A 72,089-nucleotide genomic window follows, 5' to 3' on the forward strand; every position below is an offset into this window, starting at 1 on the left:
ACTGTATACAGAGCTCCTGTGTATAATATCACTGGTGATCCCTGTATTACCTATGTGGTGGTAATTTGTGGTCTGGTCACGGTGTGTCAGTATTTCTCCTTGTATGTGGTATTATTTGGTCCTTATATGCTGGTAATATGTCATATTATTCAGTCACTATGTGGAGGTAATATGTGGTATGAGTCATGGTGTGGCTGTATTTGTCCCTTGATTGCGGTATTAGTTGGTCACTACGTGGTCTGTTCATGGTCTGGAAGGATTTGTTCCTTGTATGTGGTATTATTCGGTCACTATGTGGTCTGGTCATGTTGTGGTGGTATTTTTTCCCTGCATGTGGTAGTATAGGTCTTGGTATAGGGGTTTGTGTTGTGTATGGCAGTCATTTGTTCTCTATGATATTACTTACGAGAAGATTCCTTATTTCCATTAGAGATTAAATACTTGGATCACAGCGTCAGAGATACAGTTACAGGGGATATTTGCATATAGCTGTAGGGTGGGCCCCTAGAGTCCATTCCCCTGGTGGGCCCCAGACACCCCAGTCCGACCCTGTATATATAAGATGAATAAAGTGTTGCTTTGTTCGGAGTACTGATGATCTTGTATACTGTACCTGAAGACGATGGGCTCCTTAGGAATAGATTCATTGTTAGCCAGATGTAATAAATATATAATGTTCTAGTGAGAAAGTAATGTTCTGAAATGACCCAGTCCTACACCGTATATTCCAAAACAAATTTTTGCAATTACAACTTAGACCACTAGACTGTGATCTCTGAATAGAAAAACAATGAGGTGAAGAAAGTGGTTTAAAAAATGCAATAAATAGTATTGTGTGCTGCAAAATTGCCAGTTAAAACTAAATATTTCAATTTTTACTTCACTCGATCATGCTAAAATGACAAAATCCAAAGAAAATTTACAGCTAACTGGTTGCGTAAAGATCTTTCTAGATTTTGTTGGGGGTTAGTTTTGGAGCTTCCTCTCTTTCATTATGTGACCCAAATCAATCAATAGTCATAAATCAATGGAGACTAAAACCTCAACATTCCTCCATACATAATAGCTAAAGTCATAGCATTAACTTTTGCTTGACTGCATAAAAAAGTTTGCAATTAAATATTTTTGAACATTGCAGATATTAGAAATATGAATAATATGTTTTATTTACAGAACATTTCTAATAAAATGCATGTCCATCTTGTCCATCCCTGTAAACTTTTTTCATAAACCGTCCACCATATTGTAAAATAAAATAATAAAAAAAAGTCCTAAGGAGAGGATTGGTAAAGAAGAAAGAACATAAATGAACAAGGTGTTTGATGAATTAGCAAAGCAGCAGAGATAAAGGGAGGATGGAAGTGTAGCATGATTGCTAGACAGGAGGCCACAGAGAATGGTACAATCGTCCAGGCCGGAGATGATGTGGGTATGCTCTCGCACTTTTGCAGAATTGCATTGTGAACTCTCTGGTGTCGGCATCAGGAGCGGGTGTAATGAGACCGCAAGTATGTGATTTGCATGCTTCCGGTCACATTCCAACTAGACTATATCTGGCCTCACTCAATACAGTTGCATTGAGCGATTCTGTGTCACTATCTAGTTGGCATGTATACAAATCACATACTTGCGGTCACGTACCTTTTTCTCCCGGTACCAAAGAATACTCACAGTATGCAGTGCAAACAATGCTCACATTGTCTGCATAGAGTGACTGCAGACTTGTAGCTTTAGACTGGACAACCCCTATAATTCAAGATTGAGGAAACAATGTGATTAATAGGTCTAGTAAAGGAATTCAGTAAGATAGAGAAAACTAAATTCATCATCTTTTCCCTATCTTAAGATTTAGGAAGCAAGAGGAGATGGGTAGGGCTCATGGGCACTCTGCAATTCTGAATAGCAAAGATAATGTCTAGGCCATAGTGGCATATTTTAGTGATATCAACATAAATATGGTACTAAAAGTCATGGGATTTTATGAGGTGTCCAAAAGCATAGAATTAGAATGCATAAAAAGAATAATTTCAGCAGAGATCATGCTAGAGATACATCCTTCGCAATGTATTAATAGACAGTAAATAAAAACCAAGGATAAATATTTCAAACTACAGGGACAACGTTATGATTATTGTGGCATTTGATAGCCAGTAAATGGACATACAAGGCAGTACAAGAAGTGCCTCGGTTTCTAAGTGATCGGCACAGCTAGTGTTGGCTTTTGCACTCCTTTCTGTCCGCTGTAAAATATGAAGAGGGTGACACTGAAGTTGGTACCCTTCGCCATGTTTTATTCATCTGTTTGTAGAGAGGTTAAAGGGGTTCTCTAAGAATGTCATAAAATGCAAACCCTAATGTAATTCAAACTGTAGCCCTTCCTAATGACGTGTGAGTATGGGCTGCAAACTGAAGACATACAGCTCCCGAGACCTGCATCTCATCTGACAAGAGCTGTATCACACATACCCATCAGAGGCCAGGGGCATGACTGCGATATGTGAAGAAATATATTTTAACTCAAGAGATTTCAAGCTTCACCCTCCTCCTCCTCCATCAGTCTGACAGCTTTATAGCAGTGCATGGAGGCTTAGGGTCCCGTTACACATCGTTACAGCGATCCCGACAATGATATGACCTGGTAAGGATCGCTGGTACATCGCTACATGGTCGCTAGTAAGCTGTCAAACAGGCAGATCTATTCAACGACGCAGCAACGATACGGCGATCCGTATAACGACCTCGGCGGTCATTGGAACCTTGTCACATAGCAGCTATTCTGACGACTCACGCCTGCGTCGCCAATGAGGTCGCTCGTCGGCGTCAAACAGTGATGCATGCTGGCCAGCGGGATGCTAGCGATCAAAAAATGGCCTAGGACATTCGAGCACGATCAGCGATATCGAGCGGGGGGGCTGGTCGTCGCTATGTGTCACACGTAGCGAGATCGCTGGCGAGGTCGCTGTTGCGTCACAAAACCTGTGACGTTTCAGCGATCTCGCTAACGATCTCGTTATGTGAGACGGGGCCTTTATTGTGCCAAACTGGAAAATAAATAAACAATGATGAGGATTAAGCTGGAGATAACTCCCCATGGTGCTCAGCGAGAAATAGATATATTTTTTCACATATAACAGCCATGCTCCCGGCAGACTGAGGTACGTGTGATTCCGCTCTCGTCAGTGGAGACACAGGTCTCAGAAGCTGTATGTCTTCAGTCTTTAGCCTGTACTGACACAACTAGGTCGTCCTGCAGTTTGAAGTATATCAGGAACGCTATTTTACCTCATTCTTGGAGAATCGCAGCTCTACGCTGAATACAATCACATGTGAGGACAGTCCAACTCAATCAGTCCATCTCAAGCAGGTCCTTATCTCACTTTGCCTTTTATCACTCCATATTAGAAAGAAATTGTTTTTTGTGGACTAGAATTTTGCTTGAATAAACACCTGAATCATATCTAGAACAAGGAGATGCAACCAAAATCAAAATGCTTTCAGGACAAGCTGGTTGACTTCTGGTAGCAATCAAATTACAAAAGAAAAATGTATAAACTATGTTTTCTGAGCCCAGATTTCTACAAGTGTCAGGACATTGCCTAATGCAAGACATAATATTTCTGTGGTCAGATATACAGATTTATTATTCTCAATTTTCAAAGTGAAAACTCAGCTGCATAACATATTGTGTTATCAGCATTGTGGAAACGATTTTACAAAACTTCATGCAGCCCCTGCAGAAAGCATCTACAGATCAAATATGCTAGCACTGTGCTTTTGTCATCTGTAGCCTGCCAAGTTATGCTACCAAGTCCCACCATGCTTTTCATTCATTGCAATGTAAAAGCTAAAATATGCAGCGATTGTGCATTTCAGCAGTGGAATCCGAAGCAAAATCCGTTGATTTTAATTCTTGTGCAGACGTACCCTAAAGGGGTATAAAAATTAATTGTATGTCTCTACAAATGCTACCAATGACCAATCTTGCCTCTGTACACAATGAAGACTTAAAGTTAATGAGCATTTCAGCTCAGGTGACTCTCAGGGTGAGGCCGGGGTCAGATTTGCGAGAAACTCATACTAGTCTCGCATCTTAATACCCGACACTGTTGCCAGCACTTGGGACCAGAGTGTGCGTCTGCATCTGTTTCTATGCAGCCGAGCGCCGGCAGCAGTGTCGGGTATTAAGATGCGAAACTCGTGCGAGTTTCTCGCAAGTCTTACCCCAGCCTGAGGCATCTTTCCGCACTTGGAGTGATGTTCAGCTGCTTTTTTGCATTCATTTCTGTTTGTGCCTTTCACACACTCATATACACTGGAAGATACGAGTGGAGCGCCAGCACCACAGGTGCAGAGAAGCACTAATCAGCTTTCCGACTAAATGTACTGGCATGCAGCGGCATCATGAGGCCACCTCTTCTTGCTGCTGATGGCACTGCAGGACACACCACATAGGAGTCAAGATTGAGATGACAGGGTTGAGAAGGCCTCCAATCAGAAAATATGTCACCTATGGAGTACCTGGGTATCAATGTTTGTTTTTGATACTGCCTGTGACTATTCCATAGTGTGGTTGTTGTATGATCTGCAGTCTTACAACTTCAAGTATCTCCATACTATTGTTAACAACATACTGGAAGTTGTGACTTCATGAGATATAAATGTATATTGTGGGGGCTGACCTGACATTGTACTTGATCACTGTACTAACCTTGATAATATATTCATGAACTGATGGTAGTTCTGGTGCTGTATTCATGTACTGATGGTGGTTCTGGTACTACATTACTTTACAAATAGTGGTCCTGTGTTCATATACTGATGGTAGTTCTGGTGCTGTATTCATGCAGTGATGGTGGTTCTGGTGCTATATTCATTCATAGCAGACAACAATTTGTTCTATATACTGTAATACTAAATTTAGAAATGGATGTCACATGATGATGTAATGTGACTCAACACCTTTTTCCGTATAGTGCATTTTCACAAGGTATCAGTGTCAAAATGTGTAGCAACACATGATAAAACAGTAACATACATACAAAATAATGACCCTAATAGAAAACAATTCAAAAACTGATAGTATTATAACTGACTTTATTAGATTGTTAAAGAAAAAGAGGATTGTTCGGATAGTCCCATGGGTATCTGAATGCGGTCATAAATCATGAACATCAAAAGAGAAACTTGCATTGATATCTATAAAGTATCACCTTTAAACTACACTAAACCAATTAAATAATTTACCTAGATAAGACAATACAGTAACTCTTACTGATTATCATGAGTTCTATACAAATTGGACCCACTATACTCCCCTACTGCATATGGTACTTGTGGGTGCTGAGGAGGACCCTATTTGGAATGATCCATACAGTAGTGACCATCACCTCTAAGACCAATACTGTAAATCTGGTACTAAATGGGTGTTGTATATCACCAGCGCTATTTAAAGCTGTTTTTTGTTAAATTCTACAAAAACTTTGCAATGAGCATTGTGGACCAAAGTTGTCATGTGTTGGCATGCAATTGGGGTGCTCAGCAGGCCATTGTGCGCTATACATGATAGCCACACTCATCTTTTTATCTCTTAAATCAATTTCTATATTCAGGTTTGACTTTAGCTAATTTATCCTTATCTTTACTACTCAGACTGCGACTACTTAATCACTACAATCCCCCATGTAAAATAAAAAACATCCTATACTCACATCCAGTGCCGTTTCAGCAATATTGGAACCCAATCTCCCAGGGCTGGCATAACATTATGTCACGTGAGCTATACAGGCAATGAGTGGTCTCTTCACTCTCACTACCTTCAAACAAAATGGTCACCCAGAAGAGGTGAGAACTCCTGCTGCTGTCTAACTTCATCTTGTCAGTTTTGTGTGAAGTAGGTGAGCGTGAAGAGACCACTGATTGGGAGAATATAGTGATTGAGAAGGAGTTGTGTTATCAGAATAGTGAAAAATCCCTCTAATTTTACTTAAGAGAAAAGTCAGGTGTATTTTAAACAATTCTAGATTATATCCATATACCCCCCTTATACTACTATTTTAGCTGGCATCTGGACTAAATTATAGGCTTACATATTATGGCTGACAAGATCTCTGATTTCCAAAAATTCATTGGTTCAAGCTGAATTACTCTGGTAGCCTCTATTTCTCCACTGTGCTACCATTTATCATGTTTCAATACAAAAGTAAGTCTATAACAAACATCCAATTTCTTTTGGACACCCTGTTCTACTCCTTAAGGTAATTCAGCTGTTTTATACGAATCAAACTTTAATACTTGAATCTGGAAAATAATTCTTCCTACAAACTGAAGGTCCTTAATAGTTCTGAACAAGAGCAGATGGAGTAGCAAAAGATCTGCATTTATCATGTGCAGCATTCCATAATGTAGATCCCATAACCAGGGGTAAGAGTCGCATTTTTAGCTGCCGGTTCCCTATTTGTGTGCCATAATCCAAGCCTATGTTACAGATCACATCATTTCCACACCACTTCCTCACTCATAAAATCAAAATAACTGTAACTAAAATTAAACACCCATATCTAGGAACTTGAATGTATAGATAGATGCGGAGTACACCTAGGTAAGCTGGACTACTGAGTTTGGAAATAAACTCTGGCAGTTGAGTAGAAGTTAGGAGTATCAGTAGATAAGTCACCTGGTTGAAAGGTCAGCCATGTGGAAGGTGAAGCAATTTCTGACAAGCACTTGGTTGCTGAGAGCAATGCTATCTCAACACGCAGACCACCTGTGCCAGTCTTAAACGGCCTTGGGTGAGAATGTCAGTGGGGTTTATTGGGTTACCACAGAAAACACAAAGGCAGACGGCCACAAGAGAAGGAAACAAAGCTTGGAACCTGAGCCGCAACACATAAGTAACACATTCATCATCAGAAAACTAATAGAAAGTCAACTTACCAGCATGTGTGCATTCTCCCCTGTGCCAACCAACGCCCCGCACGGATCGAGGTGAGCAGCCACAATTATTAGGAAAAAAGGAAGGAAGGATCCAGCAATGGGCGGAGGAGGCTAAAAAATAACTTTTATTGAAAATTTATTAAAAAAAATGACAAACACATTGTTGGGCACTAACACACTGTTAGGAGAGATCGACGCATTTCGACCTAAGTCTTATTCATGATTTGGATCAGATCCAGTCCCTCCGCCTCTTCTGTGATGCGCTAGTCACAGTACGTACGCGATTACATCATCGCGTAAGTGGCCGCATGTACGCGCGCCACTCAACAAGACACGAGACGCAGAGCTGCACCTGTAGGGGATCGTATGAAAGGTAAGTATGAAAAACTATTTTTTTTAATAAAATGAGTTAAATGGGCTTGGGGGGAACATATGATAATGAATTGAGGGTGGGGGACGGGGGAAAGTGAGTGATGATACATCGAGGTGGGGGAGCGCAAATAATGATGAACTGGGGATGGGGGACAGCAAATGATGAATTGAGGGTGGGGGATGGGGATAGCAAATGATTACTTGAAGGTGGAGGATGGGGACAGCAAATGATGACTTGAGAGTGGGGGTTGGGGAGAGCAAATAATGAATTGAAGATGGGTTACAGCAAATGATAATGAATTAAAGGTGGGGAGAGTAAATGCTGATGTAGTGAGATTGGGAAAAGCCAGACAATAGATGATGAGGAATTGAGGGTGGGAGAGAGCAGATGATGCTGCATTGAGGATGGGGGAGACCAAATAATGATAAATTGATGGTGGGGGTGGCAGAGAGAGAGGATATCACAATGAATTCAGAGGGAGGCATGTAAATATAATGAATCGGGGGAGCGGGAGGTGCAGAGTGATGAATTGAGGATTCAGGTGTGTGACTGGTAAAGAATTGGGAAAAGAGTACAGATGCTATTTAATATGCATATTTTTGGGTGAGGAAAGTGGCTATTTATAGTTAGTAGGGGGGCACAGTGGTGGAATACAATTTATATTTGAAATAAGGGCTTGCATAATAACTAATTATATATTAATGGTGGCTGTGATCATTAATGGTGGCTGTGCGTCTATTCAGCTGCGTAGTGTAGAAGTTGGAGGAAAAGTGGGGAGTGTGCTCTAGAAGAGGTGCTCTAGATAACTGTGTGCTATTTTCTGCAGAGACAAGTCCTCGCTGGAAGAAGTTATGGCGGTCTTCCCTGGATGAAGAAAAGCAAAGATGAAGGAATTCAACTAGACACATCAATGGTGAGTCAGTGTGTTAGCTGTACACTGACACTATTTACTGTATACTATATACAGTGTTCCTGTGTATAATGTCACTGGTGATCGCTGTATCACCTGTACACTGACACTATATAAGAGCTCCTATGTGTGATGTCACTGGTGATTACTGTATTACCTGTACACTGACATTATATAGAGAGTTCCCATATATAATGTCACCGGCGATCACTGCATTATCTGTACACTGACACTCTATACAGAGCTCCTGTGTAAAATTCCACTGGTGATCCCTGTATTACCTATAGTAACAACTCAGCCGACATCACTGCATGGCCTCTCATCCCCAAGCACACCAACTTACTCATTGTTCCAGGCCATGCTGTGACTTCTGTCTGCTGCCGGCTGCATGATGTGTGCCTCTTGCTTCCTGCATCCTTCCTGGCTGTGTGCATAGGGGGCGGTGCCTGCACTCTCTGGTTCTTATGGAATCAGTGTGCACCTGCCTAATGTGCTCCTGGCCAATCACCAAGAGGCCTCTAGTATTTAGGGCAGCTCCAACTGGTGGAAGTGGCCTGTGCAATGTCTTAATACAGTTAGTATCTTGCTACTGAGTTGCCAGGTCCTGTTCTGTTTCACCTTCTCTGGAGGCCTGATTCCTTGCCTTGTACCTGTCCTGTCTGCCCTCCAGGAGGCAGAATATCCTGGTCCCTGTGCTATCACTCCTTGCCATGTCTCGTACCTGTCCTATCTGCCCACCAGAAGGCAGTGTGTCTTTGGTCCTGTGCCTTGTCTCGTGCCATTGCCTTGTCTGAATTCAGTCCTACCTCTGTCTGTCAGTCTTCTGGTCTGTGGCTCTTTTCCCTGCTGTGTCTTTCCTTGTGTCCTCTCTGTCTGCCTGTGCTCTGCACCCTTGCAGCTCTGCCTGTGCTCCGCACTCCTGCGCCTCTGCCTGTGCTCCGCACTCCTGCGCCTCTGCCTGTGCTCCGCACTCCTGCGGCTCTGCCTGTGCTCCGCACTACTGTGGGTTTGATTGTGCTCCTGCCTGTGCTCCACACTCCTGCGGTTCTGCCTGGGCTCCGCACTTCTGCAGTTCTGCCTGTGCAATGTACTCTTGCGGTTCTGATTTGTTCTGCTTCTGCTGCTGCAAAACCTCTTGCTGCTATCTGCAGCTCCTCTCCACAGTCTTGCGGTTCTCCTCCAAGTGTGAACAGGTCCAAACCTGTCTCATCATACTCCACGCCTTCCTGTCAGTACCCGTACCTGCACCTCCTGTGTGGACAGATCCTGCTAGGCGTCGGGTTCCGGGCGCTGCACAGCAGGAATCCCGATCCGTGCCATCTTCGGTCTCCCATTCCCCTCCGGCCGCAGTGGAGCCTGCTCAGCAGACTCCACGATCCCGGCGTTCTGCCCACACCAGCATCGTGGGTTCGGTTGCTGCTGCCACCTCTGGTCCAGTTATGCCAATGCAGCCTGTCCAGCAGCAAAAAACTCCAGAGTCTAAGTTCTCCCTTCGCTCCACTTAGCATGCTCAGGAGGCAATCTCCCATTGGGGATCGGGAGTCAGATGCCCAGGTCCTTCTCCAGTTCTGATTGGTCCATCTGGAGGATCAGAAAAGTCCTGGAAGGGCATGGCTATAAAAGGCGCGCATGGCCGCCCCGCCATGTGCTATGATAGACTCTGAGGCTAATGCATTTAGTGTATGTGTGATGATTGATGAATGAGCCTGATGACTGACGCATTATAATTCCCCCCTCCTTGGATATTACGTATGTGTTAGGGTGAGGGATTAGAGTCAGTATGTTAGCTCTACACTGCATAGCGCCGCAGTGTTGCTCCGCATCCACCACTAGCGCCTAGGGCGTCGGCCAGTATAGGCCTCCTTGGCCACTGCTATCGCAGCGTCCGCTAGTTACGCCGTGCGCTTTAGTAGCGCTTTCCAGCCAAAATATTAGGCTGGTTAGTGGCGTCCGTTAGGGTGGATACTGCAGACGTTGCAGCAGTGGTTCACACCCCGTGACCTATGATGTTAACAGGTTGCGGTTGTTCGCTGGCAGGCACAAGTTACGTGAAGTAACAGCGCACGTGTCTGTTAGCACCGGCTCAGTGATTACGCACCAGTGTCCGGCTTTACTCCTACACGCCTTTCCTTCATTGTTTAGCAGCAGTTGGTCACTTCTGCACGGCGGGCCCTGGGCTGCGAACGCACCTTATATATTATTTCATCTTTATTATTTGGTGCATTCCGCCAGCCCCGTAACAGATCCACACGTGTTCCTTCATATTCCACTCTTTCCTGCCAGTACCTATTCCCTACACCACTCAGTCCTGCCCGTGTGTCCCTGTGTCTCAGCCGTGCCCGCCTGCCAATGTCTTAGCCGGGCCCTCCCGCCAGTGTCTCAGCTGTGCCCGCCTGCCAGTGTCTCAGCCGTGCCCGCCTGCGAGTGTCTTAGCCGGGCCAGACTGCCAGTGTCTCAGCCGGGCCAGCCGTGCTCACCTGCCTGTCTGTAAGCCGTGTCTGTCGTAACGTTCTGTTCCCCAGTGGGATCAGCAGCCACAGTCAGACACCACCCTGGAGTGGCACCTGGCAGCTACCTGCCACACAAGCCTGACCTCACCATCAGAGGCTCCAGAGAAGACCAAGGTAGCTGCATTAGTTACGCCCCTTCCAGGGTAGTTTGGTTTGTGGCACAGAGGATCCACAACCCCCTGGCTCACGCCCACCAGTCAGGGAGTGAGCGTGACAATTTGCACAGGCCATGGTCCCCGCTGAGTCCCATGTCTTTGCACTCTCAAAGCATGACAAACTTTTTTCTTGCCAGTATGGGCAACAAAATAAATTTACCAGGTCTTACGTCCGATCCTTCACTGCTCCACCCAACATTGTAGTTTCTAATAAACTGTTTGCTCAACTTGAGGCTGGCATTCCTAAAGTTGAACCCCCCTCAGGTCCGTCAAGATATGATGGGGATCCTAAGCAGTGCCGTGTCTTTTTGGAGCAGTGCTTACGTTATTTTGAATGGCACACTCCCTTCTTCGACAGCAATCGGGTAAAGGTAGGATTGCTAATGTCCTACCTAACAGGAGATGCTGTCATGATCCAGGTTGGATTATGACAGATAAATGCACAAGTAAGCTTTTTTTTTCCTTAAGCTGTGTGCTTAAAGTTAGTTTTGCCCCCGGTGGCCATTAGGGTCATTGCACTGTGGTGGTTTCAGTTCTAGTTTTGCCCTAGGTGGCCGTTAGGGTCATTGCACTCTGGTTACTTTAGTTTAGTGCACAAGATTATAAAGCAGGTGTGATTGCTCTGGCTCCGACCTATAAAAGAGTGTCAGGTGTTGCAATCACTGTTGGTGATATTGCTCATTTCCAACCAAGTCTGGTGGAGGAAGGAACCACAGAGAGGAGTTCCGGCAGCTCAGGGGAGCTCTGGTGTTATAGCTTCAGGTGGAAGCTGAATTCAGGTGTCGAGCTTCAGGGGTGAAGCTGAACTTTGGTGTCGTACTCTGTTGGAGCAATAGCAACAGAGCAAAGCTAAGTGGTGTTATCCCTGTTTGTACCTTTCCTTTTGTGTGTTTCAGTGCAGTGGTGGGATTAGTTTCTGCACCATCCATTTCCCTAGAAAGGGTTAGGTGCAGGGCGAGCTTGGGTTTTTAGGTATCCTGCTCGGCGCCAGGTGCAGAACCTGCATAGGGACTGTCAGGAGTGTAGAGACACTGACTCAGGGGAGTGCAGGAGGTCTCCACGTCCCCATTCCCTATCGCAGGGCCCTCCATTGTATCGGTTTCCCTGGTGTTTCCCTTTATTATTTAAATTCGCCCTGCTGGAGGCGGTGTATCCAGATACACGTGTAATACTGAAATTCGCCTGCTGGAGGCGGTGTATCCGGCTGCACATGATATTATTTAAATTCGCCCTACTGGAGGCGGTGTATCCAGGGTCACGTGTGTCAGAGAAATTCGCCCTGCTGGAGGCGGTGTGTCCAGGCACACGTAACCATCTCAGATGCCTTGCAGTGGCTTAACCCCCTCTGGGAAGCGGGGGATCCCATCACCTCGAGTTTGCCAGCCTTCCTGGTGGCCTTCTGCAGAGCCTTCGACAAGCCAAGTACAGCGTCTCCTGAGGAGTCTTCCCCCTCAAGCTTCCAGAAATGGACCAGACGAAAGAAACCTGTGGGTAAATCGTCTCATCCATCTATGACCGTCCATGACTCACCTGTTCCACTGCCTGCCAAGACGGCCTCCCGTGCAAAATCTAAGAGGTCTAATAAAAAGGGGCTGTGTTATGATCCAGGTTGGATATGACAGGTTTTGAATAAGTAACCTTTTTTTCCTTTGAGCTGGTTGCTTAGAGTTGGTTTTGCCCCCGTTGGCCATAAGGGTTATTACACAGTGGTGTCTTTTGTATTAGTTTGCCCCTGGTGGTGGTGAGCGCTATTGCATGGGAATCTCTAACAGGTGTGAGACTCTGGCTCCTAACTATAAAGGTGTGTCAGGTGTTCTCACTCACTGTTGGTGATATTGGTCTTTTCCAACCATCCTTGGTGAAGGAAGGAACTTGAGAAGAGTCCCGGGAAGTCCAGTCAGAATCCTGGAGTGGCTGCTATGGTGTCAGCGAGGAGTTCTTGCAAAGCTTGGTGGAGTGGCAGCTATGGTGTCAGCGAGGAGTTCTTGTAAAGCATGGTGGAGTGGCAGCTATGGTGTCAGTGAGGAGTTCTTGCAAAGCTTGGTGGAGTGGCAGCTATTTCCTGGTTTTCCCCTTTATTCTGAAATTCTCCCTGCTGGAGGTGGTGTATCCAGACATACATGTACTACTGAAATTCGCCTGCTGGAGGTGGTGTATCCGGCTGCATGATCTATTATTTAAATTCGCCCTGCTGGAGGCGGTGTATCCAGGGTCACGCGTGTCATATAAATTCGCCCTGCTAGAGGCGGTGTGTCCAGTCTCACGTGACCATGACAGGCTGGCAAAGTTGCAGGCGGAGTCTGGTCTTGAGAAGGAACATCCAGGTGGTCTCTGCCCTGTGAAACCTGTACTCCAAAACCCTGGGCTAGTAGGAGAGGCGGACCTTGGTGAGAGTACTCCCTCTCCATTAAAATCTATGACTGTTTCTCTGCCCTCTGGGAGCTTTGGTGTGTACAAGCCGCCAGCCACACGGAGTCAGTGTGTCATTTCCTTTCTTCAGCTCCAGAACCCGGTGTGGGCACTGTCCGGTGATGGTCGAGCCCTACTGAAGAACAGTCTAGTCCTGCAATGACAACTACAGCTCCAGGTCGGAGCATTATACTTGAAGAAGTTCATCTTCCAGATGCTGTCTGGTATGCCCATGGGACATTCTGAGCCTAGAACTCTTTTATCCGTTCAGGTCTGGAGACCCAGCAAGGTGCTTCGGTTGAAACAACCAAGTTGCAAGAGGTACAGTATCTGTTCCCCATGCATCCGTCTGTCAGCAGTCTCGACTTCTTCCTCTGGATGGTTGTCAGCGAGTCTAAGTGTGACAAGATCAGCACAAAACTACACGGGGCGGAACTTGTTAATGATCTCAAGGCAGCTGGGACCACAGTCACCAAGAAAACCACTGGTAACACATTATGCCGTAAACGTTTAAAATCCTGCAGTGCCCACAAGGTCCACCAGCTCAAGAAGGCACATGTACAGGCCTGTCTAAAGTTTGCCAATGAACACCTGGATGATTCTGTGAGTGATTGAGAGAAGGTGCTGTGGTCAGATGAGAAAAAAATTGAGGTCTTTGGCATTAACTCAACTCGGCAGGCTAGGTCAATCCATGACCTTAAAGTGCTTCATTTTGAGCCACTCCTTTGCTGCACTGGCTACATGTTTTGGGCCATTGTCTTGCCGGAAGACCCAGCCACTATCCATTTTTAATGTCCTGGTGGAGGAAAGGAGGTTGTCACTCAGGATTTTACGATACAGGGTAGCACGGTGGCTCAGTGGATAGCACTGCAGCTTTTCAGCGCTGGAGTCCTAGGTTCGAATTCCACCAAGGACAACATCTGCAAGGAGTATGTATGTTCTCCCCGTGTTTGTGTGGGTTTCCTCCCACATTCCAAAGACATGCTGTTAGGGAATTTAGATTGTGAGCCCCATCGGGGACAGTGATGATAAAGTGTGCAACCTGTAAAGTGCTGCGGAATATGTTAGCACTGTATAAAAATAAAGCATATTATCCATTCTCCCATTGATGCGGTGAAGTATTCCTGTGCCCTTAGCAGAGAAACACCCCCAAAACATAATGCTTCCACCTCCATGCTTGACAGTGTTCTTTGGGTCATAGGCAGCATTTCTTTTCCTCCAAACATGGCGAGTTAATGCCAAAGACATCACTCACAGAATCATCCAGGTGTTCATTGGCAAACTTCAGATGGGCCTGCACATGTGCCTTCTTGAGCAGGGGGACCTTGCGGGCACTGCAGGATTTTAAACCTTTACAGTGTAATTTTTTTCTTGGTGACTGTGGTCCCAGCTGACTTGAGATCATTAACATGTCCCCCCCTGCGTAGTTTTAGGCTGATATCTCACCTTCCTCATGATCAAGGATACCCCACGAGGTGAGATTTTGCATTGTGCCTCAGATCGATATCGATTGACAGTCATTTTCAGGGCTGTGGAGTAGGAGTCGTGGAGTCGGAGTCGGAGTTAGTTTTGGTTGGAGTCGGAGTCGGAGTCGGTAGAAATGTACCGACTCCAGCTTTAAAAAAAATGTATTAATATTTCATAATTGAACTTTCATATGAATTTTATAAATGTTACTCAAATATATATGTTCTATCAAACTATGAACAACAGTGATAAGCAGTTCTGCTGAAGATAGAGACATTTCTTACTTCTTGTGTGTCACTGTTCTCCACTGCCCTTATCTAATCTTATACTTGGTTAACCTCATGCTGCCCCAACCCCCCTACTTACAATGTATGAAACTGAAAGTGTTGCAAATTCTTAGTAGTAAAGCTCCTCCTCTAGACTAGATCATACTAGGTGTGCGTCTTCCAAGCATCTCACAGCTGCCTGCTACTCAGAAGAGGAAGACTGTAAGAAGTATTATCCTTTCAACAAACTTTGCATCAGTTAACTGTGAGTACATGAGGAATAATAACAGTATTACTGACCACTATATCAGTTGTACGACCTGGCAATAATTTTGTACAATTGTTTTTAGGAAAAACAATTGTCATTTGGATTGTGAATGCAGAATTAAAAACCTGAGACTGTCAAAGAAGCATCACATTAAATCAGCTGTATTTGAACATTTCACCATCACTCAAGATAGAAAACATTATGTCTGTCAGTGTATGACAAATGATCCAGACGAAAACAAATGCTGTGAAGCCAAGATGAGTGCATATTCAGGCAAAGATAAAAATGCTCCTACCAGAGCTTCTAATCTAAAGAGACATTTACAGCGCTTTCATCCAGAAGTACTGAAAGCAGTGGATGAGAAAGACTGCATCCAAACCAATGAACCAGTGCCCAGTTCTTCCAGCCAAACAAAGGAGCAGAGAACTTTGCAGCCATCAGTTGCAAGATATTTTGTCAGTGACAAAGTTACTGTGACAATGACAGTAGATACATTTAAAAAACAGATCATAGAGCTTGTTGTAAAGGATAGTGTGCCTATTTCATTATTTTCACGACCAGCTTTTATGTGTCTGAATGGGGAAATGGCCCGCAAGCTTGGTGTTTCTCTGGAGAGAGAGAGTATTAGAAAATTAGTAATCGAAGAAGCTTTTAAACAAAAGGAAGAACTTAAAAAAACTCTCAAGGGACGCTTTCTGTTTCTTAAAATGGATGCCTGCACACGTCACAGAGTGAACTATTTTGCCATCAATGTCCGATTTGTTTGTGACAAAAATGAAATAGTTACCAAGACATTGGCAGTAAAAGACACCAAAGCTCATCACACCAGTGAGTTTCTCCAGGTCTTGGTGGAAAAGGTTCTGCAAGACTATGAACTTAAAAAAGAGCAAGTTCTTTCTGTCGTAACTGACAATGCTTCAAATATGATAAGTACTATTAAGCTAATGAATGAGAGTAATGATGGTGACCAGCAGCTAGAAGAACATTCTGGGTCCACAGACACAGAAATGTTTGAAATAGAGGAACACAGTATTGTAACTGAGGAGCAAACTGAAGTTGCTTCAGATGAACAGCAACATAATAGTTTAGATGATCTTGTTGAAACTGTGTCAATATGTTCTTTCATTCATCACATGCGCTGTGTTGTGCATACGCTACAGCTGGCTATAAGAGACAGTCTGCAAGAAGGACATGCTGCTGCACTGATTGGCAAGGTGAGAAAATTGGCTACTGTTGCCAGAACCCCTAAAGTTGACTCAATTTTGAAGAGACGTGCTGGAAAAGGGGCAATTATTGATCAAGCCACACGATGGGGCAGTACTTACTTAATGATTCAGCGCATGGTTGAACTGAAAACCTTTCTTGTAGACATGGCTAACCCTCAACTGACGCTAAATGAAAGTCAGTGGAATCAGGTGACTGAGCTGGAAAAATTGCTAGAGCACCCATTTACAGTGACTAAAAAATTACAAGCAGAGGACTTAACTCCAGGTATTTTCTTAAAGGAGTGGAAGAACCTGATGTTTCGCCTGTCCCAAAGAGGAGGGTTAATTGCAAGTGGCATTGCTACATCAATGAAACGGAGAGAGGAGCTACTATTACAAAATAACATTCTTTTGGCAGCTGTTTATGTAGACCCAATGCATCGGATTCTTCTAGATGATCAACAGCTAAGTAAAGGAAAAGAAGCTCTGTTTGAAATAGCAGTAAGGATGAAAGGGTTGCAGAACAGTCAGGAGGAACAAGAAGAATTTGGTCGTCCTGCCACATCTTCACCCTCATCATCAACTGATGAAGAATTTAATTTCGAAAAATATTTGGATCACAAGGACCGTGCAAAGCGTTCCCGCATAGAAGAAGAGTCATCCCCATCAAGGAACACAGCCAGTACATTTCAGCAGAATTTTTCATGTGCACTAAAAGAAATTGAGAAATTTGACCGTTTATCAAAAATAACAGTGCAACAAGCGATTCCTCTGTATCCTGACATTGTCAGAGATGTTGCCCGAGTGGTTACTGCTTTGCCACCAACACAAGTTAGTGTAGAGAGGTTGTTCTCTGCTCTCAAAATAATTAGATCAGATTTGAGGGCATCCATGAAGGAGGATCTGACAGAGGCAATACTTTTTCTGAGGACAAATTTATAGATTTCTTCTTATTAACTGCATAAAAGTGTTTATTGCATACTTACTTACAGTTTAGAAAAGTTTATAAAAGTTATTTGCTACATTCTAATTGTATTCTAATAAATGTAGTTTTTGCTCTAAGTGGTCTGATTACTTATATGATGGTGAGAAACTGAATAAGCACGATGTTTAATATTTTACAACAGTAAATTTGTTGTTATGAATTGGCCATTTATGAAGGAGTCGGAGTCGGAGCCGGAGTCGGAGCCTGATAAAATCCAGGAGTCGGAGTCGGAGTCGCAACTGTGGCTTACAGACTCCACAGCCCTGGTCATTTTGTATTTCTTCCATTTTCTTACTATTGCACCAACAGTTGTCTCCTTCTCATCCAGCATCTTTCTTATGGTTTTTTAGCCCATTCCAGCTTTGTGCAGTTCTATGATCTTGTCCCTGAAATCCTTATAAGGGTATGTTTCCACGGACAGGAAATGTTACGGATTGGACGCTGTGTACAGCCACAGCGTCCAATCCGAAGCGTCCAGATGTTACAGCATAGTGGAGGGGATTTTATGACATCCCATCTCAACTATGTGTTCAAAGACGCAGATGGCAGACCTGCGTATACGCTCATGCGGTGCATCTTTCTAGACTGCAGCATGTCTATTTATCTTGTGGAGATGCTCAGTCTCCGCAAGATAAATTACAATATGTATCGGATGCGGTGATTCCGCATGTGTTCAATGAACACGAGGAATCACCGCGCGTACAAAAGCTGGCAGCACTTTGGACGGAGCTGTGTCCAAAACGCTGCATACACGGAACTTGGAAACATACCCTAAAGCTCTCTGGTCTTGCCCATGTTGTAGAGGATAGTCTGACTGATTAATTGAGTCTGTGGACAGGAGTCTTTTATAACGGCTCATAATCACTTGTGAGAGACTCACACGATTCTCGTGCGAGTCATTCGCATGAAAACCTGGCACTGCCGCTGCCACTCGGACTGGAGCGTGCGGCTACATGTATGAGCCCTAAAGGTGACTATGTAAAACACCTGTTTTTAATGCAGGTAACAAATTGATAAGGAGCATCTAACTGGTCTGTAGGAGCCAGAACTCTTAATGGTTGGTAGGGGATTGAATACTTATTTCTCACTGCAAAATGCAAATAAATTGATATAATTTATACAGTTGTGATTTTTCTGGATTTTATTTTTGATATTCTATCTCTCAATGTTAACATTAACCTATGCTTAAAATTATAGCCTGTTCATGTCTTTGTCAGTGGGCAAACATACAAAATCAGCAAGGGATCAAGTACTTACTTCCCCACTGTACATGTCCCTCTGTCTTTAGAAGTTGAGCAGTATGTCCTTCTGTGACCGTGCCTATGTGACATGCCCCCACCTACTCCACCGAATATGTTTTTTTAGTAGGGTTTTAGGTGGGGGGGGCAATTCTGACCATTGCCATGGAACCAGATGATTTTTATATGCTCTTCTGCTCTCTTCCATATACCTTTGCAACAAGTGATTCACTCCAAAGCAGCTTTAACCCTTTAAGGACCAATTGATTATTTCGCTCTTGTGTTTTTGTTTTTCCTCCCCTTCTACCAAGAGCCGTAACCTTTTCCTTTTGCTGCCAACCTAGTCATATAAGGAATTGTTTATTGAGGAACAAGCCGCAGTTTTGAATGACACCAGTTTACTGTATATAATGTACTAAAAATATTCACTCTGCTGTGAAATGGTAAAAAACGCAATTTTGGAAGGTCTGACTTTCATATTGTTTTGACCTCAGTACAATAACAGTGATACTAACTTGCAATTTTTTATTACGTAAAAAAAAATGTAGAAATTTGTATAAAAAAAAAAATTGTGTTGAAATTTTCTGAGACCTGTAACTTAAATTTTTAATTTCCCATAGATGGACTTTTTCTTTGCAAGTCGACTTGACATTTTTAGTGTTGCTATTTTGGGGTACATAAAACATTTTGATTGTATTTTGGGGGGGCATTATGGCATTTCAATTTTTTCCCCTATTTCAGCTATGACTATGTGGGATAAATAGTCTTCATGTTATTAGTTTGGGCAATTATGCAGCAATATCAACATGTTATTATTTTTTATCTTTTACATTTTCCTATTTACATTTGGGGAAAAGAGGGGTGATTTAAACTTATATATTTTATGTCATTTTTTACAGCTTTAGTTAATCCCCTTAGGGAATTTGAACCTGCCATCTCTTGACCACCCATGCAATGCACTGCAATACAATAGTATTGCTCTATACTGTGAAATAGACGGAGCTTCATCCAAGGCTGCCATATCATCCTATAGAGCTGCAATCTTGAAGCCTTTTAAATTCTGTCACACTTGACAGCAGCATTTAAGAGGTTAAACTAATGCCATTGGAGCCTAAACTTATCGCATCACTTACGGTTAGGTGCTAGCTATGTGAAACAGCCTTCACATAAGCTGCATGAGGCATGCTCAGCTCCTGAGCTTGTTCCATACAATGGTAGCGTTTTGTCGTCATACATATACAGCAGTAATCGTTAAAGGGTTATTTGGACCTGTTTTCAGGTTTATGCTACATAAAGGGCTGCAAAAATAAAGAGTAACAACCGAATCAAGCTGTACGCCATTTAAAAGGTATCTTGCTTTACTTTTGATAAAATCACTGTTTTTTCTACTGTAGCTCTGCTAGTCTTCTCAGTGTCAAACTTTTACTCCACCCACACCACTGATTGGCAGCCTTCTGCTTACTTTGTGCATAGGCAAAAAGCTGCCAACCAATGATGAGAGATTAAGTGGAGATCATAACTATGGAGGGCTATGTAGCAGGTAATCATATTGAGAAAAGACTAGAAGAGTTGTAGCAGATAAAGCTGTGTTATATCAAAAACGGCAGCAAGAAGTCTAGTAAGTGATCCAGCATTAGAATCAGGGTTTTTACTCTTAGTTAATACTGCTCTCAAATGGGGCAGCAAAGACCTGTGGCAGATTTACATAAAAATGAGATTTCTTTTGCTACAAGTTTAGGATACGGTTATTGTAAGGGTACATAATTGTTTCAGAACACGAGCCCATCACTTAATGAATCTAGGCCAGAGAGACTTTGGATTCTCTCTTTAGCTACGTGAGGTCTGACAATCAGATGAATGTGAGGACTATAGGTAAAGGGACAGGAGTTGGAGATTGCAATATGGACATTATTTGAGTTTCCTTTTTGGTTTATTCATTTTGACATCAAAATTAAGTGTCACATACCAATTACAGTGATTAAAATGTAATTTATTAATACAAACTAGATTCACTGTGAGTAATAGAGAAACAGTAAGAAGCAGCAATCAGGAGAGCTGTGGTACACCGCTGGCATCTGGTGGTAAATTGTGGTATGATTGTCTACAAATCATATAAGGCTTATGATATAATGTTAATAAAGTTTAATAATTATAAAATATTAAATGTTACAACTTTCTAATATACTTTGTGTCTCAATTCCTCACCGTTTTTAAGTTATTAGTCGCTCACACCTCGTCCTGCTGCCAATGTCCAATGTCAAGGCTAGGAAATCGTCCCTGCACTCCACACTGACCCAATGTGCCACTTTCACTAAGGTTACTGCATCTGTTTTTAGAACATCATTTTGGACAAATTCTGCAGCACGTCTTTTTAGGCATATATTATTTTTCGGCAAAAGAATGGACAACACGTCGTAAAACCTAGTGGTCAGTGGAAAAAGAATCACAGCATGCACGCTTTACCTCCAATACTTGGTTGGCACTCGCTCATTCACGTCTATGGGTCAGTGAAAAAATTTGGACTGTACTCGGATGACTGATATAATGTTTAAGGTGGATAAACATTTTTCTCTCTACCTCCAAGAAAATCAGATCCCACTCTTATCAAATTCTGATCAGAGTGAGATTATTGTAATCGGGCCAATTTTCTTGGTTGGAGAGAAAACGTTCATGAGCACCTAACCTCAAAGATAAGCAAATAGGTTTGAGCTAACCAGGCCCGACCTCTGATTCAGCCTCTGTTACAGGCCTTCTGTGGCTGGCATCTTCGGCTTGGCATCTCTGTTGCTTCCTGGGGCAAAAGATGATTTTACCTGAGGCCTAAACAGTAGGTGTCACGCAACGTTATGACATGCGTCTAGCTGCACCATCATGATGTCACAGGGCCTAGAAAGCGCCAAAGAAGAGATGAGGCCAAGAATATCAGCCAGAGACATAAAGTCTAGCTGCAACAAAGGAACGGACCAAAAATTGGAATGGAGTAAAGGTATTTTTGACTAATAAAGGATATTCTCTGCATACTTAACAGTTCTAGCTTTCTTTTGCACTTTGTTCATCAGTTCCTTACGGTTTTCAAGATCTCAGCTTGCAGTCAGGTAATAGGAGCATTCTCGGCAATGGAGGAGGTGATAGAGATCCAGAGTCCTAGTTGTATGAAGTGAGTGAGGGTTAAACATTCATTGCACCGTTCTAAGTATAAAACACAAATACCAATAGCAATATGTATAGATTTCAGTTGTATTTTATTGTGGTGACCCCATGTGGGGTTGAGATGTGTACATAGTGAGAATGGATTTATTTTCACAATCCCAAATCATGTTTGTCACATTTCATCATTCTTATATATTCCTGTCCCTTTAGACTTACCGAATATCATATACTGGTGAACTAGAAAAAGTGTTTTGACCTAATAGATGAGAATGCATTGGAAAGTCTTTTCCTAACACAAAGGAAAAAAATATAGCCTGCTCCCGCCAGCAATCCCATCATGACGGTAGTGCCCAAAATCGACGGGGCTCGTTTTTTGGCCACTCGGAATGCAGTCGGCAACACGGCAGAGATTAAAATGTTATTGACGTTTCCAAGTACTTGACTGAAAGTCTTCCGCTTCAAGATTCTTTCATAATATCCCTCTAAATTTGGACGTTTTCCATTTCCCCAATTTCTTCTGGCAAATCCAAGAAACTTCAATCGGTGAAGAGTGACAGCTAACGATATGTCTGCCAGGCTGAAAAACTGTCCGCACAGCCAGGACTCGCTGCCCGACCCTTCTTCTGTAGGCCAGAGAGAAAAAAGAGACGGCAAAGGAAAGAAACCTTTACTCACTGCACATTTTTGTACTTTAATGCGCTGTATGATATTTGCATTACCTATATCCAGCTACTTATTTCTGTACCTGATTACTGTCTATCTATACATCTATCAATTTATCTGTCTAATCCATCTATAGAAGCATGTGCATATATGTATACGTAAAGGGACGGAGTCCCAGATTGTGCTTATATGTATTTGTGTGCTAGCCATGTATGCAGATACATATATATGGGTGCCCAATATGTCCCCCGACACACTATATATCTCAAGAAAAGTCTGTGCATATCAAAAGAATATGGACAGATGCCCATCTGTTGTCTGTGGCTATACGCTGACATGGTTAATTACCATGTGAGGAGATATCCACAGATTGCTAGGGCAAAAGGATCAGAGTGACCCATTGTCCTTCCAGCAGCCGACGCCTGCAGGGGTCCGGACATAATTATATCAGTGAAGGTGTATTAGGTGGCACTTTAAAGGCCCCTGCCGCCAGCGCAAGAACAGGTGCGTGCAGGGATGTGTGTGCCCAGAGCGGTGACGTCTCGCTTATAGTCAAGTGGGCGGCACCAGGACTGTGAGGGGTCATGGCTGTACACAGTGAGTGTGCTTTAATCACATGCAGCGCTCAGTGAGTGACATCCTACCCCACAGTGTGTGCTGAGAGTGACGGAAAGGATTTTATAAGCTAATTGGGTGGCTGCGGCCAGAGCATTTTATAATTTCCTCACTGCAGCGTGCCGGGTGGCCAGACCTCATTGAAGCAGCTGGCCGGTGACCAATTATCCCAGGTGGAGTTCCCTGACTGACATGAGGGTAAAGGGGGCGCCGGAGAGCTGCGAGTTCCAAAGTGGAACCGAAAAGTTTTGTGAAGTATTGTGGGCAATGGTGGGACAACCAAAATAACCCCCCTGCGATAAATTGTTAGGGCAAGACTAGCTTGCTGTTTTTTTTAACACATGGTGCCAGCGGTGCGATAACTAAGATAAGCCCCCCTGTGCCTGTGATAGCCTGTGTCGGCAGTGCGTCGCATCCCTCCGTCCGTGACATACCGGTGTCAGCGGCGGGTCTGTGACAGAGACAATAAGGCCGGGGTCACACTGGCGAGGAATACGGCCGAGTGAGAGGCATTAAAAGCACGCATTAGACACGGACCAATGATTCTCTATGGGGTCCCTCGCACCAGCCGTATATTTCTCATCCGTATTCTACTGTCCGTGCCAATCGCAGCATGCTGCGATTGTCAGCGTACTACGCCCGTGGTACGCCAATGCAAGTCTATGGGTGCGCAAAAAATACGCATTACACACGGAACACACGTGTGACATGCGAGAAATACGCACCCGGTGTCTTTTAGAAAAGCCGGCAATTCAGTGCGCTATACAGTAAACTCACACTGACAGGTTTAATAAAGAAAAAAGAATAGATATAGATACATAGAATATATATATATATATGCATTCTATGTGTCTATATCTATTCTTTGGTTTCTGTTAGAAACCCTGTCATAGGGCTCCATTATATGTCCATTTTGCAAGCCTGCGAGAAAATCTCGCCATACGGATTACATACAGATGCTGACATGCACAAAATACATGACAACACCTTGATTACGGATGACATACAGAGCACTGTTTAGGGGCCATTCATCCGTATTACGCATGTAAAATACTGACCGTATTTTGCGTCGGTTAGTGTGACACCGGCCTAAGATTTATATCAGCAAAGGTGTTACATGCAGAACTTCACTTAATTTCTTGTTTGATGCAATGAATCTGCTGTATGTGGATGAACCATTCCAACGTACAGTCTCAGGCAAATTTCAGCATAAGGGCAGAGACAGACTGCCGTATAACTCCGGTGAGAATCGCATCATAAACCGTACTGGCTGTCGGCTCTCCTGACCTGAGCTTGACAGCTGCATAGTAATCCATCATGCTGTCTTGCTCTGCAGTGCGATGCGATTCTCACACGGGTTATACGGCTGTCTGACTCTGCCCTTAGGCCTAATATGTGCACACACAGCGGAGTACAGATGCAGGAGAATGCCTTCTATTGTACATGTACTCCACTCACTGCGCACGCTTAGGGCAGGGGCAGACGGCCCTAATATTTGGACGAGTGCCATCCTTCGTTTTGACGTATAGCACTTGTCACCGTGTTATTCTATGGGGCCATGCTCATGTCCGATTTTTATCCGATATTCGAATCGCACTCAGCTATTCAAGTCAATGAGTCCGTGGAAAATATCGGACTGCAATCGCATGGCATCTGATTGCAATCTGATTTCCATAGATTGACAGAATGGAGAAGATGGATACTTTTTTTCTCCATCTTCTCATCATCCGGGAGAATAGGATCACACTATGCTGACATCAGAGTTAGACCAGACTGTCATTTGCATAATCGGCCAGATAATTTTGGCTGTCTGCACCTGCCCCAAGGTAGGAGGTGTGCGATCATGTCTCATTAGTTATGAACTTCATAGGGATCGTCTTAGCTATCAGTTAGGGTATCAGGACCTGGAAACCCACCGATCTGCTTACAGTTAAACTCGGACAAAAAAAATTATATCAAAGGCTTAGTAACTCTTTAAATCAGGATTTTGTGTCAAATGTATATATTTAACATTTTTGATGTTTTTTCCTATTTTCTATATCACTCTCTGAATTAAAAAAAATATCTATAAATCTTGCAATTTTCACACTGACTAAACGCATGCTTTCTGTTCTGTACATCAGACTTTTCAGAAGTCTCATTATCAGCAGAGGCAGAATTACAATTATAGGTAACACCTCTATATACAGTAGATGAAAAGATCCATATAGGTTATTTCACAGGACACTTCCTCCTCTCCCTCCACACTTGCCCAGAGTACAGGATGTTCAGGTAACATAAACATTGATATAAGCAGTACGTCATTTACTGATGACACTTTCAGAAGCAGTTATTATTGGTTATGATTACCTGGGGTTTCTTCGCTACGTCTCTGTAATTCAGTTTCAACCTGGTCCAGGACTTTTTCTAGCTCATCCAGTATTTTTGTCAAGTACTTGATGTTATCATGCTCCATCAGTTTATTCTGAAAACAGATCATCATAATGAAAACTCACAAATCAGCTACGAATTGAACGTTGTCATAACTAGAGACGGTGTGAATCGATTCGCAGGACCAGCTAATTAAAAGAAAAGCCGCGGAGGCTGCAGGAAGGAGGCGGTTCGCAGGGATCCAATCTGACGGTCACAGACTACTGACCGCTGGACCTGAGAATCAATTTGCATCATCTCTTATAATAATCCCTCACCATAAATATACAATCACTATATATACAGTTAAAAAAAATTAAATGAAATATATATTTTTTTAAATTATTTTTAGTTACATCTCTAAGTGACCCCCATGATAAAATAAAAGGGATGGTTTTGTAGACTTTGAGGCCTAGTAAAAGTGTAGCTCTGATCAAAGTGCAATGTATAATATACAGTATATTGCATTAATAAAAGGTGCTGTCTCTACTCCTTTTATAGTTGGCTGGTTTTGGAACCTGAAGTCAACCAGATTGATATGTGATGTTAACACATGGATAGCTCCAGAGCAGAATCCTCTTCTTGTTCATTAAGGCTAGTTTAACATTAGCGCTTTTGAGCGCAGCGACGGCCTGCGCACGGCCGCCGCTAAGCCCCCGCCCCCTGCCGCACCTCCGCCGGTAGCTCCGCCTACCGGCGCATGACGCTGCATGCGTCCTGCATCTTTATCACTGGGGGCGCAGACCGTGCGCAGTATGCGTTTGGCAGCGCATGCGTCCTTTTGACGGTGCGCCGACCTGCGCCAAACGCAACCTGCTGCAGTTTGGTTGCGCTCGGCGCACCGTCAAAAAGGCGCATGCGCCGCCAAACGCATACTGCGCACGGCCTGCGCCCCCAGTGATAAAGATAGGGGACACATGCAGCGTCATGCGCCGGTAGGCGTAGTTACCAGCAGAGGCATGGCAGGGGGCGGGGCTTAGCGGCGGCCGTGTGCAGGCCGTCGCTGCGCTCAAAAGCGCTAATGTGAAACTAGCCTAAGAAGACTCCTGGTCGTAATATGTTTATATACCCATATAGGTCATATGTATTGAGGATATCTTCAAATGTCTTCAAACAAGTAAATTCGGTTATTAAGAACTCACCTAATACAAAAAAAATAAACACTTGTCACAGTTAGGGACACTTACTTTTAGGCGTTTTTGTTTTGCAATGTAGGCATCTTCAAGGTCTGGGTTTTCTTGAGCAAGTTTCTTAAGTTCAGATTCGGTACTTCCAATCTGGCCTGCAAATAGTTAACAACAATGTGAGAAATATCATTGTGTTCTGTGCACACCACAGCTTTTTCAGGCAAATTTGGCACCGAAACCGCGAGAAAAAAAAACTAACCGCACAGAAAATTTACCATAAGCATGTCTACGTAAAATCGACTTGCTGTTTATATGTTCAGGCTTTTGAGCGTAGTTAACTGATTCAGTTTTCCAAAGAACCCAAGCAGTTACCTGGCCATTCTACAGGTGTTTTCTGCTCTACAGCATCTCTATTATTTATACTAGAAGTCTTTTTTAGCATTTTGACAGCAATGTTTGCATGAAAAAACGTTAGCGGTTTCTTCAGTGTTCAATGGAGCTAAAATATCAGAAAGAAAAAAGAAATTCTAGTAAAAAAAAAAAAAGTCACCCAAAATGTTGGAAAAACACTGAGAAAATTCAGGTGGGCAAAAAACATAAAAAGAACACTCATGAAATGTAAGAAAAAACCTTTAACATGACGAAGCGAAAAAAAAAAGTTGGCGTATCTTTAAGCATTTTCCTCTTGAAAAAGCTATGGGGTGTGCCAGCCTTAAAAAGACATTGTCTGCACATACCCTAAGGCCTCATTCAGATGTCAGTTTTAGGCCAGCACTGCCGCCGGCAATCAGGAGCGGAGTGTGCGGCTCCATGTATTGCTATGCGGCCGCACGCTCCGATCCGAGTGCCGGCAGCAGTGCCAGGTTTTCCTCGCATGTGTGATCCTGACCTAAACTCACATGTGAGAAAAACTCAGATTATTTTGATCCGAGTTTGGTCTGAGTGTCATCAGTTTTTCTTGCAACAAAGTTTATCCACCTTCTATATGACAGTCAATGAAAACTGTAACGCACTCGGATGCCATTGGAGTGCTGTCCGATTTTTTTCACAGCCCCACTGCAGATTCTGATTCGACAATCGGCTCAAAATCAAACATGACTTTGCAATATTGTACGGTCTGTGAATAGTTACGGGCATGTGACTGACCTGATAAACTACCATAGGTACGAGTGCTATGCGGGAAAAACACGGATAGCACTATTATGCAAAAAAATGGATGTCTGAATGAGGTTATAAAAAGTTTTCCCATAATAAAAACGTATCCGCCATCACATTTGATGGCTGATTATTCTACTACTTAGCTTACTTCTCCTTACTAATAAAGGGCAAGTGTTAGTACCTTTCCAATGGTAAGGACCTGCAGTAATCAGCTTATCATTGGGACAGCGCCGGTTGGGCTCCATTTAAAAAAAAGGGTATATTATATCTGAGACAGAACAAACTGGCTGCCTGCCATTGCATACCTTCTGCTTTACACAATACGATATGCATCGCTGTTAATTTTATTTATAGACACATCTGAAAATCCGGAACAGTTGTAAGTGGTTCTTTCTATTAGGCCGTGGTCACATTAACCGGCGCAAAATACGGTCCGTAGTTTACAGGCGTAATATGGATGAATGACCCCTAAATAGTTCTCCGTATGTCATCCGTAAGCAAGGTGTGGTTGCGTATTTTGCGCATGTCAGCATCCGTATGCAATCCATATGGCGAGATTTTCTCGCCGCCTTGCAAAATGGACATATAATGGAGCCCTATGACAGGGTTTCTAACAGAAACGAAATAATAGATATAGACACATAGAATACATATATATATATATATATCCACAAGTCATTGAGATAAACATATATAGATATATATATTTATATTTCACAGAGTTCTTCATAGCAGAATAGCCGCTAATTAAATTGCCGGCTTCTATCAAATCCTTCCCCAATCCGACATGAAATGACATATGGTTTACATTCAGTAAACCGTTTCATTTCATGTTTTTTTATATGTCCCTGACTAATAATTAGATGCTGCTTTGTGTGCAAAATTTGGGAGTTGTAGTTGTTATTTTAAGGGGTTAATTCGTTTATAAAAAATGCGTGGGCTTCCCATTGCCCTGTAGCAGTGGCGAATGGGTTAATCTAACAAAGGGTTAATGTCACCTTACAATCGAATGGTGACATTAACCCTTTGTTAGATTAACCCACTCGCCACCAATATAGGGCAAAGGGAAGCCCACGCATTTTTTAACAACGAATTAACCCCTTAAAATAACAACTATAAATCCCAAATTTTGCACACAAAGCAGCATCTAATTATTATTCAGGGACATATAAAAAAACATGAAATGAAATGGTTTACTGAATGTAAACCATGTGTCATTTCATGTCGGGCTGGGGAAGGATTTGATAGAAGCCGGCAATTTAATTAGCGGCTATTCTGCTATGAAGAAGTCTGTGAAATATAAATATATATATATGTTTGTCACAATGACATGTATGTATATATTCTATATGTATTCTATGTGTATATATCTACTCTTTCTATCTTTATTAAACCTGTCAGTGTGAGTTTACTGTATCGCGCACTGAATTGCCGGCTTTTCTAAAAGACACCGGGTGCGTATTTCTCGCAGGTCACATGTGTGGTTCGTGTGTAATCCGTATTTTTTGCGCACCCATAGACTTGCATTGGCGTACTACGGGCGTAGTATGCTGACAATCGCAGCATGCTGCCATTGACACGGAGCGTAGAATACGGATGAGAAATATACGGCTGTTGGGAGCAAACCCATAGAGAATCATTGGTCCGTGTGTAATGCGTGCTTTTAACGCCTCTCACTCGTCCGTATTCCTTGCCAGTGTGACCCCGGCCTAACTCTTCCTCCAGACTAAGCTCCCCATATCTGCCACAATCACACACAGCCAGCGTGGTTGTCATATTTTACGCCCAACCATCTGAGACGCACGGTGCTGTATATACTGCACATACTGCGGATTCGGGATGTGGCATATGCTGGGATCATGGAGTCCACCGTTAGCTCCGGGTGCAGGATGCAGCCATGAGTATATGCGTCCATAGGCAATGAGTCCAGCAGTTCTCTGTAGTGCTGCACTCGGATGTGGTAGACGCTTCCTTCATCTGGTACCAGCCTTGGGGTTTTCTCTGAAAATACATCCAGAATTACATCAAACTGGCCACACAGAAAAACCCTACAATGATAGCACAGTAAAATGAGAACAAATACGTGAGAAATTATATAATATTCTGGATTATTGGGCCCTCGTAGAAAAGCAGTAACTCACTTCTAGAAGGGAGGGAACATTCCAGGAAAAAATATTCAAAATATTAAGAAATCATAGGGGAAAGTTATCGTCTACGATTGGTTGCAGACATCCTGCGACTGAAAATCAGATGTGTACATGTGAATGTGGCCGTTTCTGCAGCACTCGCTTGGAGTTCTGAAAGCCTCATTCACACAAAAGGGACATACACCAAAATGTCTGTAACAGGTGAATAAAGTCTTACGGCTCATTCAGACGTCAGTTGCTTTCCTCATTCGCTAAAAAACGGTCTGAGTTTCATCAGTGTTTTGGATCAGAGTTTGATCAGAAGTTCAACAGTTTTACTCAGATGGAAGGAAAAAAAAAATCATTGAAGGCGTCTCAAGCTTCTCCCACCAGACAGAATACTGTATATGTGGAATAAAGGAAAGACTCCTCCTCTTCCACGATCCAATCTAACTTTTGGCCTACATCAAAGATATGTCAAATTCAGCATCAAACTGGCACTGAAGGAACAAGACCAAGCAACTTGGGAACAGAGAAGGTTTGTTAGGCCGGGGTCACACTAGCGTATGGCACGAGATGTGAGCGCATCGGATGCGATATGCTAATGACCCTCAGCTCCTGCTCTGCTGCGAGCGGGAGCCGAGTGTCATGCGTCTGTGCTCCGAGCCTCTCGCACAGAGAGGATCGGAGCACAGCTGCGGAGGAGGTGGAGAAATGAATTTCTCCATCTACTCCATTGCCGGGGTCAGCGTATATCACACAGCACTCGGACGATATCCGAGTGATGTGCGCTGTGTCACTCGCACCCATAGACTTATATGGGTGCGAGTCTCGGCCGAGTGTCGGTGACAATCGAAGCACGCTGCAATTTCACTCACACGTAGAATACGGCCGAGAAAACAGACGTCCATTAAAAAGATTGCTCTTTGCTTACAATATTGTGGCAGATATTTCTAGTAATGGGTAAAGGCAATGTTGGTGTCAGAACCCGGCCAATAATGACTGCTGCAGTCCATGTGGACTATGGCTTTCCACCTACAGTGACGCGCCATTGTTCTTGTAGAAAATACGAAAACCCTAATGGAAGCATGATGGACCCAAGCACAAGAAGAGTCATTGCTCAGACTTTGCAAGGTCCCATTTAAAAAGAGATCTGGCACAGCTGTCATTGCTCCATGAGGAAAAGAAGCTATGCTGCTAGTGTGACCAGAGCCAAACAGAGTCCAAGCAATATCTGTATAGGAACCAGAATCACTAATGGAACACGGCTTCATCAGATTCCAGCCCTGACAAAGCCACAACTCCATGGTCCTCCCTTATTCCTCACGACCCAGGTCCTACATGCCGGCTTTGGTTGATGTTCATTAGGACATGGATGTCTTTAACCATTATTATTGTTAAGCGTTTAGTCTTCTTAGAACTTGTACCTTTTTTTGCTTTTATATATGTATGCTTACTGATGGGTCTTATTCCCCGTATTTATCATCCTATAGTATTTAAAACACATTAACATGGGTTACCCTGTATTATCAGGGACTCGGAGACCCTGATTTCATGGACTCTGGTTTCAGTTCGTATATATACACAGGTGGGTGTTTACGTAAGTCATGTATAATACCCAATAGAGTTTTGCTATTTCCTCCCATGCCCGGTCACGGACCCTCCTCACTGGCTTTCTCCAGTACTGGTTCCTGCAGTGATGCTGGTGCAGCTCCGTGTCAGTATTCTGGGCCGCACACATCTTTTTCCTTTTCCTTTTGTACAGATTTCTATATATGTACAAATTGCCGAGTTCCCACCCTAATACTATAGTGCCCACACCATCACACCACAACAATATTACCATCAATAAATGTCTGTTCCAGATAATCAATAATTTGCGCAGCTTCACAGATGATATTTTCGCCATGAACCAACACCGGGACTTCTCCTGAGGGGTTGAGCCGCATGAACCAGGGTTCGTTGTGCTCGCTCAGTGGCAGGCTCACATCGTGCTCTTCACACTTCAAAGCCTTTTCTGCTATGACGAGCCTCACCTAATGATGGAAGCAGACAGGAGCAGACAGGTACAGCACATTGGCCGCGATTAATTACATGGAGAACAGATGGGGGTTATAGCAGCTGCTGGGCTTCATTCATTCTGCCCCAGAATCTGTATGTGAACAAGACCTAATACCACAAGTGAGCGCCGAGAATCTCACTAATGCATTACCCAGCAATTGAGATCCATCCTACATAAAGACAATAGCAGTGTGGCCTGTGAGATGGATGGGATGTGTAGTGTCATCTGCAGTGGAAGATGGGATGTGTAGTGTCATCTGCAGTGGAAGATGGGATGTGTAGTGTCATCTTCAGTACATGACGGGATGTGTAGTGTCATCTGCAGTGGATGATGGGATGTGTGTGATCTGCAGTGGATGATGGGATGTGTGGTGTGATCTGCAGTGGATGATGGGATGTGTGGTGTGATCTGCAGTGGATGATGGGATGTGTGGTGTGATCTGCAGTGGATGATGGGATGTGTGTGATCTGCAGTGGATGATGGGATGTGTGGTGTGATCTGCAGTGGATGGTGGGATGTGTGGTGTGATCTGCAGTGGATAATGGGATGTGTGGTGTCATCTGCAGTGGATGATGGGATGTGTGGTGTGATCAGCAGTGGATGATGGGATGTGTGTGATCTGCAGTGGATGATGGGATGTGTGGTGTCATCTGCAGTGGATGATGGGATGTGTGGTGTGATCTGCAGTGGATGATGGGATGTGTGTGATCTGCAGTGGATGATGGGATGTGTGGTGTGATCTGCAGTGGATGATGGGATGTGTGGTGTGATCAGCAGTGGATGATGGGATGTGTGTGATCTGCAGTGGATGATGGGATGTGTGGTGTGATCTGCAGTGGATGATGGGATGTGTGTGATCTGCAGTGGATGATGGGATGTGTGGTGTGATCTGCAGTGGATGATGGGATGTGTGGTGTGATCTGCAGTGGATGATGGGATGTGTGTGATCTGCAGTGGATGATGGGATGTGTGGTGTGATCTGCAGTGGATGATGGGATGTGTGGTGTGATCTGCAGTGGATAATGGGATGTGTAGTGTCATCTGCAGTGGATGATGGGATGTGTGGTGTGATCAGCAGTGGATGATGGGATGTGTGTGATCTGCAGTGGATGATGGGATGTGTGGTGTGATCTGCAGTGGATGATGGGATGTGTGGTGTGATCTGCAGTGGATGATGGGATGTGTGTGATCTGCAGTGGATGATGGGATGTGTGGTGTGATCTGCAGTGGATGATGGGATGTGTGGTGTGATCTGCAGTGGATGATGGGATGTGTGTGATCTGCAGTGGATGATGGGATGTGTGGTGTGATCTGCAGTGGATGATGGGATGTGTGGTGTGATCTTCAGTGGATGATGGGATGTGTGTGATCTGCAGTGGATGATGGGATGTGTGGTGTGATCTGCAGTGGATGATGGGATGTGTGGTGTGATCTGCAGTGGATGATGGGATGTGTGGTGTGATCTGCAGTGGATGATGGGATGTGTAGTGTCATCTGCAGCGGAAGATGGGCTGCAGTATGATTTGTAGAGAACCCCACTATAGTGGGTGACAATAATATCGTGACATACTGGAGCTACATACATGTTCCCTTTATTATACAATGCGTCCATATTTATAATCACGTGTTGTTTCTTTGTGGTGTTTTATTTGCACTTGTTTGTTATGGTGTGTTGTTATTATCGTTCTTCCAGTGACGGTACAGACTGATAACTGCATGTTACTTCTATACACTTCCAGCACTTGTGTCTGTGTAAGGGGAAGGAGCTAACTAGGCATGTCTCCTCCGTGAAGGGTCCCGAACCATCGGGGCTGTCACCTACAGTATATGGCAGGGTAGAAAGCTTTAGACTCCAGACTGTACTCTGGGTTTGAGTAAAGGGGGCATGGCTAAGTGGACAGAGCTGCAGCGCGCGGGTGACCAGACAGTTTGGGCGGGAACTTCAGGCGCACGGGACGCCTGTGAGGTAAAATCAGCTGAGAGGCATTTGGGCAGAGCAGAACCTGGGACGGCAGAGCGCTTTGACAGGAGACCGTCGACTGAGTACCGCTTAGACACCGCTGTCCCAGCCAATATCACTGCCCTTGCTGAGACTGCTGACACAGCCGACAACGCTGCCACAGCCACCCCCACTGACAGTACTGACCGTGAGAGACAAGGTCTGTGAACAGAACTTAGGAGTGTGTCGATTCGGCACAGCAAACCGGGCTGCCCATTGTAAACTGTGTTTGCTCAGTGCTGCAAATCTCCGTAGTGTTAGGACACTCACCGCTGAGGATAAGGACATATGTGGCGCCCCTGAGGGTTCAGTCGCCACAGAGGTAATGCACCTCCTCCTGAGGTGTGGTACCCCACTATCCAGGTACCGAGCAGCGCGAAACGGCCGTTGTCAGCCTTTCTAGCACTCCTTATGTCACGCCCCCGACTTGACATGTTCATGATATGTCAATAAATCAGTGAAACTTCCATCTCGATGAGTGCGACCTCTTCTCTTTGCATGGATTCCCAGGATTGACTGTTTCCAGGTCTGGCACCCGAGATTCCCAGCTGCTGGGCTTCAGTATGCCGCACATCATTTGAAGTCATATGGTAACAGCGGTGCCATCCGCTTTTTATCTTGAGTTTTGTGACTCCTCATAACAATCCCCATCATAGAACATAATGTAGCAACCTCATAGGGTATAATGTAGCCCCACCATAGAATATAATGCAGCCCCCCCATAGAGTATACTTTAGCCCCCTCATAGGGCATAATGCTGCCCCCCTCATATAGTAGCCCTCCAGAATATAATTTAGTCCCCTGAGAGAATAATGTAGCCCCACCACAGAATATAATGCAGCCCCCCCATACAGTATACTGTAGCCCCCTCATATAGTATGATGTAGCCCCCTAGAATATAGTGTAGTCCCCTGAGAATAATGCAGTCCCCGCACAGAATATAATGTAGTCTCCCCATAAAGTATAATGCAGCCCCTCTCCACCCCCATCATTGTCCTCATCACCACCTCTATCATTGTCTTCTCCCCCACCACCACTATAATTCTCCCCTATCACCCCCATCACTGCCCATTCCACCACATCAATCATTGCCTCCTCCCCACCACCATCATTGTCCATTTCATCACCTCCACCATCACCTCCATCATTGACTCCCCCACCACAATCATTGCCCATTCATCACCTCCATCATTGCCTCCCCCCACCGCCATCACTGCCCATCACCTCCATCATTGCCTCCCCCACCACCATCATTGCCCATCACCTCCATCATTGCCTCCTCCACCATCATTGCCCATCACCTCACCAATATCATTGTCCTTCCCCATCACCCCTCTCAAACACACACACAAAGCACAGCATCACTCTCTCACCCTCACACACAAAGCAAAGCACCACATACACACACGTAGGCACACAGACACAGCACAGCTCACCTCCCCGCAGCAGCAGCACATCCCGGCAGCCTCTTCCTCGCCGGCAGCTTTCTGTCTGAGACAGCGCGCTGGATGATGACGTCATCCAGCTGGGCTGTCTCAGACAAGATGCGCCGGGCAGGAAGCGGGCTGCCGGGATGTGCTGCACTGTCTGTCTGTGTGCCTGCACGTGTGTGTGTGCGTGTGGGTACGGGGGTTTTACATGTGGGCTGTCACGGTCCATTTTTGGATCTGTCACGGTCCATTTCTGGATCTGTCAGATTCTGGACTCTTATATAAAACTTTTTCCTTTCTCGTCCTCGGGAGTTAAAATGGGTAGTTAGTCTGCTGCTGGGTTCCCCCCCCCCCCGGTGGCCGCTGGTGTTACTACATCTTTAGTTAGTCAGCAGGTGGTGACTACTCCCACTTCCCTTTATAAGGCCACCTGGTGCTGCTGATCACTGTTGGTAATACTGGTCATTTGCTAACCAACCTTGTTGAAGACTGGACCTACCTGATGCAGAGGGGGTTCAGCTTATCTGGAGCATTGGTGTTGCTGCTGGATGCTGATCAAGTGCCTTTCTCTGCTGCTTGGAGCAGTGGCAGCAGATAAAGCGAAGTTTTGGTTTTTAGTTGCTTTAACCCTGTGGTGTCTGTTTTATCTTTTCCTTTTGTTTTATTGGTGCAGTTCACTTTATTTCCTGTCTCGCCTCCAGGGGAGGGGGTTGGTGGTTTAGCTCAGGGCTAAACAGGAGATAGGGCATCACTACCTTCAAGTGTACCACCAAGTTAAGGAAAGTCAGGGCTCCTCCTTAGCCTGAGGGGCAGTTCAGGGGCCTAGGTTCCACGTCTCCTGTTTTCCCACTACTGCCCCGTGACATTATTACCAACCGCCCATTTTTCCTGGTGAGCCATGGCCTTAATGCAGACCTGTCTCCAATTGCTGCAGACCCTCACTGAGGAGCATGGGGTGCTGCGTGGTGTGGTGAAGCAGCAGCTGCAGCAGTGGGTGGGGTTCGGGGCCTCTGCTCAGGTTCAGGCTCAACCAAAACCCAAGTTATCTCTCCCAGACAGGTTTTCTGGAGGGAGAATTTTTTGTCTTTCAGGAGGCCTGCAAGCTACACTTCAGGCTCCGCCCTCTTTCATTAGGGAGTGAGGAACAGCGGGTGGGATTCATTATAGCCCTCCTTGAGGGTGATCCCAAATCCTGGGCCTTCTCCCTGCCAGCCGATTCACCATCTCTACGGTCGGCGGTCGGTGGACGATTTTTTTGTGGCTTTGGCGAATATGCCTTGCTAGGGAGGAGGACACACTGGTGTAGGCGGACGAGCCCAGGCAGGTGGGAGGAGGTGGTTCCCCAGCGGTGTTGCCTGTGGTTCGTCGTGGTGCGGGGGCATGTTTTAGCTATGGGCAGACTGGTCATGTTTTCAGGGTCTGCCCAGCGCGTGCCAAATCTTCTGTACCATCTAAGAAGCCGCTCCCCCCTGGCTGTGTGGAGGGAGGCGACCGGGAGTGTATATTTCCTCCATTTTGCTCTCTCAGTGTACTATGTCAGCAGAAGTGGTGGTTGGCGGGGTACCTGAGGGCATACCGGTGTCTGTGGACAGTGGAGCGGAAGTCAACCTGGTGAACGCTCACATTGTCCAGACTCATGGCCTGAAGTGTAGGACGCTGGCCAAACCTCTAAGCATCCAGGCCATTGACTCTGTCCCACTGAGCCAGGGGAGGTTGACCCAAATCATAGAAAATATACATCTGCGTATAGGGACTTATCATGAAGAGTCCCTGTCTTGCAACGTCTTGGGGGGGAATGCCATCACCTATCGGTTTAGGACTCCCTTGGTTGAAATAACACAACCCGGTAATAGATTGGTGGTCTAGGGAAGTAGTCAGCTGTGGTCAGTCGTGTGAGGGCTGCTGCCTGGGAGCTACTGTCTCTGCCGTCATTCTACAGCCATCCCCTTCTTCTTCAGTTGGAGCAGCAGGGGTGCTGCCAGTGAGTAGGGGCAAGTCTCAACCCTCACCACAAGCTAACCCTGAGTGTCGGAGTCCTCGCAGGAGGAGGGGTCGGAGGAGGGTGGTGGTTCCCTCTCAGAATTGTGGGGGTGTGAGTGTGGTGACACAGGGGGACGCCTCTGTTGTTGGTTCTGTGAAGAGTTCACCATCTTGTGGCAAACATGTGCGTGGCAATAAACGTTCAGGTCTGGACCTGTGTGTGAATGAGTATGTATGGCTGTCCACCAAGAACAGGGACAGGTCGGGACTTGGGCCTCACTACCTTCAAGTGTACCCCCAAGTTAAGGAAAGTCAGGGCACCTCCTTAGCCTGAGGGGCAGTTCAGGGGCCTAGGTTTCACGTCTCCTGTTTTCCCACTACTGCCCCTTGACATTGGCAGTGTTAGCTGCAGCCTACGGCTAACGCTGCCCGCTATTAAAGAGAAATAGTATTCATGCCTTTCCACGCCCATAGGGGCGTGGGGAAGCGTGAATATTCAATACGCTTTAGCAGCGGGGACAGGATCCTGTCTCCAGCTGCTGCTACGCTGGCACAGGGAGGGCCCCCTTGACTCAGGGGCCCCATAGCTACTTGCTGAGGTCCCTTGGAGCAGAGGAGGCCCTAGGCAGCTGCTGGCCAGTATGCCAGCAGGTGTCAATGCCTGGGCCCACGGGAGAATCCTTCGGTTCTCCGGTGGGCCAGTCTGAGCCTGGAACCTGACAGCGGATACATTCTGCACAATCCATGACAGCAGGTATCAGCCACCAGCTGTGTGATCTCAGCCACAAGTTTAACTCATAGTCACATACTGTATATAGAGGCAACTACTGTGTACACATGTATACCGGGCACATATACCGCCACATGAATACACAAGTCATATACGCTCATACAAACATGAAAGTAGATAGCTCCTGCACATGCACACCTATACACACAGTGACCTATACACACAGTGACCTATACACACACTGACATAGATGCACCTATATACACAGTGACACACCTATATACACAGTGAAATATAGACACACCTATATACACAGTGACATATAGACAGACCTATATACACAGTGACACACCTATATACACAGTGACATATGGACACACCTATATACACAGTGACATATAGACACACCTATATACACAGTGACATATAGACACACCTATATACACAGTGACATATAGACAGACCTATAAACACAGTTACATATAGACACACCTATATACACAGTGACACACCTATATACACAGTGACATATAGACACACCTATATACACAGTGACATATAGACACACCTATATACACAGTGACATATAGACACACCTATATACACAGTGACATATAGACACACCTATATACACAGTGACATATGGACACACCTATATACACAGTGACATATGGACACACCTATATACACAGTGACATATAGACACACCTATATACACAGTGACATATAGACAGACCTATATACACAGTGACATATAGACACACCTATATACACAGTGACACACCTATATACACAGTGACATATAGACACACCTATATACACAGTGACATATAGACACACCTATATACACAGTGACATATAGACACACCTATATACACAGTGACATATAGACACACCTATATACACAGTGACATATGGACACACCTATATACACAGTGACATATAGACACACCTATATACACAGTGACATATAGACACACCTATATACACAGTGACATATAGACAGACCTATATACACAGTGACATATAGACACACCTATATACACAGTGACACACCTATATACACAGTGACATATAGACACACCTATATACACAGTGACATATAGACACACCTATATACACAGTGACACACCTATATACACAGTGACATATGGACACACCTATATACACAGTGACATATAGACACACCTATATACACAGTGACATATAGACACACCTATATACACAGTGACATATAGACACACCTATATACACAGTGACATATAGACACACCTATATACACAGTGACATATAGACACACCTATATACACTGACATATGGACACACCTATATACACAGTGACATATAGACACACCTATATACACAGTGACAGACATATATACACAGTGACATATAGACACACCTATATACACAGTGACATATGGACACACCTATATACACAGTGACATATAGACACACCTATATACACAGTGACAGACATATATACACAGTGACACACCTATATACACAGTGACACACCTATATACACAGTGACATATAGACACACCTATATACACTGACATATGGACACACCTATATACACAGTGACATATAGACACACCTATATACACAGTGACAGACATATATACACAGTGACATATAGACACACCTATATACACAGTGACATATGGACACACCTATATACACAGTGACATATAGACACACCTATATACACAGTGACATATAGACACACCTATATACACAGTGACATATAGACACACCTATATACACAGTGACATATAGACACACCTATATACACAGTGACATATAGACACACCTATATACACTGACATATGGACACACCTATATACACAGTGACATATAGACACACCTATATACACAGTGACAGACATATATACACAGTGACATATAGACACACCTATATACACAGTGACATATAGACACACCTATATACACAGTGACATATAGACAGACCTATATACACAGTGACAGACATATATACACAGTGACACACCTATATACACAGTGACAGACATATATACACAGTGACAGACATATATACACAGTGACATATGGACACACCTATATACACAGTGACAGACATATATACACAGTGACACACCTATATACACAGTGACAGACATATATACACAGTGACAGACATATATACACAGTGACATATGGACACACCTATATACACAGTGACATATAGACAGACCTATATACACAGTGACATATAGACAGACCTATATACACAGTGACAGACATATATACACAGTGACACACCTATATACACAGTGACAGACATATATACACAGTGACAGACATATATACACAGTGACATATGGACACACCTATATACACAGTGACAGACATATATACACAGTGACACACCTATATACACAGTGACAGACATATATACACAGTGACACACCTATATACACAGTGACAGACATATATATATACATACACAGCAGCACTGACCAGTCATCGCCTTGGATCCCACCATTTGCAGGAGAGGACACGGAGCCGCCCGATCTCCGCAGTGGGCTCAGCGTCAGCCCCGCTCTCTCCGGCTCTCCTACCTCCGCTCCCAGCACCCAGGCCCGGCTGCCTCCTACCCACCCTGCTGCCAGTCACCTCCCGGGCTGCAGAGGAGGCTCAGAGCGCTGCCCATCCCGGAGGATTGCGCTGGGGGTGACGCGGTAATAATCCGGTGAGGATGCCCCGTACACAGTCAGCGCCACGCCCGCACCTGCCCGGCCGGGATGCACCCCGCGGCCTCTCACCTTCTGGGACGTGAACGAGTGAGTCCAGTGGTAGAGGATCAGCTTATCCCCCGCGTCCGGTCCGGCCTGCTCACTCATCTCTGCCGGCGGAGGGAGGCCCGGCTGCATCAGCACCGGCAGCAGCAAAGCATTGTGGGAGGGCAGACACTGATGGAGCGTGGACCAGTGTGAATGCGACCAGAAAATACTGACATCACAGTATGATGGCTTTCATTTACCCCACGCAGGATGATGGCCCTTCAGTGTAATGGCCCCTACATTCCTTCAATCGTTATGTTGGAACCAAAAGTGCCCCAATACTCTGGTCCCCATTGAGTATGATGGTTCCCATAGCCGCCACAGTCCCCCATTCAGTTTGATGGACCCCACAGTTCCCTACTCAGGTGTATGGTCCCCACTTAGGGCGCAGTCAGATGGCCATATAAATCGGGGCATAATCCGAATGCAGTGCATGGACTGGCGGGCTGCTCTCCCGACACAAGCATGACAGCTGCATAGAGATACATTCAGTATGAGGACCCCACAGTTCCCACCACCCCTCACTTAGTATATGGCTTCACAGTCCCCCACTCAGTATGACAGCCCCCACATCCCCTCACTCATGATGGCTCCATACAATCCCTCATTCAGTGTGATGGCCCCACAGTCACCCCATCAGTCTACGACATCTTGCTGGCAGCCTCCAATAGAGGTATACGGCCAAAAATGGTGTATGACAGAGCTTACTCTAAAGGTACTGTCACACTTAGTGATGTACCAGCGATATGACGCGGTCAGGATCGCTGGTACATCGCTAAGTGGTCGCTAGTGAGCTGCCACACAGGCAGATCTCACCAGCGACATCGCTGGGGACGGGGGTCGCTACTTACCTGTCACACTAGGTGATCCTGTGTCCTCCCGCCCGGCTCCACGCGTCGCTCGTCGTCACAACAGGAAGCGCCGCAGGAAGCTGACGACGAGAAACGGTCCAGCCTGTTCTCGCACGATCAGCAATAACCAGCGGGGGAGCGATATTGCTAGAGATATCGCTTAGTGTGACAGGCCCTTAACTCTGCATCATCGTACTCAATGGCTCTCCCAAATCCCATACTGCAGGGGTTCATATGTGTAAGCCCTGACGGAGTCACTGAACATATGGGTGAACATAGCCTAAGAAGAAGGCCGGGGTCACACTTGCAAGAAACTCGCACAAGTCTGGTGTCTCAATACCCGGCTCTGTCGCCGGCACTCGGGACCGGAGTGTGCGGCTACATGTATTTCTCTGCAGCTGAGCGCTCCGCTCTGAGTGCCGGCGGCAGTGCCGGGTATTGACACACCAGACTTGTGCGAGTTTCTCACAAGTGCGACCCTGGCCGAATAAGGAGTCCTGGAAGAGATTATATGGCCTCCACAAAGCCCTGATCTCAACATCAAGACTGAGTGAGATGAAATGAAGACATAGAAGGATCTGCCTCCATCCACAGACTACGTGGTTAGACCAGGTTAGTTCTCCAAGATGTATGGATCATCCTCACTGCCGCGTTCCTCAAAAACTCTGAGCAAGGGCACCGAGAAGAACTGAGGCTTGATTCTGTTTTGAAGGGGAAGGGCGATCACACCAAATATTGAAAGGATTTAGATTTTGTTCTTTCACTTTGAATTGTGTTAATTAACATAAATAAACTATGTACACTTCTATTTTCAAAAGCATCTTCACTACTGACGAATACATTTGGAGCCTCGCAGAAGCCTTCCTTATGGTATAACATGATGGAAACGCTTCTGTCACACCATTTTTGTGAAAAGGAAATAAATGCCTGTCTGTGAAACTATGGGCTGCATATGAGCCTGGCCCCACAACTGACGCCAGGTATGTTTTTTCTTAAACACTATGGCATTTCAGAGAATACTCAAAGAACCATAGGGAGAGAGGAGATGAGACTGATATGGCTTCTCCTTGCCGCATGCCTGCTGGTTGACAAGTCTCTCCTTTGTGTATACACCAGGGGCATGGAGAACCCGCATTGGACTCTTCTCATCTCTCCCTGATGGATCTTTCAACTATGTTTTCTCTGAAACCCTCTGACATGCCTGGCTGCAGGCTCTGATTCAGGCTGTCCACGGTTTAGACAGCATGAATCGAGTGTCAGGTTCCCTTTAAATTTGTACAGGAAAGATGTATATCTTTGTACCGTGTTAGCCAGTAGATAGAAAAATATTCAGGATTGAGAGTCCTCAGTAGTTGATACCTTTTAATGGCTAACTGAAAAGATGGTAACACATTGCAAGCTTTCGAGACTACTCAGGTCTCTTCATCAGGCTAGACTAATACAAAATCTGAAGTCACATATTTATGCACAATACAGCCTAGAAAAAATGCAATAGATAAGACAAGTGACGTGAAGCAGAACTATCAATATGGGAGAGGGAGAAACATAAATATAAACATTGGACCAGTTCATAGATAAGGAGTCCGGATGTTTTATGGTCCTCTGATTGGGGTCTAGTTCTGTGTTGAGATGCCCCCACAAGGTTTTAAAAGGAAATTCCTTAATTGATGTAAAAAGACATAAATCCATGCGACACATTCAATCCAGCACTGAGAGTGTCAAAGGTCGTCATAAATTTGTACTCCCAAACTCGTCTCTCTCACTGAGAATTTAAGTTACCTTTCAATACGAGTAATTTCATATCCACGTTGCTGTGATCAGGGATACAGGAATGTTTTGCCACAGGTAGATCCATTCTTTTTTCTCTTATTGTGTGACGATGAGCATTCATCCTTGTTCTAAGCTTTTGCCCTGTCTCCCCCACATACAGACCCCCAATTGGACATTTAGTACAAATAATTAAGTACACCACATTAGATGTAATGCAGGTGAAAGTACCTGGGATCGTGTAGTCCTGACGTGAGTTGGGGATCTTTATCTTGTCCGTGGTCATTATAAATGGACAGGTTTTACATTTTTTCTGGTTGCAAGGAAAGGTTCCTGCAGCTGTTGGAGAGGACAGGGAGCTTCTGACAATGATGCTTCTTAAATTTGGGGGCTGCCTAAAACACAGCAGTGGGGGGTCTGGAAAAATGGATTTTAATCGGGCATCTTTTTGTAGTAAAGGTTGTAATTTCCGTGCAGCTCCCATTAGCACCTCCAGATTTGGGTTGTAGGTGACTACTAGAGGCACTCGGTTATTTTCTTCTTTAGCTTTGTAATGTAGCAGGTGATTCCTTGACAATCTGGTGGCTCTTGTAATTTGGTTTTCAATTGTTCTTGGATGGTAACCCTGATTCAAAAAGGTCCTTTTGAGGCGACCAAGGTGTTTGTCTCTATCCATGGGGTTGGAACATATACGATTGTATCTGATGGCTTGGCTATAGATAATAGAGTTCTTTATGTGTTTTGGATGGAAACTGTCCCATTTAAGGTATGTTGGACGGTCGATTGGCTTCTGATACAGGGATGTCTCTATTTCATTGTTTTTTAGCTTAATGATGGTGTCCAAAAAATTAATCTCAGTACTGGAGTAGTTGAGTGTTAAATTGATGGTGGGATGAAATTGATTAAACTGTTCGTGGAACGTCTTTAGCTGTTGCTCAGACTCCGTCCAGATGATTAAAATATCATCAATGAAGCGGTAGTAGGCCAGGGGCCTGATGGGGCATGAGGACAAAAAGTCGCTTTCAAGCTTGGCCATGAAAAGATTTGCATACTGTGGAGCCATTTTACTTCCCATAGCTGTGCCAGTCTCCTGTAGATAGATCATGTTGTCAAATTCAAAGTAATTGTGGGTGAGGATGAATTTTATAAGTTTCACCACAGCATCAGCCCCTGTGTTTTCCATGAAGAATTTGCAGGCATTTAAACCATCTTGGTGTGGGATATTAGAGTACAAAGATTCCACATCCATGGTGGCCAGGATGGTTCCTTCTGGTAGAGGACCTATTGCTGCTAGTTTATTCAATAGGTCAGTTGTTTCCTAAATGTAGATGGATGTATGCTTCACCAGTGGTTTAAGAATACCCTCTACCCATCCAGATACCTGCTCAGTGAGGGTGCCCACACATGAAATAATTGGTCTTCCTGGATTTCCAGATTTGTGGATTTTGGGTAGCATGTAGAATGTCCCTATTCTTGGAGTCTCTGGTATCAGGTCATCGCCAGCTCTTATTGACTGGTCAGGCAGACAAGAAACCAACTTGTAATAGTCCTGTGTAGGATCCGACTCCAATTTGCTATAGTAGCGTGTGTCCATAAGTTGCCTGTTTGCTTCCTTCATGTAGTCTGACGTATTCATCATGACTATTGCACCTCCCTTGTCAGCAGGTTTAACGATGATTTCTTTGTTGGTTTTTAAAGACTGTATGGCCTTTCTCTCCTGGGCACTGATGTTGGATGCTTGTCTCCTGTTAGTGTCTATGATTGTGGATTTTATCAAATGTCTGAAGGAGTCTGTATATTTATCCAAATGAGGGTTGCGTCCAGGTGGAGGTGTCCAGTCTGACCTTTTCCTAGTTGTTACGATCACTTTTCCTTCGGTCTGAGTGTTTTCAGAGGACCATAAAACATCTGGACTCCTTATCTATAAACTGGTCCTATGTTTATATTTATGTTTCTCCCTCTCCCATATTGATAGTTCTGCTTCACGTCACTTGTCTTATCTATTGCATTTTTTCTAGGCTGTATTGTGCATAAATATGTGACTTCGGATTTTGTATTAGTCTAGCCTGATGAAGAGACCTGAGTAGTCTCCAAAGCTTGCAATGTGTTACCATCTTTTCAGTTAGCCATTACAAGGTATCAACTACTGAGGACTCTCAATTCTGAATATTTTTCTTTAAATTTGTAAAAATCTTGATGATATGTTACTTTTCATTATCATACTTTGTTTTTGCTTTGTGGGTTCATTTAGCCATAGACAACATTTTTGGTGAATATTGGTATTTTATCTTATACATCACTGTGCTACTTTTACAATCTTCCATGGTATGAATGGATCATCATTCTATATTCTACCACTAGATGTCTCTGTCCATCTATATTCAGGTAAAAGGCCAACTAAAGACAGACCATTCTTATTTTTGCACTTCTGTTTTTCCCTTCTTTCCAGAGCCATAACTTCTCTATTTTTCCATCCTTATAGTCATGTGATGCCTTGTGTTTGTGGGATGAGTTGTAGTTTTTATTCGTGCCATACGGTCATAAGATGCTTCGATCATTTTGTATTGGATTTTTTAACATAAATGGGAGCAGAAATAAACAGCAGCATTTATGCTCCATCTAAATATGGCCTTACAGACACAAAAAAAAGCAAAATATTTAATGAAGCCGACATAAAATGAAAAAGTTATGGCTGTCACAATTATGAATGGATAAACAATAAAATAAATCCATAGCTCCCAACCATCCCAGACACAGCAATAGTCCTGGACTTTGAGCATACAACCCTCTTTCCTGGGCGGTCTGCTGAATGTCCCTCACTGCCACCACCTCCTCTGGCATCTCTTCCCACCAGGGTTGAAAGAAATGGTCTGTGTGATGAATGAAATGTCTTGTGTCTACAATGATGATAAGGGTAAGTTCACACTGGACGTTTTTGCTGCTTTTTTTTCTGCAGCAAAATCTGTTTTCTTGGCAGGAAAGAAGCTGCGGCTAAAACGCGGGTTTAGGTGCCGATTTGGTGCGTTTTTGGTGTCTCTTTGTCCATGCTAATGTCCATGACTTTTCTGCAGAAAAAAACGCTGCAAATAATGATACCTGCGTTTTTGCTGCATTTTTTCAGTGTTTTTTCAACACCCATTCAAACCAATGGTTGAAAAACGCTGCAAAATGCGCTGAAGGAAGTGACACGCTCTATAGCCGTAAAAAGCAGCAAAGCACAAAATCCTGATGACACAAAAAACCAATGGGTGTGCATGAGATTTCTGAAATCTCACAGGCTTTGCTGGTACTGTAAAAAGCAGCTGAAAATTAGCATGAAAAAACGCCCAATGTGCACATACCTTAATAATTACAATGCAGTAAATGTGGATGTGCACTTACATCTGCACGTCAAAGAGTGGACTCCTTCCCTTGGTGGATCTATCATACTAAAGTAATGCTGGTTAGAGGTCCAGAAAATAGACAGCAGGTGAACCTGCTCGAGCCACCATTATATTGTATCAAGCTGCTTCATTCCCACAGTCCTGAGAATCATAAAGCATCAGTAACATCACAATGGTGACCTTGTTAGTTAATGATTAACCAACAATGAATAGGAGGAAGATAACCAACAATGTCCCTTTTCATGTGTTCAGAGGCTTTAGAAGCTCAAACGTGGATTTTCAGGAGTGGCCATGAATTTACAGACACAAGTCATTATAATCTGAGCAGCAGGTAAAATACAGCATAAGCAGTTGATGACCCCTAATATAATACATTGGCTCTGAAATCGTTACAGGCTGCCCTGCGCCCTGGCCCGTCAGACGTTGCGGTCACAGGATGGCGTTCGAGACCAGACAGGGAGTATACGACTGAGGGCAGGGACCTTACATTAGAAGCACCACTTCAGCACTAAAAAAAAAAAAACACTGTAAGGCTGTGTGCCCACGATGCGATTTTTAAGCGTTTTTGCCGTGATTTTCGGCGCAAAAACGTTTAAAAAACTCGTACAGAACGCCCCCCATGCATTCCTATGGCATTCCGCACATGCTGTGCTAATGCTGCGCTTTTTTCCGCGGCGGAATTGCATCGCAGAAAAAATCGCAGCATGCTCATTCTTTTTGCGGAATCGCAAAGAATTGCCGTGATTCCGCACCCATAGGAATGCATAAGAATCGCTTACTTCCCGCATGTGGCTATGCCCACCATGCGCAAAGTTAAGCGTCTCATGTGCGGATGGTACCCACGGTGTGGCGGAGAGGAGACTGTCCTCCAGGCCCTGGGTACCATACCCCTGTAAAAAAAAGAATAAAAAATCGGGGTATATTTACCTTCCGGCCCGAACGTATAGGCGAACTAGGCGGCCGCCTAGGGCGCCGACCCAAAGGGGGCACCAGAGAAAAAATAGAAAAAATTTTAAAAAATCTTTTCAAAAGCCAAAAAGTTTTAGGGATGGAAAGAAAAGTGTACATATTTAAGGGCAAATATGACGCAAGAGAGGTTGGTTGGGTTGGCAACAATTTCGATAGAATCTGAAGTTGCTAAACAAATTAATCTCGGTAACTTAGTGTCATCCTTTTCAAAAAAAAGGCAAGGGAACAAAAATTTTAATTACCTATGGTCGTTTTTGTTTTGTGTTATTGATTACTTTGTATATATTTGTCCTATACAACTTCTCAGAAGATTAAAGAGTTAGCGGTCTCGTGAGATCGCTATAGCAACGCGAGACCAACGTCATCACAGGTCTCGCAAGGCATCGCTGGGAACGGGAGCGTCGCTGAGGCTGCGCGGGACGTCGGAAGTTAAATATACCCCGATTTTTTTTTTATTATCATTTTTAACATTCTATCTTTTTCTATTGATGCCGCATAGGCGGCCTCAATAGTAAAAAGCTGCTCACACTTGTCAAACACTATGTTTGTTTGACGAGTGTGACCAACCTGTCAATCACTTTCCAAGCAATGCTTCAAATCGCTTGGAAAGTGCTTGAATTCCGCACGCAAAAATCGCGGCAAAAAGGCGAACATAATCGCGGTAAAATCGCGCGGAGAAAACAGTGCGTTTTCTGGGAAGGAGTCCGGTTTTGAGTGTCCGGTTTAAAACGCTACGTGGGCACATAGCCTAACACTGCTTTAATCTTAGCTAATCTGTATAGATGTTTCAAAATCATGTTTTAGAAGGGAAGGATTGGATATGTTGAATTTTAACACGTCACATTCTTGATTCTAACAGGAGATGACCGGCCACCAGAGGTGTCAGGCAGTGGTTGTCTCAAGATGTGGCTTCAGGAGCCCCCATTCATGAAGCTTGTGAGGTCGGAACTGCGCTCTCTCAGGCTGATAGTAGAATCAGCTAGTACAGGGGCTGTGAGGCTGTCAGATTCGGACATCTTCAAAAGTACCACGTGCAGACTGTAAAGCTAGGAGCCTGCTCGTGCTACGACATCCTTGCCTTGGTAACTGATCTCCCTGGGACTGCTGCGTGTGGCTGGTGATCTCGGCAATGATGATGTACAGGTATAAAATAAAAAATCCGTTCCTTATTGTGAACAAAGAGGATTTTTTAATAAGGGGTAAAATGTAAAGTTGCTTGTTTTTATAAGCAATTTGCAATTTTACTCATTTATGAATGTGAGACAACAGATTTAAAATGAATATACACAATATATAGGAGTTGGTTGATGGTTAAAGTTTGCCTGTTAGGTCCCCTATTCACTCCTACACTGCAATTATGATTTTACAGTGGCATGTAAAAGTTTGGGCACCCCTGGACAAAATTACTATTAAGACCCTGTTACACACATCAATGTCCCAGCAATCCCACCAACAATCCGACGTGGATGGGATCGCTGGGACATAGTTAGCTGATCGCTGGTGAGCTGTCACATAAACAGACCCACCAGCGATCAGGACCAGCGAGCAAGCTGGTATCCAATGTAAACAGCGGCATCTAAGAGCCGCGCGGCTCTTAGTTACCCACTGTTTACATTGGTTACCAGCTCCCAGTGTCGCTGATCGTTGCTCTCCTACTGCCACACACAGCGATGCTTTCTTGGCAGCAGGAGACCAACGATCAAAAAACGGCCCAGGACGATCCTGCACGATCAGCAATACCCGGCGGGGGGCAGTCGCTGATGCGTGCCACACACAGCGAGATCGCTGTGGCGTCACAAAATCAGCGATCTCGCTGTGTGTGATGGGGCCCTTATTGTGGACAGTTAAGCAAGCTAAAGATTAAATGATCTCTAAGGGTATGTGCACAGGGTGCGGATTCTGCTCGGATCCGCAGCGGATTTGGCCCTGCGAATTCACAGCAGAACTGCATGTGATATACAGTACCATTCTTTTTTATGTAAAACAAAATACGCAGTGCACATTCTGTGTTTTTTTCCACGCCGATTTGGTGTGGAATGAAAAAACCAGCATGTCACTTCTTTTGTGCGCTTTTGCTGCAGTTTTCCACCTGCTCCATTCTAGAAATCCGCAGGTGGAAAACCGCAGTGGAAAACAGCACAAAACATCCATTAAAACCGCACAAAAATGCAGATTTAGTGAATTCTGCACGGAAAATTTCAAAGCAGAATACGCACCGTGTGCACATACCCTTAAAGGGATAAAGTTAAAGATGACACATTTCCTTTGTATTTTAGGCAAAACAAAAATATATTTTCATTTTAAAAACTACAAACAGGAAAATGGGCCGATGCAAAAGTTTGGCCATTTTTAGAGATTTGTGTGCTCAGATAAGGTTTTAGACCTTAATTAGCCTGTTAGGCTACTTTCACACATCCGGTGTGTGGGGTCCGGCGGCGTGCGGCGAAAAGCCGGGCCGCCGGATCCGGCCTGCAGCCGTGACACCGGATGTGTGTGCGGCGAGACGATACGGCTCGGACATTATTAAAGGAGCCGCAGGACAGAGGCAGCCAATGACAGCTGCTGAAAGGGAGGTGAGGGGAGGAGAGGATAGGAGAGGGGAGGGGAGGAGAGGGGAGGGGGGTGGAGAGAGAGAGACATGGGGGGTTAACATTAGTGTCCAGGCAAGAGAATCTCTCTCTCTCGCTGGGCACTTGTGGGGTTAACCCCACAGAGAGATCTCTCTCTCTCACCCAGACACTGTGAGTGTTAACCCCACAAGTGCCCGGCGAGAGAGATCTCTCACAAGTGTCCGGGTTACAGAGATCTCTCTCTCGCCGGGCACTTGTGGGGTTAACATTCACAGAGTCCGGGCATGCGCTGTGGAAAAAGCCGGTCCGGCGCTGACAAAAAACGTTGCAGGGAACGTTTTTTGCAGATGCCGGACGGCTAATTTATGCCGTGTCCGGCAACAACCGGACACGACGCATAACCATCCGGCACGATGCGGCGCCCATGAAAGCTTATGGGACAAAACCGGATCCGGTGCTGGATCCGGTTATTAAAAATTTCGCCGCATCGTGCCGGATGACAAAAACCGGATGTGTGAAAGAGGCCTTAGGGTTATGGCTTACTCATTATCACTGTTAGGAAAGGTCAGGTGATGCAAATTTCCCAGCTTCATAAAAATACAGCCTCCTTTAACTTTGTGCCAAAGACAGCAGCCATGAATTCTTCTAAGCAGCTGCCTAGCACTCTGAAAATTAAAATGGTGGAGGCCCACAAAGCAGAAGAAGGCTATAAGAAGATATCAAAGCATTTTCAAGTTGCCATTTCCTCAGTTTGAAATATAATTAAGAAATTGCAGTTAACAGGAACAGTGGAGGTCAAGATAAAGTCTTGAAGACCAATCAAAATTTCACTGAGAGCTGCTCATGGGATTCCTAGAGAGGAAAATCAGAACCCCAACTTGGCTGCAAAAAAGCCTGCTGTCAGGACTTGAACCTAGCAGCTCTTGTGCAGAAGGCAGCAGCTCATCCCTCTGAGCTGTTCAGATCACTGGACAGTTCCTTGCCCAAACTTTTACATGCCACTGTATATAAGCCTATTGTTGCATTACAACTGCATTGTGAACTATTGGGCTACACCTAAGGACATGTTCAGCTGAGTATTTTGTATGGAAATGTGCTGTCCGTGTGTGCTATGGACTGCACTTGGAGAGCACATGCACCCATTATCCATGTGCCAGTGGGAAACAAATCGCAGCTTGCACTACTTTGGTGCGATTTGGCCTGGGCTAGACTAGTGCTTTTAAAGAGCAGGCTGCTCCTGTAATCTTCCGCTATGCAGATCAGCTCAAGGACCTATCACCTGCACATGGGGGGTCAGTCATGTCTGAAATTTTTGGATGTCACTGGCTCAAGTTTTAATATGTTCATCAGAACCTGGTCTCTAGATGTGCACAATTCATTCATGGAGGTGAATACAGATATCTGCAGACTTATGTCTGGGGCTCATCATTAAAGTGAACCTATCAGCTGTTTTGGCCGCTATAAGATGCGGCCACTGCCTTTCAGGGCTTATCTGCAGCATTCTATAATGCTGTAGATAAGCCCCCGATCCAACCTGAAAGATAAGAAAAATAAGTTTCATTATACTCATGGGGGGGCGGTCCGGTGTGTTCCGGTCTGTTGGTTGTCGCAGGTTCGGGTCTGGCGCCTCCCATCTTCTTGTGATGCCGCCCTCCTGCTTCTTCATCGCTCGCCGGCATCGCGCTTGTGCACAGGCATACTTCTCTGCCCTGTTGAGGACAGAACAAGGTACTGCAGTGTGCAGGTGTCAGGAAAGGTCAGAGAGATACAGAGCCTGCGCATTGCAGGAATTTGCTCTGCCCTCAACAGGGCAGATAAGTATGCTTGCACAGGAGCGCAATGCCGGGGAGCGATGAAGAAGCAGGAGGGTGGCATTGCAAGAATATTGGAGGCACCGGACCTGGACCTGCGACACCCATTGGACCAGACTGCCCCCTGGGTGAGTATAATAAAACTTATTTTTTTTCACTTGCAAGTCGGACCGGGGGCTTATCTACAGCATTATAGAATGCTGTGAATAAGCCCTGAAAGGCAGTGGCCACATCTTATAGCAGCCAAAACAAGTGACAGGTTCCCTTTAACCCCTTCCTGACATCAGACGTACTATCCCGTCCATGGGACCCGGGCCCCTATGCCCATGGACGGGATAGTACGTCTAGCGCGATCAGCGGCGCCCACATGGTGAGCGCCGCTGATCGCGGCCGGGTGTCAGCTGATTATCACAGCTGACACCCGGCACTATGTGTCAGGGGCGGTCACGGACCGCCCCCGACACGTTAACCCCTTGCACACCGCGATCAAACATGATCGCGGTGCACTGGGAGTTAAAGGGAAGCATCGCCAGGGAGGGGGCTCCCTCCGTGCTTCCCTGAGCCCCCCACGGCAGCGCAATGTGCAGCGCTGCTGCGGGGGACTCCTTTCCTCCAGGCCCCCGGATCCAAGATGGCGACGGGGGCCTTCGGTGGCCTGGAGGAAGCTGGCTTCCTCAGTGCCTGCAAAGCGCAGGCATGAGGAAGCCTTGTGCACTGCCTGTGACAGATTGCTGATCTGTCACAGTGATCTGTGATGTGACAGATCAGCGATCTGTCACAGGACAGTGATGTCCCACCTGGGACTATGTAATAAAGTAAAAAAAAAATAAAAAAAAGTGTAAAAATAATTTTAAAAAAATCGCCAAATAAATTAGTAAAAAAAAAAAAAAAATATTCCCCAATAAATTCATTTTTTGAAAATAAAAAAAAACCAAAACAATAAAAGTACACATATTAGGTATCGCCGTGTCCGTAATGACCCGCCCTATAAAACTGTCCCATTAGTTAACCCCTTTAGCGAACCCCTAAAAAATGAAAAATAAAAAACGAAGCAAAAGTGTAATAACACGCGATCAAAAAGACGCATATAAATAACCATGGTACCACTGAAAACATCATCTTGTCCCGCAAAAAACGAGCTGCCACACAGCATCCTCAGCGAAAAAATAAAAAAGTTATAGCTCGCAGAATAAAGCGAGGCAAAAATAATTATTTTTTATATAAAATAGTTTTCATTGCATAAAACCGACAAAACATAAAAAACGACCTAAATGAGGTATCGCTGTAACCGTACTGACCCGAAGAATAAAACCGCTTTATCAATTTTACCGCACGCGGAACGGCGTAAACGCACTCCCCCAAAAGAAATTCATGAAACGCTGGTTTTTGTTCATTCTGCGTCCCAAAAATCGGAATAAAAAGCGATCAAAAAATGTCACGTGCCCGAAAATGGTACCAATAAAAACGTCAACTCGTCCCGCAAAAAATAAGACCTCACATGACTCGGTGGGTCAAAATACGGAAAAATTATAGCTCTCAATATGTGGTGATGCAAAAACTATTTTTACAATAAAAAGCGTCTTTTAGCGTGCGACAGCTGCCAAAAATAAAAATCGCCATAAATAGTAAATCAAACCCCCCGTTATCACCCCCTTAGTTAGGGAAAAATAATAAAATTAAAAAAATGTATTTATTTCCATTTTTCCATTAGGGCTAGGGTTAGGGCTAGGGTTAGGGCTAGGGTTAGGGTTAGGGCTAGGGTTAGGGTTAGGGTTAGGGCTAGGGCTAGGGTTAGGGCTTGGGTTAGGGCTGAGATTAGGTTTAGAGGTGTGTTGGGGTTCGGGTTGGAGTTAGAATTGGGGGTTTCCACTGTTTGGGCACATCAGGGGCTCTCCAAATGCAACATTGCGTCTGATCTCAATTCCAGCCAATTCTGAGTTGAAAAAGTCCTATGGTGCTCCTTCCCTTCCAAGCTCTGCCATGCGCCCAAACAGTGTTTTACCCCCACATGTAGGGTATCAGCCTACTCAGGACAAATTGCAAAACAATTTTTGGGGTCCAATTTCTCCTGTTACCCTTAGGAAAATAAAAAAATTGGGGGCAAAAATTTCATTTTTGTGGAAAAAAATGATTTTTTTATTTTCACGTCCGAGCGTTATAAACTTCTGTGAAGCACTTGGGGGTTCAAAGTGCTCACCACACATCTAGATAAGTTCCGTGGGGGGGTCTAGTGTCCAAAATGGGGTCACTTGTTGGGAGTTTCAATAGTTTAGGTACATCAGGGGCTCTCCAAACGCACATGACACCCGCAGACCATTCCATCAAAGTCTGCATTCCAAAACGTCACTACTTCCCTTCCGAGACCCGACGTGTGCCCATACAGTAGTTTTCTCCCACATATGGGGTGTCAGCGTACTCAGGACAAATTGGACAACAACTTTTGGGGTCCAATTTCTCCTGTTACCCTTGGGAAAATGAAAAAATTGGGGACTAATTGATCATGTTTGTGGAAAAAATACGATTTTTTTATTTTCATGCCCGGGCATTATAAACTTCTGTGAAGCCCTTGGGGGTTCAAAGTGCTCACCTCACATCTAGTTAAGTTCCTTAGGGGGTCTAGTTTTCAAAATGGGGTCATTTGTGGGGAGTTTCCACTGTTTAGGTACATTAGGGGCTCTCCAAAGGCAACATGACACCCGCAGACCATTCCATCAAAGTCTGCATTCCAAAACGTCACTACTTCCCTTCCGAGCCCTGACGTGTGTCCATACAGTAGTTTTCTCCCACATATGGGGTGTCAGCGTACTCAGGACAAATTGGACAACAACTTTTGGGGTTCAATTTCTCCTGTTACCCTTGGGAAAATAAAAAAATTGGGGAATAATTGATCATGTTTGTGGAAAAAATACGATTTTTTTATTTTCATGCCCTGGCATTATAAACTTCTGTGAAGCCCTTGGGGGTTCAAAGTGCTCACCTCACATCTAGATAAGTTCCTTAGGGGGTCTAGTTTTCAAAATGGGCTCATTTGTGGGGAGTTTCCACTGTTTAGGTACATTAGGGGCTCTCCAAAGGCAACATGACACCCGCAGACCATTCCATCAATGTCTGCATTCCAAAATGACACTACTTCCCTTCCGATCCCCGACGTGTGCCCATACAGTAGTTTTCTCCCACATATGGGGTATCAGCATACTCAGGACAAATTGGACAACAACTTTTGGGGTCCAATTTCTCCTGTTACTCTTGGGAAAATAAAAAAATGGTGACTAAAAGATCATGTTTGTGGAAAAAATACGAATTGTTTGTTTTCACGCCCGGGCGTTATAAACTTCTGTGAAGCACTGGGGGGTTCAAAGTGCTCACCACACATCTAGATAAGTTCCTTGGGGGGTCTAGTTTCCAAAATGGTGTCATTTGTGGGGGGCTTCCACTGTTTAGGTACATAAGGGGTTTTCCAATCGCGACATGGTGTCCGATCTCAATTCCAGCCAAAAACGTCAAATGGCGCTGCTTCCCTTCCGAGCTCTGCCATGCGCCCAAATAGTGGTTTACCCCCACATGTGGGGTATCAGCGTACTCAGGACAAATTGCACAATAACTTTTAGGGTGCTGTTACCCTTGGAAAAATAAGAATTGAGGGTGAAAAGATCATTTTTGTGGAAAAAATATGATTATTTAATTGTACGGCTTTATGTTATAAACTTCTGTGAAGCCCTTGGGGGTTCAAAGTTCTCACCACACATCTAGATAAGTTCCTTAGGGGGTCTAGTTTCCAAAATGGTGTCATTTGTGGGGGGTTTCCACTGTTTAGGTACATCAGGGGTTTTCCAATCGCAACATGGTGTCCGATCTCAATTCCAGCCAAAAACGTCAAATGGCGCTGCTTCCCTTCCGAGCTCTGCCATGCGCCCAAATAGTGGTTTACCCCCACATGTGGGGTATTAGCATACTCAGGACAAATTGCACAATAACTTTTAGGGTCCTGTTACCCTTGGTAAAATAAAAATTGGGGTGAAAAGATCATTTTTGTGGAAAAAATATGATTTTTTAATTGTACCGCTGTACGTTATAAACTTCTGTAAAGCCCTTGTGGGTTCAAAGTTCTCACCACATATCTAGATAAGTTCCTTGGGGGTCTAGTTTCCAAAATGGGGTCACTTGTAGGGGGTTTCCACTGTTTAGGTACATCAGGGACTCTCCAAACGTGACATGGCGTCCGATCTGAATTCCAGCCAATTTTGCATTGAAAAAGTCAAACGGCGCTCCTTCCATTCTGAGCTCTGCCATGCGCCGAAACAGTCATTCCCCCCCACAAATCAGGTATCAGCGTACTCAGGACAAATTGCACAATAACTTTTGCTGTCCAATTTCTCCTGTTACCCTTGGTAAAATAAAAAAATTGAACCTGAAGTATTTTTTTTGTGAAAAAAAGTTAGATGTTCATTTTTTTTTAAATATTCAAAAAAATTCCTGTGACGCACCTAAAGGGTTAATAAACTTCTTGAATGTGGTTTTGAGCACCTTAAGGGGTGCAGTTTTTAGAATGGTGTCACTTTTGGGTATTTTCTATCATATAGACCCCTCAAAGTGGCTTCAAATGTGATGTGGTCCTAAAAATAAAATGGTGTTGTAAAAATGAGAAATCGCTGGTCAACTTTTAACCCTTATAACTTCCTAACAAAAAAAAATTTTGGTTCCAAAATTGTGCTGATGTAAAGTAAACATGTGGGAAATGTTAGTTATCAAGTTTTTTGTGTGCCGTATCTCTGTGATTTAAGGGCATAAAAATTCAAAGTTGGAAAATTGCGAAATTTTCAAAATTTTTGCAAAATTTCCGTTTTTTTCACAAATAAACGCAAGTTATTTGAATGAAATTTTACCACTAACATGAAGTACAATATGTCACGAGAAAACAATGTCAGAATCACCGGGATCCATAGAAGCGTTCCAGAGTTATGACCTCATAAAGGTACAGTGGTCAGAATTGTAAAAATTGGCCTGGTCATGAACGTGCAAACCACCCTTGGGGGTGAAGGGGTTAAAGATCCATGCCAGCCCCAAAGATCTCAGCTCAGGGATTACAGTTTAGTGTCAATGGCTTATTGAGCATTTAGTGTTTAGTGAAATGGACACTAAATATTAATCCCATGAAATCCCTTTAATTACATAAATCCCTGCTTGCATTCACTGTATCTGAAGATTACCCTAATTGTCTCCCTATAATAAAAAAAATAATAAAAAAAACATTGTTTTAAGTCATTACAATGTAATCTGCATTGTGACATCACATCTAATGATTTTGCATGGTGTCACATTCTGACCAGAGAATTCCTGCTACTGCTTCAGAGTCGCAAATGTTTCCAAAGGTGTTGGATTTTCTGGTGCAAGTCCCAATCGGCTCACTTTCTTTAGTCTTCGGTGCAGACACACACGACTCCAACTTGTGTGCAACTTACAGCAAAAACACAACTCTAAGGCTATGTGCACACGTTGCGGATTCTGCTGCGGTTCCGCAGCGTTTTTGGCCCTGTGGAACTGCAGCAGTTCCGCAGACATGGTACAGTACCATGTAACCCTATGAGTTTTAAAAACCGCTGTGCTCACGCTGCTGTTTTTTCCGCGCGGTTTTGCTGCGGTTTACAAACCGCAACATGTCAATTGTTTCTGTAGATTCCGCTGCGGTTTCACACCTCTAACATAGTAGAGGTGTGAAACCGCAGGCCAAACCGCAGGTCACTTTACCTGCAGTTCCGCACGGAAAAACCCGCAGGTGAATCCGCAGCGTGTGCACATAGCCTAAGGCTGGTTTCACATTTGCGTCTGTTTGCACAGTGTTTCATCCGCAGCAATCCGAATGCATCATGTTTGCCTATCTTTTAACATGGTGTACGCAGGGGCATGCGTTTGCATCAGTTCACATGCATCAGTGTACGCATGCGTCATTTTTCGGTGTGCGGTCCGGCGAGCGTAACATGTTGGATTTTTGGAAGCGGCAAAAATCCATCCAATATTCGCATTCATACACATGCGGATGAGCGCGTCAAATAAAAATATTACTGTCTATGGGTACGCATGCGTACACAAGGACATGCGAACGCACGTGCGTTCTATACGCATGCGTTGTTTTAACCCCTTAGTGACAGAGCCAGACCAGGCCAATTTTTACAATTCTGACCACTGTCACTTTATGAGGTTATAACTCTGGAACGCATTAACGGATCACACTGATTCTGAGATTGTTTTTTTCGTGACATATTGTACTTCATGCTAGTGGTAAAATTTATTCAATAAGTCTTGTGTTTATTTATGAAAAAAACGGAAATATGGCAAAAATTTAGAAAATTTTGCAATTTTAAAACTTTACATTTTTATGCCCTTAAATCAGAGAGATGTGTCACACAAATTTCTTAATAAATAACATTTCCCACATGTCTACTTTACATCAGCACAATTTTGGAAGCAAATTTTTTTTTGTTAGTAAGTTATAAGGGTTAAAAGTTGATCAGCGATTTCTCATTTTTACAACAAAATTTACAAAACTATCTTTTTAAGGGACCACATCATATTTAAAGTCATTTTGAGTGGTGTACATGACAGAAAATACCCAAAAATGACACCGCTCTAAAAACTAGACCCCTCAAGGTGCTCAAAACCACATTCAAGAAGTTTATTAACCCTTTACTTCCTCAAAAATGATTTTTTAGCCCGCTATTTTTTTTTTCACAATGCTAACAGGAGAAATTGGACACAAAAGTTTTTGTGCAATTTGTCCTGAGTACGCTTATACCCCATATGTGGGAGTGAACCACTGTTTGGGTGCATGCTAGAGCTTGGAAGGGAAGGAGTGCCATTTTGGAATGCAGACTTTGATGGAATGGTCTGCGGGCGTCACGTTGCGTTTGCAGAGCCCCTGATGTGACTAAACAGTATAAACCCCCCAAAATAGATCCCATCTTGGAAACTAGACCCTCGAAGGAGTTTATCTAGATATGTGGTGAGCACTTTGAACCCCCAAGTGCTTCACAGAAGTTTATAAACGTAGAGCCGTGAAAATTAAAAATCATTTTTTTTCCTCAAAAATGATTTTTTAGCCCTCTATTTTTTATTTTCCTAAGGGCAACAAGAGAAATTGGACCACAAAAATTGTTGTGCAATTTGTCCTGAGTATGCTGATACCCCATATGTGGGGGGGAACCACTGTTTGGGCGCATGGGAGAGCTCGGGAGGGAAGGAGTGCCATTTTGGAATGCAGACTTTGATGGAATGGTCTGCGGGTGTCATGTACGTTTGCAGAGCCCCTGATGTACCTAAACAGTGGAAACCCCCCACAAGTGACCCCATTTTGAAAACTAGAACCCCCCCCAGGAGCTTATCTAAATGTGTGGTGAGCACTTTGAATCCCCAAGTGCTTCACAGAAGTTTATAACGCCCGGGCGTGAAAATAAAAAGTCTTTTTTATTTCCACAAAAGTGAATTTTTAGCCCCCAATTTTTAGACCCCCAAAGTTGGTAAATAGTGGAAACCCCTCAATTATTGCTCCAACCCTAACCCCAACACACCCCTAACCCTAATCCCAACCCTAATCCTTAATCCTAATTCTAACCCTAATCCTTATTCGCCCTAACCCTAATTCTAACCCTAGCCATAACCCTTGCCCTAGCCATAACCCTAGCCCTAGCCCTAGCCCTAGCCCTAACCCTAATGGAAAAATGAAAAAAAAAAATTTCTTTATTTTATTATGTTTGCCTAACTAAGGGGGTGATAAACGGGGGGGCTATTTACTATGTTTTTTTATTTTGATCGCTATGATAGTTTATCATAGTAATCAAAATGAATGAATGGAATCTGCCAGCGGAGCATGCGCCCGCCATTTTCTCCAGATCCAAGATGGTGGCGCCCACGGAGGATGCCGGCGGGACGCAGGACCACCGAGAGGGGACCCTGGAGCACGGAGAGGTACCGGGGGGATCTGATGTGCGATCAGATCAGAGGAAAGAGAATTTAAATGCAAAATTGCGGCTTTTTTTTTTTTCGATCTCCGTTATAGGGTTAATAACGGCGATCGCAAAAGCGGGGTTAGTAAAAACTGACCCAATTCATGTTCTCTGGGGTCTCGGCTGCAGGGGGTAGAAAATCCAACACTGGGGGCGCTATTTACTTACTCCACAGCGCCGTGAATGCACGGCGCTGTGGTTTACTTACCCTTAATTACCGCCGTTAAAAGGCGTATCGGCGGTCGTTAAGGGGTTAATGAGTTGTTCCAGGAAGTGATTCAACCACCTGCTAATTGATAGCTATATAAAAGGAAGTGTCAACACTGCAAGGCCATAAAACTCTGGACGATACCACAATACTGACTACATAAGTATAGAACCTTAGAAAATGTCTGTCTCTCTAACTGCTGTTTGTACTTTGTACTATTTTTTTTCCTGTTTACTTTTAGACGTGTCAACTGTCCTGGTGCAATGGTTGGCTCCAGGTGCAGCAGGTTTCTCCTGTTTGTCTCCTGGTGCTGCTTTCTGTCTTGGTGAGGACAACACTGTCTATGTAAGTATAGATGCTTTGTAAATGTCTATCTCTCTGAATGCTTTTTCTGTTCCTTGTAGACTGTCCGACTCTCTGGTACAGTGGGTGTCTCCTGTTGCAGCGGTTTTCTACTGGTCGTCTCCTGGTGCTGCTTTCTGTCGTGGTGAGAACACTGCCTATGTAAGTATAGAAGCTTTTGAAAATGTCTGTCTCTCTGAATGCTTTTTCTGTTCCTTGTAGACTGGCCGACTCTCTGGTGCAGCGGTTTTCTACTGGTCGTCTCCTGGTGCTGTGGTTGTCTCCTATTGCTGCCATCTGTCCCTGGCCTGTGCTGACTGCTGTGCTGTTGGACTACTGCCTGTAATGTAAGTGTTGGGGTGCATTGTTTTGGTTTTTTTGCCTACATTGTTTTTGGATCTTTACAAGTTTAATTTTTCTTCTCTGTTCTTTTCTGTAGTATTTCACTTGACTGCTGCCTGCTCTTCAAAATTTCCTCAAGCGAAGAACAGACTTCTTCCCAGGGTGGACCCGACAAAGATTATGTAATCACCTTCACTTTACTGATTGGTATGTATTGACTGGCAATACTCCACATGTGTTAAATCATTTAATTTCTTTACAGGTACCTGGCACTGATGAAGAGCAGCAGCAGCTGAGTGGCGAGGTTTCTTCCCAGGGTCGTCAGGTTCATGTGTCTCAGGAGGAAAGACGGTGTGTAAGAATTCTTTTCATCAGAGTTGTAATCAAATTTTTTTTCAGTTTTACTTAAAAAAAAATTTTTTCTATAGGTTTCACAGCGGGAAGAAGTCACACTGGATATAGACAATCAGCAACTAATCCACCTTGTGCAAGAGCAAGTACCGCTGAGGGACACCCGTGACCGTCAGCACTCTCACAATGTGATTCGACGGCTCTGGGAAGAAGTGCCAACATCGCTGCTGCCTGGTTGGGACCGTGCCACACCGTGAGCAAGAACTGATTTTGGAAAGTATTGCAATGTGGTCTGAACCGGCAGTGAACCTGTGAATGGATGTGCAATGTTTTCTAATTTTCTTTTTCCCTTCACAGTGAAGCGAATCGAAATCCGTTGGCGCTTGATGAAGGACCGCTTCAACAAGGACTTGAAATAGGAGGTTCGGGTTCGAAGTGGTTCTGCTGCAAGGTTCCGGAAATACAAGTAACACAGGGACCTTGCCTTTCTGAGGCCTGCACTTGCTCAGCAAACGTAAGTATATTATTTATTTTTTTCTTTTTAACAATGTTTAATTTTTTTCCGCACACAGAACTAGGAGCAGCACAACACAACCTTGATTTTTGCACTAATGTTTTTCTCTTTTCCACACAGAACCTGGTGCAGCACCACACAACCCGGATCATCCTCTGTTGAAGCGGCCCCTCATCTACCAGCCACTGAGCAGACGCAGTCCCAGTCATCCACCAGCGATGGAGCAACCTTGCAGGCTTCACAGGCTGGAGAACTGGCAGCCGGTCGATCAGGTTTTCCCCTCTCCCAGCCCTCTGCCGCTGCTTTTGCTTGGTCTTCTCGTCAGTGCAAGAGGGCCTGGGAGAGGTCAGGCATGTCCGAGTTTATGCACTGGTTAGGGATAGGGTTATTTGTGACATGAGTTTCTTTTTCAACACTACGTACCTCAGGGTGACCAAGAGACATTCCTCAGCAGGAATTGCTCGACGGAGCTGTGTGTCATTGGAAATTTCTAATGCATGCACATAAACAACGCAAACGCATGCAAAAACGCATACACATACATGCAAATGCAGTGGTTTTGGCGTCATGCGTAAGATGATGCAGATAAAAAACGCTGCATAAACATGCATTTGCATGCATTTTTCCATGCATTTGGGAATGTGGATGATATGCTGCAGACTCAAAGGCAAATGTTAACCTAGCCTAAAATAGTCGTGTGACAGCAAGTTGCAGAGATGATTTTAGTCTCAAGATTTGTCTGAGAACTGTTGTCACATGACACAAGTCGCCATGTTTCCCCAGCCTAACCAACATACACATATTTATCAATGCCTCCAGCTGCCATAGAATTTAGATATTAATGGGAGCCTGCAGGTACCGTAGATTTTGCCATGAGCAGTTAGATAATGTGTCGTGTGACACCAATTCTCAGGCAAGTCGCGAAACACATGTCACTGTGTAGCCCCAGTCTAAGGCCTCATTCCCACTTGCATATAAACTCAGTAAGTGCAATGAGAGAAAAAATCGGATTGCACTCGTACCAAGGTTATTAAATGAGACAGTGCAAATCTGCATATTTTTTCACAGCTGTATTCAGCATGAAAGAAAAATTGCAGCATGCCACGATTTCACTCTACAATTGGATGAGATGTGCCAATTCTGGTGCCTGACCTACCTTTTCCCAATTGCCTTGGTACAGTGGCAATCAGGGTAATGGTTTATGGGGTTGATGTCAGCTTTGTAACGTCAGCTGGCATCAAGCCCAGGGGTTAGAAATGGAGAGGTGTCTATCAGACAAACCCATTAGTAATTAGTTACAATATTGTCCACAACAAATACAATTGGACATAGAACTCAACCAATGAATATTACAAAAGAAAACAACCAAGAGTATAATCCAAAAAATATATAATTTATTCAAAAATGTTTTATAATAAAAATTACATGACATTGAATAACAGAGGCCGCTGAGCCACACTAATATAACATAGCCACTGGTATATACATTACACCATGTATCAAAATATTGCACAATTCCCTTGTAAATACATATGTGCAAAAACTTGCAATAATAATGGGATATGCGTGCAAGAAAAAATATTTTCTATAACCAAAAACATGGAAGATGGAAATAAATGTGAAGCCCGATACAAATGTTCAATGAAGAAACATATACTAGTGCCTCATAATGGTAAGTGCATATTAAAAAATAATAAATGCATGTGCCGTTGCAATGCTTTACCTCACTGCATATGTGAAAAACTCACCAATTGTGCCCAAAGTACTACTGACAAGTTCGTAATTAATGAAGCAAAATGAAATGCATGTGAAAACGAAAAATATATTGCCTAAACTATAAGTGCAATGCCTTGGCAAATGTGCCCTAAATAAATAAACAAATTGCCCTTTTAGGCTATGTGCACACGTAGCGATTTTTAAGCGTTTTTGCCGCGATTTTCGGCACGAAAACGCTTAAAAATCGTGTACAGAACGCACCCCATGCATTCCTATGGCATTCCGCACATGCTGTGCTAATGCTGCGCTTTTTTCCGCAGCGGAATCGCATAGCGGAAAAAATCGCAGCATGCTCATTCTTTTGTGCGGAATCGCAAAGAATTACCGCGATTCCGCACCCATAGGAATGCATGAGAATCGCTTACTTCCCGCATGTGGCTATGCCCACCATGCGGGAAGTTAAGCGTCTCATGTGCGGTTGGTACCCACGGTGTGGAGGAGAGGAGACTGTCCTCCAGGCCCTGGGTACCATACCCCTGTAAAAAAAAAGAATAAAAAATCGGGGTATATTTACCTTCCGGCGTCACGCGCTGCATTCCCGGCCTAAGCGTTCCCTGTAATGCCTTGCGGCAAGGCCCTGTAATGACGTAGTCTCGCGTGACTCTAGCGGTCTCGCGAGATCGCTATAGCAACGCGAGACTACGTCATCACAGGTCTCGCAAGGCATTACTGGGAACGCTGAGGCCCGGGAATGCAGCGCGGGACGCCGGAAGGTAAATATACCCCAATTTTTTATTTTTTTTTTAGCATTTTAACATCCTATCTTTTACTATTGAGGCCGCATAGGCAGCCTCAATAGTAAAAACCTGCTCACACTTGTCAAACACTATGTTTGACGAGTGTGACCAACCTGTCAATCACTTTCCAAGCGATGCTTCAAATCGCTTGGAAAGTGCTTGAATAACGCACGCGAAAATCGCGGCAAAATCGCGGTAAAATTGCGGTGAAATCGCGCGGAAAAAAACGCACGATTTCTGGGAAGGAGTCCGGTTTTTAGTGAGCGTTTTAAAACGCTATGTGTGCACATAGCCTTAGAGTGAAAAAGTGACCTTAGATATAAATGCCAAGGCATGTGGGCCAAAAAATGAGTTCTATAAATGAATTAACATATGTAAACAGACTTACATCAAACCAGTGGCTGTAAAATTAACCCCGACGCACGTTTCGTGTCTCACTTCATCAGGAGGTGTGTGAACAGGGCAGGACAGGCTGACTATATGTAGGAGCGCGTGTCCAATCAGTGTGTACAAGGATAATTAAAACACATGAGGGTATGAATCACCAGCGCATCGAACTGCATAATCGGCGCATGCGTCATGAGTCTGCGGACTGCGTCGTCAAGAATGTCTAAACGGTGGAGAGTTCCTTTTGGAACCAGAATCCTACTCCACACTGATGAGGGGCAACACCCCAAAACAGCTGTCTGTGGATGCAGGGCCGGCTCCAGGTTTTTGAGGGCCCCGGGCGAAAGAGTCTCAGTGGGCCCCCCTTTAACACATACCACGATTCATGATGCACAGATACAGCAGAGAAATATAGGTATAGTACAATGCCAGATTTCACTTCTTATATGAGTAATAGCTACTGAAAATAAAATTCTACAATACCATACAGCAGAGTGGCTTTTTATAAGTCACCCCCTTATATGCCAATTTTGGTGACCTACTCAAGAGGCATGAGATCATTAGCAACCGACTAAAATACAATGGGGTCTTATGGAAGATTCAGTCTGTCGGATCCATCCTCTCATTTTCTGGCAGGGGTGGTGTACTGAGATTTACGGTTGGCTTAAAGGGGTATTCCATTAGAAGAAGTGGTCACCTACCCATCAGAGAGATCGGTGGGGGTCCCACTACTGAGAGCTGTACTGATCACTAGAAAAGATCATCAATTCAGTGAAGCTCCCATATCTTGGACCCCCATTGATTACCAAGTTAGCACATGCTGCTTTAAGTGCATCACCACAAATTAGAAACTTCCCCCCAACTGAGCCGTGATCAGAAAAAATCCTCATGAGTCAGAAGAACATAAGAGAACAGAATGCGCGTCGCCGACGTTTCCTGTTTAATCACCAAGAAGAATCATAACTATAAGAAAGAAAACGTGTGAAGAGGTGACAGCAAGGAAAAGACCCCGACAAGAGGGGGACGAGACCAGGGAGATGAGCACAGGGAGCTTATAGGGAACTGTGAGGCGAGGAGGAAGATGATGCAGCAGCAGAGATGGGGTTATGTTATGCTGCACAACAGAAAGGGAGCTGAGGCTGTCACCGAGCTGCTGAGACGTCATGGGCAAACTCAGCTCTGCTGCATCTATGTGGTGTAGTGAGGCTGTAGTTTATATCCATGATGAATCTTCTACTGGCGCTAACCTTACAGATCCGTAAATGGCCTGGAGCGAGGAGCCTCAGTGAGCGCCGGGAGATGTGTCTGGTGCGGCACTCACGGTGCCACTGCCAGCTGCTGGAGCAAGAGCCGTCTTGGAGCGAGGAGCCTCAGTGAGCGCCAGGAGTCAGGACTCAGTCAGGAGATGTGTCGGTGTCCGGATGCCGGTCCCTCCGTTTCCAGAGAGAGATGTGCGGCGGCGCTTCACAAAGCTTCTGGCTGCGTCCTCCGCCCGCCTCGTTCTGTCTCCGCCTCGTCACTTCCTCCCTGCGGCACACGTGAGAGGAGACAGGGGAGGGGAGCTCTCCACCAATCAGAGGAAGACACTATTGGCTGTCTGTACTCTGATTGGCTGACGGCGGCCTGATTCATTGATACGCACAGCAGCACAGCGTCCAATAGAAGTGCGTCTCCTGCCGCCGCCATGGTGCCACTGAATCTGTGAGTGGGCCCTTCCGTCTCACCAGGGCCCCGGCACTTGCCCGGGTACGCCGGGTGCTGACACCGGGCCTGTGTGGATGGATACCTGGCCTTGGTGTTTCCCTTGTCATATCTGTAAACTCGTAAAGAGCTGGATATTAACTTAAAGGGCCACTTAATATGGTGGTAATTGTGGTTTCCGAAAGGAGCCACTCCTTGGCTGGGTCCTTCCCTGGAGGAAGATCTGGCTAGTCCCGTGTTTGAGACTTTTAAATGAGGCTCCATGGACTTTATTTGCATATTTGTAATTCCCAGGGAGCAATGCACCTAGGATTTCACTGATTGAGTGCCTTTGCCGGCTGCCGCAGTGTTTTCTTTGACTGGTCTCCCTGAGGTCAGTGATTGTTTCGTGATGTTAGTCTACTAGGCATTGCTCCCACCTAGCCAGAATCCTACTCCACACAGATGAGGGGCAACACCCCGAAACAGCTGTCTGTGGATGGATACCTGGCCTTGGTTTTTCCCTTGTCATATCTGTAAACTCGTAAAGAGCTGGATATTGACTTAAAGGGCCACTTAATAAGGTGGTAATGGTGGTTTCCGAAAGGAGCCACTCCTTGGCTGGGTCCTTCCCTGGAGGAAGATCTGGCTAGTCCCGTGTTTGAGACTCTTAAATGAGGCTCCATGGACTTTATTTGCATATTTGTAATTCCCAGGGAGCAATGCACCTAGGATTTCACTGATTGAGCGCCTTTGCCGGCTGCCGCAGTGTTTCTTTGACTGGTCTCCCTGAGGTCAGTGATTGTTTCGTGATTTTGGGTGATTTACTCATAACCTATTTCCTATTGAAGTTATGGATTGCTGTCATCTGGGGTTGGAATCATCACGTCCTTTCCTGTCCTGCCTACTCAGTGTGGACCCCATCGTTTGCTCAGTCTATTTTCCTATCTGCGTTTGTGTTTTCATCTTGTCTCACCTACAATATATATATGTTTGGGGGCTATCTATTCCTTTAGGGTCTGCTCTGGAGCAGCTTAGATTTCCCCTTTCTTGCTTTAGGCTTAGTTATCTCTCCTGCTGTGCCGAGGCGTCTAGGATCATCGTAGGCATGCTTAACAGCTACTGCTAGTTGTGTGGCTAGGATCAGGGGTCTGCAATCTGCTTAGCTACCAACCTCTCTGGTTTTCTGTGGCTTAGCTTGGGCTTGCTCACCTCCTCGGTGACCCAATCATAACATAATCACCAGCCTAACAGCAGACTCTAGGGTACACAAAAGAAGGAAAGAATTGTAAAGAAAAAAAAAGTGTCAGAATTTTTTTATATTTTTTTTCCTATTTTTCTCTGGGGCCGTAGGAGGATTTTTTCTTTAATGGAGATTAAGCAATTGTCCTATCGGGTTGAGTTGCTTGCTGCTGAAGTGCGGGTAATTTCTGCCTTTCTCACTCAATCATCTGCTGTTGAACCAAAAATTCCTGCTCCTGATGTGTATTCTGGGGATTGGTCTAAATTTTTGAATTTTAAGAATAATTGTTAACTATTTCTTGCCTTGAAGACTAACTCATCGGGGAGGTCTGTGCAGCAGGTTAATATTGTCATCTCCCTGCTGCACGGCGATCCCCAGGATTGGGCTTTTTCTCTGACACCCGGAGGTCCTATTCTGACTAATGTGGACACATTTTTTCCAGCCTTGGGGTTGTTGTATGATGAACCTAATGCTATTGATCAAGCTGAGAAAACCCTATTGACATTGAACCAGGGTCAGGATTCTGCAGAGTTATATTGTCAAAAATTCCGAAAGTGAGCGGTCCTTACTAAATGGAATGACGATGCCCTAGCAGCTCTCTTTCGGAAGGGTTTGGCAGAAACTGTAAAAGATGTTATGGTGAGATTTCCTGTTCCCTCTGGTCTTGACGATTCTATGTCATTGGCCATTCAAGTTGATCGGCGTTTACGTGAACGTAAAACTACACGAGAGGCGTTGCCGCCTTTTGAACGAACGTCTGAACCCATGCAATGTGATAGGGATTTGTCTAGGGCGCAACGTCAGGAGTTTAGAAGGCGTAATAAGCTGTGTTTTTTCTGTGGAGACGCCTCTCATACTATTTCTGTCTGCCCTAAATGAGAAAAACGTTTTGCTCACACATTTGCGGTGGGCAGTGTACAGTAGCCTAAGTTCCTTTTGGCAATTACTCTGATCTGCTCCTTGTCTACATTTTCCGCTAAGGCTTTTGTAGATTCAGGATCACCTTTCAATATGATGGATTTGGACTTTGCTAAACATTGTGGTTTTCCCATGATACCCCTGCGGACTCCTATCCCTTTGAGTGGTATTAATGCTACTCCTTTGGTGGAGAATAAACCCCAGTTTTGGACCCAGGTGATAATGCGGGTCGCCCCGGACCACCAAGAAAATTGTAAATTTTTGGTGTTGCACAATTTGCATGATATTATTGTTCTGGGTTTTCCCTGGTTGCAAACTCATAATCCTGTTTTGGATTGGAAATCTGTGTCTGTGGTGAGTTGGGGTTGTCAGTGTGTTCTTAGTGACACTCCTGTTTTCTCCTCCTCTCCCCAGTCTCATGATATTCCTGATTATTTGGCTGATTTTTCTGATGTATTTAGTGATAGTAAATCTGCTTCTTTGCCTCCTCATAGGAGTCATGAGTTAATTGAGTTAATGCCCAGGTGTAAATTTCCTAAGGGTCGGCTTTTCAACTTATCGGTACCCGAACATGATGCTATGCGATCTTGTATCAAGGAGTCGTTGAAGAAGGGTCATATTAGACCATCCTCTTCACCTTTATGTGCTGTTTTTTTTTTTGTGGCCAAGAAAGATGGTTCATTAAGGCAATGTATTGACTATCGTTCCCTTAACAAAATCACTGTTAAATATCAGTACCCGTTACCCCTGATTTCTGATTTATTTTCCAGAGTTAAAAGTGCCTGTTGGTTTACCTAGCTTGACCTCAGGGAGGCGTATAATCTTATTCGCATCAAGCACGGGGATGAATGGAAGACGGCGTTTAATACTCCAGAGGGACATTTTGATTACCTGTTGATGCCCTTTGGGCTCACTAATGCCCTTTCTGTCTTCCAATCTTTTATGAACGATATTTTCCGGGACTTTGTGGATAAGTTTTTGATCATTTATCTGGATGATATTTTGATCTTTTCCAGTGATTAGGATTCTTATGTGGAACATGTCCGGACTGTGTTCCGGATTTTGAGGGAAAATTCCCTGTATGTTAAGGAATCGAAGTGCCTCTTTGGTGTACAGAGGATTTCATTTTTGGGATTCATTTTGTCCCCGTCGGCTATTGAAATGGACCCGGCCAAGGTACAGGCCATTTATGATTGGGTTCAGCCCACTTCTTTGATGGCTCTCCAGAAGTTTTTGGGTTTTGCTAATTTCTACCGTAAATTTAAAAGTAATTTTTCTGGTATTGTCAAACCACTGACTGATCTGACCAAAAAGGGCGCTGATGTGGTGATTTGGTCTCCAGAGGCAGTCTCGGCATTTCAGGAGCCTAAGCGGAGATTCACTTCTGCTCTGGTTCTACGGCAACCTGATGTCTCACTACCATTTCAGGTGGAGGTAGATGCTTCTGAGATTGGTGCAGGAGCCGTTTTGTCCCAAAAAGATCCGGTGACTTCTAAAATGAATCCCTGTGCCTTCTTTTCTCGAAAATTCTCCCCATCTGATCGTAACTATGACGTGGGGAATCGGGAATTGTTGGCCATGAAATGGGCATTTGAAGAGTGGAGACATTGGTTGGAGGGAGCTAGACATCAAGTTGTGGTCCTCACCGACCACAAGAATTTGATTTATCTTGAATCAGCCAAACGCTTGAATCCTAGACAGGCTTGGTGGGCCTTGTTTTTCACGTGTTTTAATTTTGTGGTCTCTTTTCTTCCGGGCACTAAGAATGTTAAGGCGGACGCCCTTTCTAGGAGTTTCTTTGTGGATTCTCTTATTGTGACCGAGCCTACTACCATTCTAAATGAGGGTGTAGTTCTTTCCACCATCTCACCCGATTTGAGACGTGCCCTGGAGGAATTTCAGGAGGACAAACCTGAACGTTGCCCTATGGGAAAATTGTATGTCCCTGACCAGTGGAGGAAGAGAGTAATGTCTGAAATTCATTGCTCTGCGTTGGCTGGTCATCCAGGTATTTTTGGTACCAGAGATTTGGTGAGTCGGTCGTTTTCGTGGCCTGCCTTATCTCGTGATGTCAGGAATTTTGTGCAGTCCTGTGGGACTTGATCTCAGTCCAAACTCTGTTCTTGTTCTAGTGGGTTGTTAATGCCCCTGCCAGTGCCCAGGAGGCCATGGACCCATATCTCAATGGATTTTATTTCCGATCTTCCTGTCTCTCAGAGAATGACTGTTATCTGGGTGATTTGTGATAGATTTTCTAAGATGATCCATCTTGTACCACTCCCAAAGTTGCCATCTTCTTCTGAGTTGGTGCCCTTGTTTTTACAACAGGTGGTTCGGTTGCACGGGATTCCTGAGAACATTGTGTAGGACAGAGGAGTCCAGTATGTTTCCAGATTTTGGAGAGCTTTTTGTTCCAAACTGGGAACTCAGTTATCTTTCTCCTCTGCATTTCATCCTCAGACCAATGGGCAGACTGAGAGAACAAACCAGTTTTTCGAGTCCTATTTGAGATGTTTTATATCTGCTGATCAGGATGACTGGGTCTCATTTTTGCCCTTGGCCGAATTTGCGCTAAACAATAGAGCTAGTTCTGCCACTTTGATGTTGCCCTTTTTCTGTAACTTTGGGTTTCATCCTCGATTTTCTTCAGGGCGGGTGGAATCTTCAACCTGCCCAAGTGTGGACACTGTGGTAGAGAGAATGCAGCAGATTTGGGACCAAGTGGTAGATAAGTTGTCCCTCTCTCAGGAAAAAGCCCAACGGTTTTCCAACCGGCATAGGACCATTGATCCCCGGTTTAAAGTGGGTGATATGGTTTGGTTGTCGTCAAAGAATATTCCTATGAAGGTTGCGTCTCCAAAGTTCAAGCCAAGATTCATTGGACCTTATAAGATTTTGGAGATCCTTAATCCTGTTTCTTTTCGATTGGCTCTTCCAGTTACGTTTAAGATCCATAACGTGTTTCATAAATCTCTGTTGAAGAGGTTTGTGGAGCCAGTAGTTCCTATGGCGGCACCTCCTGACCCTGTATTGGTTAAAGGCAATGTGGAATATGAGGTAGAGAAAATATTGGATTCTCATTTGGCTAGACGGAGACTCCAGTACTTGGTCAAATGGAAGGGTTATGGCCAAGAGGATAATTCTTGGGTCTCTGCTTCTGACATTCATGCCGATAGATTGGTTCGTGCTTTTCACTGGGCCCATCCTGATCGGCCTGGTGGCGTGGATGAGGGTTCGGTGACCCCTCCTCAAGGGGGGGTACTGTTGT

At 44.6% G+C, this 72,089-nt stretch overlaps 1 protein-coding gene across 3 annotated transcripts; it reads right to left on the reverse strand.

Annotated features, from left to right (window-relative positions):
* Positions 1-21,944: 21,944 nt before the first annotated feature.
* GDAP1 (ganglioside induced differentiation associated protein 1) lies at positions 21,945-41,117 on the reverse strand. Of its 3 annotated transcripts, none has more exons than XM_073550770.1 (6): positions 40,958-41,109; positions 31,811-32,003; positions 29,669-29,842; positions 26,744-26,838; positions 25,497-25,611; positions 21,945-22,492 (listed from the first exon to the last, which is right to left on the reverse strand). In XM_073550770.1, exons 1-6 carry the CDS (start codon positions 41,063-41,065, stop codon positions 22,107-22,109), a joined length of 1,071 nt encoding a protein of 356 aa, XP_073406871.1. In that variant the 5' UTR covers positions 41,066-41,109; the 3' UTR covers positions 21,945-22,106. The 3 variants fall into 3 exon arrangements, with proteins under 3 accessions (XP_073406871.1, XP_073406873.1, XP_073406872.1); XM_073550772.1 differs by lacking the exon at positions 40,958-41,109 and adding an exon at positions 40,653-40,878; XM_073550771.1 differs by lacking the exon at positions 29,669-29,842 and having other exon boundaries at positions 40,958-41,117.
* Between the last annotated feature and the right edge of the window lie 30,972 nt (positions 41,118-72,089).

This window comes from Dendrobates tinctorius, unplaced genomic scaffold, assembly GCF_039654945.1.
Source record: "Dendrobates tinctorius isolate UK_male_01 unplaced genomic scaffold, ASM3965494v1 ptg000169l, whole genome shotgun sequence".
Classification (NCBI taxonomy): Eukaryota; Metazoa; Chordata; class Amphibia; order Anura; family Dendrobatidae; genus Dendrobates; species Dendrobates tinctorius.

Bases quoted from the DNA above. Each gene is read 5' to 3' on its own strand.
- GDAP1 (XM_073550770.1), bottom strand. From the start codon at position 41,065: ATGCAGCCGGGCCTCCCTCCGCCGGCAGAGATGAGTGAGCAGGCCGGA. The intron at 25,612-26,743 runs GTAAGTGTCCCT...ATCTGTTTTCAG, and splicing joins CAAAACAAAAACGCCTAAAA to AATAAACTGATGGAGCATGA. The intron at 22,493-25,496 runs GTAATCATAACC...TCTGGCCTACAG, and splicing joins ACGTAGCGAAGAAACCCCAG to AAGAAGGGTCGGGCAGCGAG.